Source organism: Sciurus vulgaris (genome assembly GCF_902686455.1).
Source record: "Sciurus vulgaris genome assembly, chromosome: 16".
NCBI lineage: Eukaryota > Metazoa > Chordata > Mammalia > Rodentia > Sciuridae > Sciurus > Sciurus vulgaris.
The window spans coordinates 70,949,113-71,021,201 of NC_136477.1; the positions used below are offsets into that span (position 1 = coordinate 70,949,113).

Here is a 72,089-nt window from a genome sequence, read left to right on the forward strand (position 1 = left end):
CCCCCCACCTTTTGGTGAACTTTATCTCTTCTCTTACATATTCATATAAATACAAATCTATCATATTTAAATCTATAAATTCATTCTAAACATTTAAAATTCATAAGCAATAAATTAATTAAAAATGTGTAAATATGCTTCATTTATATTTCAAGCACTGTTCAAAGATGTTTCTATTTTTATATCCTTATTCATTCATTTATTTTTATGTGGTGCTGAGGATCAAACCTATTGTCTTACATTTACAAGGCAAGCATTCTACCACTAAACTATAGCCCCAGCCCAAAAGGTTTCTATTTCTTTCTCAACACTTCAATGACAAAATTCCATAACTACTCAAGAAAAAGAACACATTTCTAATGTCCAGGTGAAATATATCTTTCTGACACTATTGAAATTAATTTCCCATTTTGGTTTGATGCACATGTAGAACATATTTCTGAATTTCTGTGACCCACTCTTACTCCTTAGAAAATGTGAACTGTTTCTTTCCACAGAAACAAGCATTTTCTTTATCTGTGTCACTAATGTTATCTAGCTCCTTACTCGTTCTATACATTCCATTCCTCTTCCAGGGGGTATAAGTAAAACAAAACTTTGCACAGATATGTAGCTGAAATGGTGAATTGTGTGCTAATACCCTTTTCAGATCATCCTGGATATTATTCTTTGCTGTTACAACAAAATTTCACAAATGGCACTTTTAAATAGTTAGATGGAGTCATATATATCAATGAACTTGCACTGTTTCTTTAAGATCATGGATCACTGTTGTACCCTTTTTTTTTTTTTTTTTTTGTTACAGCAGACCATGATTCCACTCAGTTCTACCACTGATCTACCTTCTTAGCCTCTATCTACTTTTTTTTTGGTACTGAGGCTTGAACCCAGGGGTGCTTAACCACTGAACCATATCCCAAATCCCTCCTGCCTGACATTTTTTACCTTTATTTTATTTATTTTTTAATATGATGCTGAGGATTAAACCCAGTGCCTTACATGTGTTAGGCTTGTACTCTTACCACTGAGCAAAAACCCCAGGCCCCACTGTTGTACTTTTAATGGATCTTTTGCCTGTGCTAAATTTGTATCATCAGATGTTGGTCATTTAAAAAAAGTGTAGTTTGTTGAGTCAAGAACATCTTCCAAATTTTGACACATCTGTACACAATTATCAAAATAATCACATTGATAACCATCCTACTCAACTCACCAGAAAGTTTTTTCAGTACAAAAAAGTTGTCAAGGTGACAGCAATAGATATGAGTTTTTAAAATTCAAACTTTCACTTATAAGATCAAGTTTTCTCTTTGGTCACAAAATATGTCAGCCACTTTTTCTGAAGTACAGGCTCACTCTTTCTGTTTTAAGAAAATATGTTCTAAACACTTAAGTTACAGTAACCAGTCCATATGACAGCATTCAAAACTGACTGTTTTTAGTTGCACTTTGGTACACACAACTGTCTTATGTGTATAATCCATTTGTTAACATATACTATTTAAAAAATGTACTCAAGAAGCAACATACAATAACATTATTCTTAGGACTATGTGGAAATTATCAATTAAAGATTGTGAGGTTAATTTTAGTTTGTAGTTTTAGGGATCCACCCAGGGGTGCTCTACCACTGAGCCATAGCTCTGCCCCTTCTTTATTATTATTTTGAAACAGGGTCTTCCTAATTTTTATATCTGGTCTCAAACTATGATTATCCTGCATCTGCCTCTCAAGAAGCTGGGATTAAAAGCATGCACTTTGTGTTGTTTTGTTCTATAAACAGTAAAGAATTTGCTGACTAGAGTTTAGTACCACTGCCTTAATTTATAACAGTTTTACACACCACTGATTTCCACCATCAGTGGAAGACATCAATAGAATCAAAAAGGCAAATAATAATTAAGATCCACTGAAAGGGTCTCAAAGATCCTCTGGAGGTTCATCATGAGAACCAATGCCACAGAGCTAACCCATGCCATAAAAGACAAAAGGATATTTGAATTTGGGGCTGGGCTTATGGCTCAGTAGTAGTGCACTCACCCAGCATGCATGAGGCCCTAGATTTGATCCTCAGCACCACATAAAAATAAAATAAAGGTATTCTGTTCATCAACAACTAAATACATATATATTTTTCTAAAAAAAGATATTTGAATTTAAATGGAGAAATATACCAAAAACTGCTGCTTCTAGCCCAGGTTGCATCAAGCGGCTCGCCGCCGCCACTTCTTGCTCTTTCGGCCCGACCAGCAGGACAAAAGACACATATTCTTCAGAAGTTCATGAAGCAGCTTCCTGTTTTTTTCAGATAACACCCTCAATATATAAGCAGTCTCATGCATAAGCAATTGTAACCAGATATGTCCATCCAATCCTGTTAAAGATCAAGCAATCACTCGCTCAAACATACATGAAAAGTATATCTGTCCACATGCTAGGCGGCTGAACTGCTTATTATACAGCCAATTGTAAATGCTTCCTGCCTTTCTCCAGGCATAATCAGGATGACGTTTGCTCTCTGCCAGTCACCATCTTTAGATGTACGTGGCATAAACCTGGGCCCCGGGTTTCGCCCACCACAGAAATACCTACAATTTGACTTAAATCTAAATCTAATCATTTTTATATGTAAAATCTGGATCTATTCCATCTTTATGCAATACAGTCTGGGATACACACTCATCAATTAATTTGAAGTACTGTTGTCTAAAAGCAAAGAAAAGAGTAAATATACACTTATAATGTTACACCAAAACAATTTTTGTTAAGTTTAAATTTAAGTTCAATAATTTATTAATATAGTTTCAACAGGTGACAAACAAAATGACATCACTTTCCATCTACTGATTTCAAAAATATTTTAAAATACTTTTTAGAGAATATACAATGCTTTAAAGATAATTTTGAATAAAAAACTTCAATATGACACACAAAAATAGCTACCATTCATTCTTTTTTTCTTGTGTGTGTGTGTGTGTGTGTTGCTGATAATTAAACCCAGTGCCTTGTGCATGTGAAACAAACATTCTACTAAATTAGCTATATCCCCAGCTCCCATTCATTCATTTTATTAATGCAAACCAAGAAACAATATTTTCTAAAAAAGTTTAATGGAAAGTTCTTAAAACCATATTGCACATTGTTTTCAGAATGTTTACACAATCAAATTAAAAATTGATACTCTAGAAGCTGAGAATGTGGCTTAGTGGTAGAGCATTTACTCATCTGGCATTCCTGAGGCACTTGGTTAGATCTCCAGCATCACAAACACAAATAAAAAAAACTAATACTGTAAATGATATGTAATACAAACTAGTATTTCTCACTCAAAAGAAAACTAGAGGTCAGGGATCTAGCTGAGTGGCAGAGTGCTTGCCTTGCATGTGCAAGGCCCTGAGTTCGGTCCTTGACCCTAAATAAAACAACAACAACAAAAAAAAAAACATTTAATAGAAAAACAATGTACAAAAGTTAAATTTTAACTAAAATCCCCAAGCAGGATCCATGTTTTCTCTATGGTTAAAAGTAGTTCATCTACATTTGTATTAGCCTACAAACAATCGATAAGAATCTAGTCAACAAAGAAATACACATAAAAGGGACCCCCAGACCAACTGACTGAGCCCTATCTCTGGGAACCCAGACTGACTGATTGCACCTGGCCTCCACGATCCCACAACTACACCAAACACCCCAGCACCCCTGCCTGACCAACTGCAACCCAACTCCAGGACCTCCAGCTGACCACGTCTACCCCTGAGCTGCAACTCCACATTTGCCAACACATTTCGAAGCCAGAGTGGCCATCTTGGATAATCCTGGAAGCCATAGCTCCAATCTTCGGGTGGGGCAAAGCCCATCCTGAGACACCTGCTGGAGGCTTGAAGCTCATTGTCAGGGGCTATTTGGTCTAGGATTGCATAGTGTCTGGTTTGGGCACTGCTAATATTCATCTCCCCTTAAGGAAAGGGTTTCGGAAACCTATAGGGCCACTATAAGTTTATAGGGGGAAATCTGCAATACCCCAGATCTGCAGCGCTAGAGGGGAAGATACATGAACAACATGAAAAAACAAGGGAAGAAAATGATCCAAACAAATCTAGATTCTATACTAATAGAATACAATGAGAGTATGTTAGAAGAAATGTCAGAAAAGGACTTCAGATTATACATGATTAAGATGATTCACGAAGAAAAGGATGAGATAAGAGAGCAAATGCGGCAATGAATGATAATACTAATAAGCTGAAAGAGCACCTGCAGGAAGCAAAAGATCATTTCAAAAAAGAGATAGACATTCTCAAAAAAAAAAAAAAACAAACAAACGGAAATCCTTGAAATGAAGGAAACAATAAACCAAATAAAAAACTCAATGGAAAGCATCACCAACAGACTAGACCACTTGGAAGACAGAACCTCAGACAATGAAGACAAAATATTTAATCTTGAATATAAAGTCGCCCAAAAAGAGAAGATGGTAAGAAATCATGAACAGACTCTCCAAGAACTATGGGACATCATGAAAAGACCAAATTTAAAAATTATTGGGATTGAGGAAGGCACAGAGATACAAAACAAAAGGAATGAACAACCTATTCAATGAAATAATATCAGAAAATTTCCCAAAGCCAAAGAATGAAATGGAAAATCAAATACAAGAGGCTTACAAAACACCAAATGCACAGAATCGCAACAGATCCACACCAAGGCACATTATAATGAGAATGCCTAACATTCAAAAGAAAGATAGGATTTTGAAGGCCGCAAGAGAAAAGCATCAGATTACATATAGGGGAAGACTAATACAGATAACAGCCGACTTCTCAACCCAGACTCTAAAAGCTGGAAGGGCCTGGACCAACATATTTCAAGCTCTGAAAGAACTTGGTTGCCAACCAAGAATTCTATACCCAGCAAAACTAACCTTCAGATTTGAAGATGAAATAAAACCCTTCCTGGATAAACAAAAGTTAAAAGAATTTACAAATAGAAAGCCTGCACTACAGAATGTTCTCAACAAAATATTCCATGAGGAGGAAATGAAAAACAACAATGGAGGTCAGCAAAGGGAGGAACTACCTTAGAGAAAAACCACTCAAAGGAGAAACCAAGCTGACTTAAAAACCAAAAATAAGCCAAATGACTGGGAATACAAATCATTTCTCAATAATAACCCTGAATGTTAATGGCCTAAACTCCTCAACCAAAAGACATAGACTGGCAGAATGGATTATAAAGAAAGACCCAACAATATGCTGCCTGCAAGAGACTCATCTCATAGAAAAAGACATCCACAGACTAAAGGTGAAAGGATGGGAAAAAACCTACCACACACATGGACTCAGTAAAAAAGTAAGGGTTTCCATCCTTATATCAGATAAAGTGTACTTCAAGTCAAAGTTAGTCAGAAGGGATAAAGAAGGACATTTCATACTGCTTACGGGAACCATAAATCAGGAAGACATAATGATAGTAAATATTTATGCCCCAAACAATGGTGCATCCCTGTACATCAAACAAATCCTTCTCAATTTCAAGAATCACATAGACCACAACACAATAATTCTGGGTGACTTTAATGCACCGCTGTCACCACGAGATAGATCTTCTAAACAAAATCCAACGAAATAAACCATAGAACTTAATAACACAATCAATAACCTAGATTTAATAGACATATATAGAACATTCCATCCATCAACGAGTGGATACACTTTCTTCTCAGCAGCACATGGAACCTTCTTGAAAATAGACCATATGTTATGCCACAAAGCAGCCCTTAGGAAATGCCAAAAATAGAGATATTGCCTTGTGTTCTATCAAATCATAATGGACTGAGAGTAGAAATCAATGACAAAATAAAAAAAGGAAATTAATTGAAGACTTGGAGACTAAATAATATGCTATTGAATGAAACATTGATAACAAAAAACATCAGGGAGGAGATTAAAAAATTTTTAGAGGTCAATGAGAATGATGATACAACATATCAAAATCTCTGAGACACTATAAAAGTGGTACTAAGAGGAAAATTCATTGTATGGAGTGCATTCCAGAAAAGAATGAAGAGTCAACAATTAAATGACCTAACATTACAGCTCAAAGCCCGAGAAAAAGAACAGAATAACAGCAAAAGTAGTAGAAGACAGGAAATAATTAAAATCAGAGCTGAAATCAATGAAATTGAAACAAAAGAAACTATTCAAAAAATTGACATAACAAAATGTTGGTTCTTTCCTCAAGGATTTTTATAGTGTGATTTTTTTTTTCTCCAAACTCTCCATCACATGTGATGGACACTCTAGCCATGTGGGCTTACTTTACCTCTGAACTCTGACTTACAGTCCTTGATCTATTTATATTACACACAATAAGCTATTATTATGAATAAAATTTACTCTATGTGAATATTAACAGACTAGAAATCATTAATTTTCACATGGTCAAGTATTCACAGAATGGTTCCTGGTTACAACTAAAGTCAGAATCCTTTGTCATCAATGTTTACCTCAATTTTTCAAATTCTTTCAAAGACATTAAATACTGTCAGGCCCTAATATTTTAGACTTTAGAGCCTCTTTTATACCTAGGTATACACATTTCTCACACCTTTATATATCTAGCATATTTTGAAATTTTATGCATTATATTCCTTTTCTATTCAATGACATACTAATAATTTAATAAAATGCTTTTGTTTTAATACTGCAAGATATTTTGTTATATTTTTAAATCATAATGTCAGAAAACTTTTTCTCAATACCACAATGCTCAGTCATGAGTTTATTAATGATGTGACTCAAATTCCACACAAAAACTCTTTCAATAGGCAAAAATATCTGAGAATAATGTGTCTCCAGATCCCAGAAATGTACATCTACAAAATAATCTCTATGAGCAATATTAGTTCACATGAATACCTGGAGGGGGAAAATTACATTATATAAATCAATATTATGACAAAAATAAAAATTATTTTAGCCCAATTAATATATCAAGTGAATTTTACAATCAATAGATTTTTATTGGTGAAATAACACATTAGAATATAACATCCTCTGACCTTATAACATAGTCATTTGAATCAGCAAAAGATGCTGAAGAATAGAAATAAAATATACCTATGCTCTGGTTTCCTTAACTGTGTTCCACACCATGTTGTAAACATCAGATGCTTCAGTAAGTTGATTAAGGAATATATGGCCTTATTTATGCTTAACACCAAACAACTCTAATAATATAAAACAGAATTTACTCTGTAAGACTTTGAGAAACAATTGTCTCTCTTACCCTAATACAGGTAATGAAGACTAAGGGCAGGGGAATAACTCTGGAAATGGCAACTTGCCCTGACACTTTTTTGCTTCCCCTTTATAACCAACTCAAACCAATTTGCCTTTTCTAAGTGAAAATGTTGCTGGGGTAAAGGTAACAGGCAGAACTCAATATGGACACCATATTGAGTTCTAAGGGTACACTTACTGACAGAACTGGTGGCAGGTATTATCTACCATGGAGAGGAACTAGTAGAGGATATGAATCTGGTGGATCTCAGGAAGAGTGCAGACCTACAGATTGAACAAGGAGCCTACATGAGTATGAACCCAATATGCAGGGAAGGAGCAGTCAGTGGGTGGAAGCTACCAAATTCCTAGTGCTAGAAAGCAAAGCACTGGATGGGAGGGATGTGCCTCACATAAAAACTACAGATGGACACTATATAAGCTGGTCTAACAGAATCTATTTGTTGATTGTGATATCAATTTACACATGCGTGCATCTACAAAATTGCAAAGTACTAATAATTTGCATTTTTCTGAACAAAAAGGTTTGAGTTCACATTCTTTAAGGAGTTAAATATTTTATGGGGAGCAGTCAGTTTTTTTTTTTAATTTAGCAGTAATTTTATATATGTTTTGACCAGACCTCTGAAAAAAAAAGGATATTCGAGCTCAACTCTAATATCTTCAATGTGATGGAAGAACTCAAACAAAATCATCTTCCTTATGGTTATCAAATGTTTTAAGTTGGATATCCAGGCTATCATTCTTAATATGCTTTAAATTCTAGAGATATTAAATAACAATTATGATGAATGATTTATCATTATGCAAAAATCAATGAATAAACCATAAATAATAAACCAACTGTTCAACACATTTAAAGCATTTAAACATATAAAGGGATAAATAATACTGAAATCTTATCAACTAATTTAAAAAATAGGTTGTTACACTCAAGTCTTTTCCCACAGATAACTTATTCTTGAGGGCCATTTATCTAAATTTCTGGCATTCAAGTACTCTTCTAATTTAAATATAATAAGGAGACTGCAGGACACTTACTGGCAATATTTCTTTCAATCCACAATGCATAAATTCATTTCTGATCCAAAGCTTGATGTCTGAATCATCAGGAGATTTAACAAGGGCATTTATGAGCTGCATACAAGATACCTACAATAGACATAGAGTGAGACTCAGACTTGGTTTCTAACATTTGAGAAAAACAACAAAATGGAAAGATCATTGTTTTGTTACAGGTATGTCAAATACTTTCTCTCATGGAACAGCCTATTCATATGATAATTTATACATAAAATATTTCAGTCAATTATATATATTTAAAGAAAACAGAGTGTTGAAGCTCAGTAGTATAGCACTTGCCTAGCATGTGTGAGGAACTGGGTTCAATTCTCAGCACCACATATAAATAAATTAATTAAATAAAGGTCCAAAACAAATAAAATTTTTAAAAACAAATAGTTTCAGTAGTTTTTCTTTCTCACTTATTTGAAATTGTTGAGGAAAATAATGAAGTGATATTAATCATTGGTATCTCTCCATAAAAAAATTACTTATAACCAAAAGGTAAGATCTTGTCCAACACCATTCCATATACATCCAACAGAACATGAACACATTCTAGCTGAAAACTACAGAAATGTTATTAGTGGATGGATAGTATCTAAACTAGAACAAAGAAAAATAATTTTCCTTTCATCAAAAGAAACACAAATTCCCAAAGACCACAAGGTTAACAGGTTATTATTTTTCTATATCTACATTTTACTCAAAGACTAACAAGAAATACTACTGAATCAATATATTTAACCTCATGCTCTTCCCTAAACTCTTTTCCTCATACTTTAAGGCATGGTTTATATAAATTTAAATGCTGTTTTTGGATTAAAATACCAACAAACTTCTCAGTTCCTGCTGGTTGAAATCTATAGTGATTGTTGTATTTGATATCCAAGCACCAAAATCTGACCAACTGGTCTCTACTGCCAAACCTAAAGACTGTAGGTTTGGGAAATGCACAAGACACAAAAGGAAAAAGAAAACATACATTAAAAAACTTAAAACCATATACTTTCTGGTACATGCTTACTCAGCAATCACCAGTTCATGTCAATAAGTCATGTTTAAAATGTTTTCTTTCTGCTCCCTTCTCAGTCATTACTCAGCATCCAAAATGTTTTTCATCAGTAAACACTCCAAATTTTAAAGATCTCAAGGGGGGAGAGTGTGTGTGTGTGTGTGTGTGTGTGCGTGTGTGTTGTATGCATTTAGAAACACATTTCTCTCCATTCAGAGAAGCAAAATCAGTCTCAGTCACCCAAGTTTTAGAAAAATGTAAATTAGGTAGCACAGAGAAAGAAGCAAAAACAAGCAACATTAACTTTAGTAGAAAATATCACCTAAACTGAAAGAAGAAATAAGTAAAATTGAGAAGGATAATTCAAATTATTTCAAGGGAATATTAAAAAATATAATTTCTCAGAGAAAGAAAAGTGAAAAACTAAGCTGAAATAATGTATTCAGATCTATAAAATGTTTTCCCAGTTCTAATGTCTATTTACCATTAACATGGTCTGCAACCATTCTTTGATTTATATCACAAAAACAAATGTTTATGAATATATACACAGATGATCCAAAACATACTGATTTTCCTTACAGATTAAAAATCTTATAATCAAGGTAAAGATCAAGGAGTTACTTCTGGATACACAGACTTCTGATCTCACATACATTGAGATATATGGACTTGAGTTATCACATGATTTCACACCAATTAAGTATAGCAGCAGATATCAATTTAGAATCTATGCCATATCAATTCCCAGAGACACCAAAAAATGGTTCAGAATCTGCAAAAGGAAGTAGGGCAAAATGTACAACTGCAGATGCACAGCAATCATGGTAAAACACACTGTGCATTTTATGTCTGGCATACAATGGGAATCAGAGGTACTAAAGAATGAAAACTACTTTAAAAAGTACTAAATCAATGATTAATAGGAATGTGCCTGATGAAGGAATGGACAAAGTATTTCAAGCAGAGGAATAAATATTTTAAAAGATGAAGAATTTTGTTGAATTAAATAAAAGTAATTTGAATTTCAGGAATCCTTTGAGCAGGGAGAGCTGATGAAGGAATCAAGAGAGATGAGGCTGGGGCCTGGGAAGATAGCTCAGTTGGTAGAATGCTTGCCTTGTAAGCATAAGGCCCTGGGTTTGATCCCCAGCACCCCCCCCCCAAAAAAAAGAGAGGATGAGGCTGGACAGGAAGACAGTGAAATGATTAGACACGACTTTTGTGTACCAAACCACAAAATTCAGATTCAAGTGGAAATAGTGAACATCACAAGGTTATCAGAAAAAGCAGAAACAATAATAGACAATAGATTCAGATTAAGAAGTTGTTATAGGAGTAACTGTTGAACAATGTGAGGGGGGCTTCACTAACATTTGAAATGAAATAAGAAAACTTAAGTAGAAGAACAGAGGTTACAAGAAGCCTCCCACCTTTGTTGTTCAAACACACAGAAAATATAGCATAACAGATATAAAAAGTGCAAGAAAGCCAACAGGTTTTACAAAAAAATAGGGTAAACCCTGCTTTTGAAATTGAAACTGGGGTAGGGGAGTTAGCTCATTCAGTAGAGTGCTTGTTTTGCAAGAACAAGACCCTGGGTTCAATCCCCAGCACTGCAAAAAATAAATAAATAAATAAATAAATAAATAAATAAATAAATAAATAAATAATAAAATTGAAACAGAGATGTACATTAGGAATCAGTCATTCACTAAAAAAGAAGTGTGTCAACTAAGTATATTAATAGAAATATTAATAGAAATTCAAGAAATAGTAAGGGCTGGGAATATAGTTCAGTTCACAGAGTGCTTGCCTTTCAAGCACAAGGCCTTGGGTTCAGTCTCTAGCACCACAAAAAAATGTGAATAAGTTATTCATCATAAAGACACAATCACCATCTTCTAGAATATGGCCTCTATTAACTTGTACTATGCTACAGAAATAGTTTCAATGATATGACAAAAGTCACCTTCTTCTGGAGTTAGACACAGTTTACTGTCTAGTGCTTTATTCAGTACTATGACTTTAATCTTTGGTTTCTGACATTTACTGGACAAACAAGCTAAGACACAAAGTTCAAGGAACATAAACACATTATAAATGCTTACACCAACCCATAAGCCAATCCAGGTTGCTCCAGGGACACCAGATCGGATGCTTTCTACATGGTTAGGCTGAGAAATTTAAAAAGTAGTCTCAAGAACAGAAGAAGCAAGTTGTCAGTGGTTGTGGTGGCACACACCTGTAATCTCAGTGGTTCAGGAGGTTGAGGCAAGAGGATATGGAATTCAAAGCCAGCCTCAGCAAAAGTGAGGCACTAAGCAACTCAGTGAGACCCTGTCTCTTAATAAAATGCAAAATAGAATTGGAGATGTGACTCAGTGGTCAAGTGCCCCTGAGTTCAATCGCCAGTACTCCACCCCCCCAAAAAAAGCAACTTGTTTTAGAAAGTTTATTCTTGGCTTAACATGTTCATCCTGAATGTAGGCAGATGATTTTAGAAATTAAATGATGGCTACTGGGCCTTGCATATTTCTGCATGTATTTCAGAAGAGGCATTGATGGGTTTTGTTCCAGTTTTATGTATAGCAATCAACTTCAGATGATAGATACAGCATTCTTCCTCCACAGCAAAGGGCAGACAAGCTCCTGGTCCAATGTAATAGAGATTGTGTCACTCTTTGGCAAAGGTTCAGCATGCTTACTGCTCATTCTAAAACGTTCTGTAAGCTCAAACTTTCTCTTGTGGAGCACAACTCACCATCTCCCAGAAGAAAGCTCTGACTGTTTAATCATCACTTTCTAAACTGTGCTAATAAGCATGCCATTCTCTAAACTGTACTAAGCATTGTGTCAGAATAGCAGAAGACAGTTACCATACCTACCATGCATAGTATTTTCTGCATTTCCACATGTCTGCTGCATTTCAACCCTCATAACTCCAGGTCAGTCGTTCTAAGAAATGGGTGAGTGGCACAGGCCAAAGACCAAAATGTCTTCACAGACACTACAAAAAATAAAGACTAAAATCAATTACTTCCTTAACTGAGAACCATAAAGATTATCAGCCAGCTCAAAGGCTTTGCTGATAGCCTTGTCTCCTATACCATTTTCACTAATGATGGTTCCAATTGAGGGATTCCAACAACTAATAAACAACATTTTCTTTCCAACAATGCTATGTATGCCTTCAAGAGAGAATAACATTTATAAAAGACAGGTATTAACTTACCTCTCTCTTCAAAAACAACCATAACTGACATATTCAAATATTTTTTAAAATATATTTTTAGTAATTTATGGACCTTTAATTTATTTATATGTGGTGTTAAGGGTTTGGGATATGGCTCAGTTTGTAGAGTGCTTGCCTGTCAAGCACAAGCACCACAGAAAAATCTGGGTTGTAGCTCAGTTGTAGAGCACTTGTCAAGCATTTGCAAGTCCCTGTGTCTGATACCCAGTACCACAAACATATGTGGTGTTGAGAATTGAATACAGTGTCTCACACATGTCAGGTAAATGTTCTACCAGTGAGCCACAACCCCAGTATGACACTTTCATATATTTAGAAAAACACTACCTGTATGCCATTAAGTCCTCAAACAACTTTGGAAATGATTTCAAAGTCAAGTTACCTTAGTTGACTATGAGAAAGTTTGAGAAGAGAATGTGCTGATCCACTTTGATCATCCTCATGTAGTTATTGCTGCAGTGGGAGTTAGACAATTTAAGAAGCTGCTATTAAATTTGTTCTGGGATAATCAATGATACCTCATCAGCCCTAACATCACTCAGGGCAGCTTCAAGTCACTGGCCAGGGTTGCTATGGAGAAAAAAATTGTCCTGAACTTCCTCCTCACTTAACCAGGGAAAGACTGCGAGATCACTAACATACCAGTCTGTATATAAATTAATACACCAGCCAAATGGAAGATTGATTGAAAAATTGAAGGAGAAATTCAACTTGTGGGCTAAATTTGATTCTGATGGTGTACTGGTATATGGGATTTGTTCTGCTGATGGAATTTGGTACTTGAAAAGCATGCTTGAGATTGCTACCTCAAGTTGGCCTCATTTTGCTGCTTGGAGTCCTGCTAATTAGGAATTTCATTATACACTCTGTGAGGCAACCTAAACAGATGTCATCATAGCCTGCATTAGTCAGATCATAGTTAATTATTTTCCCTGTCTCTATATCAGGATTTATCTCTTTCAACAACCTACTGCAACTGGTCTTCCTAACTTCACACTATAAAATTCAAGCTCTAGAAATGGGGGGTACTGTAAAGCTAATTCAAGAGTATTTATTTTTGACCTAGGAGTTTATGACTACTGACAACACCCACTAAACATGTCAGTTTTTAAGTGGTGGGAAACCTGGAACCCTCCAAGTTCTTGTTACTTCCAGCCACAATTCCAATAGGACTGGATCAGGTAGACACTTTAGGTAGGAGAAAAAAGATATAGCATGCTGTTACTTAAGACTTTTAAACACAAACACAAAAGAAAAACCAAATGTCCATCCAAAAACCAAAATTCACATACTTATTACACAATTCAATCAACTCTATGAATAAGAGCAAGGGATTCAATAAACACTTTGGGATCCATATAATGCTTTTGATACCCTGCCAAAGTATGACTCTCACAAAAGAAGATGCAAGGCACACATAAAAAAGAGAAGAAAGAGAAAGTAAGAAGAGAAAATTAAAATGTGGCAAAATCGAGAGATTGACTACTCTACACTTACTCTAATTCTCTTCTAAGTAAGACCAGATGAACAAGAGAGGACAATCACATACATGAAAACTGGACCCTGTGATTGTTTTATTCTCCTAGGATGTCTGAGGAAGAAGGTATCTCTGTTCCTGAAGTCTCAAGTGGTAGCTGTAGTACTGTTTGGAGTCATGTTTTCATTAGAACACTGTGATGTGGTATGGCAATCTTCTGTTCAGTACACTTATGATTACATATTAACCACACATGTTCCAAGGGCATTGCAAAAATTCTGTAGGGCACTCAATACCATATTCTACTTAAATGACCTACAATTGTTTAGGTTGCTAGCAGTTGAAAAAAGCTATCTGATATATTCAAGAAAATAAACTGAAGAATACTAATGCTATGTCCAATATTCCACTTATACATTCTTTTCTGAAAATAAGACTTTCAGAGTCTGGGTATATAGATCAATTGGTTGAGTGCTTGCCTCCCATGCATAAAGTCCTGGGTTCAATCTGCAGCAACACCAAAAAAAAAAAAAAAAAAAAGGAAAGAAAAGAAGAAAAGAAGACTCTCTAAAGTCTGAGAATAACTTTCAGATATTTCAGGTATGTAATTTTTAATGCTATTACTATATCAAATACATGAAAATATGCTCATTTCTTTTTTTTTAAGCAACACAAAATTTTAATCCCTAGGCATTTAACATACCATGACCTGTAATAGTTAAAAATTAAAATAATAACCTAATGACATTGGAGAGGGTTGAAGGTACATTGTTAAGGGAACAGAATAGGTTCTATCAAAATTATAGGCAAATTATCTTTATTATGGTCACAGTTTAAAGAAAATTGAACATTTTTTCTTTAAAAAGTACCTTGGTGGACTGGGGTTATAATTCAATGGTTGAGCATTTGCCTAACATGTGTGAGGCACCATGTTCAATTCTAGGCACCATATATAAATAAAATAAAGGTCTTTTGACAACTAAAATATATTTTTACAAAAAGTACCTTGCAAACATTTTTCAATAAAAAATCCTCATTTTTCTTTATTTTACTATGTCCATTTTCTTCAACTTAAAAGCAAACAACTGATTTCCATTTTATTCAGTAATGAGTTTTATTTTTTTATTTGATGATATGCTATATCACCCAGATTAATACATTTTAATAAATGCAAACTAGGTAGATAGTAATAAAATGGGCACCTAGAATAATAGATTTATAGCAAAATGGACAATCAGCTAGTTCAAATATATACCAAATTTGTGGAAAATTCAGAAATCAGAGAAAGTATATTTATATTAGTGAATTATTGCTTCATAACTTTGAAGGAGATATAGCATAGTCCATAATCCACAGAAGAGAACCTAGTTCAAGTTTTTTTTAATTGGGTTATAAGCTAAATTAGCTTAGTAGAGAATGATACCTTTTATGCTTAAGCATTCCATCTGTTAGTTTTTCATACATTAGGCTTAATAATGAGAAGCCTCCATTAAAAGTAAAACCCTCAAAAGTGAACTGGAAAAATGAGAATTTAGAATTCTCTTCCTACTATCTACTCTTTATGAGCAACGTGAATTGTATCCCCAAATTAAGGGAATTTTAAATGACACCAACATGATTTATCACTTCTTGATGCAAATTAAGCTCTAAGAACTGCATCAAGAAATTTAGTTTAGTATTTAAAAATATCAAAAAATTATAATACTACTCAGTGTAACAGAAAATATAATTATTTACACAACTGAGCCAAATACTTTTGTAAAAACCAATTAGTTTCAAATACAATCAGGAATGTATATCTTGGTAAAAGTTTCTCAAGAATTAAATCAAATACATAATTTTTATATCTATCAAAGGGCAGTGTTGCCAGGTGCAATAGCACATCTCTCTATTCCCAGCAGTTTGGGAAGCTGAGGCAGGTTCATTGCAAATTCAAAGTCAGTCTCAGCAGTTTAACAGGGCCCTAAACAACCTAGCAAGACTCTATTTCAAAATTGAAAATTCAAACAAGAGACTGGAGGGCTGGGGCTGTAGCTCAGTGGTACGGCATTTACCTAGCATGTGTGAGGCACTGAGTTCAATCCTTACCACTACATAAAAATGAAACAAATAAAGTAAGACACACTGTCCATCCACAATTACAAAAATACTGACAAATAAAACAAGCTGGGTATGTGGCTCAGTGGTTAAGCACAACTGGGTTCAATCCATGGTACCAAAAAAAGAGGGTGGAGAAGCATTTTTGCAGCTATTCCCACTCTGCCACACCACAATACAATTATCACAAAATAAAGCAAATAAGAGGTAGTTCAAAAAGAAGTTATTCTGACAAATGTCATTAGCAGCATTATTAATAACAATAAAAAAAGAAATGACCTAAATGTCTCCCAATCAATAATTGATAAATTAAGGGTATATTCAATAATATAATATGGAATAATAATAATAATGGAATAATATGTGGCATAATAAAATGGAATAATATGTGACAGTAAAAAATGAAGTAGTGATACATACTCCAGCAAGAATCAACATTAAAAATATGTCAAATGAAAGAAGGCAGTCACAATGAACTGTATTTATTATGTTCACTGTCACATAATCATATTTATGTTAAAAGTCTGGAATATCCATAACTATACAGACAGAAGGTACATTAGTTTTGCCAGGGCCTAGAGAGAACAAAGAAATTTGTGGGGTTATGGCTAAGGGGTGGGATTTACTTTGGGGAGCATTGAAGGTACTATAAAATTGAATACAGTTAAGGTTACATATCTGAATAAACAAAATACACTTTTTTTTGTGGGATTGAACTCAGGGCCCCATGCTTGCAAGGCAAGCACTCTACCGACTGAGCTATCTCCCCAGCCCACCACAAAATACACATTTTAAATGGGTAAATAATTTGACACAAGAATTTTGTCTGAATAATTGTTGATAAAATATCCACCTCAAAACTATACAAAATTTTGAAGTAAAAAATTATTTAAAAAAAATTTCCACATGTTAATGTCATAGTGTAGTGGATAGTAAGCCTAGGAACAGATTTTGATAAAGGAACTGTTAAAAACATCAGATGAGAAAAGATCACTACACAAGGGTAAATCACAAAGACATAAGGAAGAGAAGAGAAAGGAAAAGAAAATGAGAGAAAGGAAGGGAAAGCCAATAGAGGAGGGAGAAAAGACAGAAGTAGAATGATAAGGTCTATTAATAAAATGATCCCAGCACATGAAGCAACTGCAGGTGTGAGCAGTGGAGAACCAAGGTGAGTCCCCACCTCCCCTGCCCTCAGACAAGTCCAGATGACTCAAGAGGGGCTTTTTTTTTTTCAGGCGCATGGCATCTGGACACATGCAGTAGAAAGCATACATTCAGATCTTCAGTCCTACCTACTGCAGAAAGACACAAATCACAGCAACAATGTCCCTCACCTGCCACTCACAGCACTGTCAACTGATGTGTCACAGTCAACTTATTAGCTTCACAGTTTCCAACATCATCTAATTTTACTTCAAATACCATCTTTTAATTTTAATTTAATGTTTTTAAATTTTAAGATTTGGTTTTTTGGGCTGGTATACAGCTCAGTTGATAGAGTGCTTGACTTGAATGCACAAGGCTCTGGGTTCAATTCCCAGCACCACAAAAAAAAAAAATGTTTTTTTTTTTTTGTTTTTTTTTTTTATTCCTATAACACCCAGAAAGAATAAAAGGGTCAGACTCCAGAGAACTTTAAAAAATAATAATAAATTATAGGTAGGGCATGGTGGCACTCTCCATGGTGACTTGGAAGGCTAAAGAAGGAATATTGCAAGTTCAAAGCCAGCCTCAGCAACTTAATGAGGTCCTAAGCAACTTAGTGATACCCTGTCTCAAAATAAATAAATAAACAAACAAACAGGGCTGGGGATGTGGCTCAGTGATTAAGCTACCCTAGGTTCAATGCCTGGTACCCAAAAAAAGAAAAGAAAGAAAAAAATACAATTTTATCTTTTATATATATATATATATATATATTTTTTTTTTTTTACATATAATTTAAAACAGATGCCCTTCATGTTAATTAGCACACTGGTTTCCAAAAGTTATTGCTAATTGGAATCACCTGAAGATTTTTCTAAAACTCCCAAAGGGCAGGTCACAAACAGTTCAAATAAATTGTAAAATCTGGGAAATGAGAATCCAGTATCAATAGACTTTTTAAATATGCTTAGGTTTGATCATAACAACAATCACACCATAAAATCCTCTTGTCTGTTTTGATTTTTTTGAAGGAAAAATTAAACAAATATTAGTGAATATAATGTAAACTTTGTGGAAGAACATATTTTAAGAATACTTTATAACCCTGAGTTTCATTATTTTTCTTTTTCTTTTCTGTGCTGCTGGAGATCAAGCCCAGGGCTAATGTGCTCTACCACAGAGGAAATTCCCAGCCCTATGACCTTGAATTTTACTATGATTAACTCTCAGCCTATCAATCATGAAAATTAAACAATGAGAAGTAACAATTAATAACTGCTTTAAAGTCATACTAATAATTAGGTCTAGTATAATAAACAATTATAAAACTATGGTTGTATGTTTTATTGAAAAAAAAGCAATTTTTCTCCCAGAAAATAACCTAAGGATGTAATCTCAGATGATTGTAAAGACATCTATAAAACAAATTAGAAATAGTACAAAGTGAAATTCTAGACATTTAGTAATAAAACTATAAAAACATATTAAGCAGCATATAGTTTCATAATACAGTATTTACATATAAACCAGTCACAAAATACTTTTACAAAACATGTATGATGTGTCACTTAAAAATGAATTTCATGTACATGGAACCTACTTGCAGTTGAACTGAATTATGCCAAAGGCCCTCCACAATAGAAGAAAATCAGTCAATATAAAGATCATATATCTTTCATCTTCTAAAACGTCTTGAGCTATTTGAATTCTATTAAGTTGCAAGTAGCAAATAACACAAATACCAAAATATAACTGATTCATCCTGCTAAAGAGTCAATATGCTGAGGCAACCAGTAACATTTTAGAAGTAGCTTATTGAGTACATACCATGGACCAAGCACTTTTCTAACTCTGACAATACCCTAAGATGTGTATTCATCAAGTATTTATATAACACTTTCTACTTATCAGGCACTATTTGATCAGCTTTATAAATATTAAATCTTTTTTATTCCTTAATTGAAACATTAAAATTGAACATATTTGTAGGGTACCATGTGATGTTTCAATACAGGTATAGATTGTGGAAAGCTGAAATCAGGGTAAGCATATCACTTTCCTCAAACTTAGGTCCTTTTGTTGTACAAACAAACATTCAAAACTCTTCTCCTCTCTTGAAATGCATAGTAGATTATCATTATGTAGAATCATTTTACTGTGAATTTTAATGTACATAATAAGCATATTAAGTAGGTACTACTGTTAATCTCTATTCTAGATGAGGAAACAGAAACAGGAAAAGGGTTAAGCAACTTGTTCAATGGCTTATACCTGTTAAATGAGGGGACAAAGAACCTAGAACCAGACAGTCTGTACAGTGAACACAAAATGCTCTCACCAATAAATTCCAGTGACTCTCAAATGAATGAAGTTGTGATAGCCTAAAATATACAGTAAGGTACTGTAAGTATTCAAATGTATAATATTAACTATGCAAGAACTATATTTCCTCCTCTTGTAAAGAATGTGAATCTAAACTACTACAGATACTCATTTTGTGGATGGAGGCAAGTAGTCCTAAATATTATTTGCATTATTTTAATACTCATTGTGAAATCAAAAACAATAAAAATAATATGGAAGATAAGGGATAAGGAAGAAAAAGGAACGGAAAATGGGAAGAGAAAAATTGAATGAAAGGGAGGAAAAAGGACAAAGGGAAAGAAAAGGGAAGAAGAGTAGGAAATAAAAAGAAAAGGAATTTAAGGGGATCTGGAGAGAGGAAAAGCGGTGAAAAGGGAGAGGAAGCCAGCAATTAGGAGAAGAGAAGGATGGAGGAGAAAGGGGGAAATGAAGAAGTTCAAAAAGTATCATATATATCAACATGTATACACATAAGACATAAATTCTTAGACTTACATAATGAAAAAATATGATCTTCATAAAGTGCAAAGAATAAAGTACCAAAGCCAGATGCCACACTTTTCATAATTGGAGACAACAGATAAGTTTGGCTAAGTCTCTTCTATACATATATACTACCGGTATACACTGGGATCAAAGAGCTGTGGCCAGACTGGGCTGGCTCAATCCCACTGACTACAGTAAAATCTCACTTTGGACTGAAAGCTATGGAGTTAGTGCTGGAATGAACCTCTGAAACCATGAGCCAAAATAGTTGTTTCCTCTTCTATATTGTTCTTGTCACATCCTTTGAAAATGCAAACCTGCCTAAAACACATGTGGTCCTGAAAAATTGACTATTTATTTAATAGTATAATAAATTTGAAATGTGTTATCTGTCTTTCCATGAGAAGGAGTAAGTCAGATTAACATGAACATAAATCTGATTTTAAAGACATTATAGCATACAAATAGAGAAAATACTTAATAAAAACTAGTATAGGGAGAACAAAATAATCAAGTCCTAAAATAACTTCCAAAGTATATAGGAGAAAAATCATATGTAAAAATAATGGATGGTTTCTGAGTTAATTTTTTAAGTGTAGAGATTTACCAAAAAGAGTTGTACCTAAGCATGATACACAGTGGACTAGATTTGAGTAAAATGCAAAAGACAGAACATCTATGGTAGGAAAGATACAAAAAATCTAGGAAGCAGAAGAAAGTTATCAAGAAAGGACTTCAAATTCTCTCATGCTCAGAATGTAGTATCTGTGACAACAAATGTCATTCTCAGCATAATTCTTCTCTAGGTTGACACAGACCTCCTCACTTCAGGCATAGGTCTACTACTCACTGGTAATCTTAAAAATATTTAAATTCAATATTTGACATGCCATATTTTGCTTACAAAGTACATTTTTTCTTAAAAGTAACAACTTTTTACTTCAATACTGATTTTATTTTTTATTTTCTTCATGTAATCTTATGATTACTAGTGTCAGTTGACCAATTTCTACAAAATGACTTTCACATTTGCACCTAATTATGTTGAATTTGCTGACCTACTGGGGAACACTCTGACTTTTACCAAAATTAAACTTTTGAAAATTGAATATTAGCTGCTTTCCCATTTATTTCCATACTATTTGAATTTGATTTTTACCTTTAGTTTTTACTTTGCAGTGGACAGGTCTTAAATTTTTAGTCATTACCTTTATTTCCAATTATTTTTCCTACATTTGTGAATGGTTTGTGTCTCCATTTGACATTGCTCATTGCTAGGGTAATTTATACAATTTTATGTTGACCTTGTAACCTATTCTCTTACCAAACTAGTTTTGTTAGTGTGTAAAAACTTCTTGGAAATATTATATAAAGTATACTATCATCTGCATAGGCTATTTCTCTTTTGATGTATAATATCCATGTTTAATATTCTCAGAATAATATGTAGTAGAAGTCAAAAAATCATACTATTTTTTCCTGTTACCCAAACTAAATTGTGAATCACTTAGGTTTTCAAAACAGAATAGGATAACTGAAGATAGCTACCAGGGGCCCTTTTGTGGATTGAAAAAGAATTTTCCTCTAGTTGTAATCTGCTATAGGTTTTAACATACATTGGCATAAGATTTGCCAAAGTTTTTCTCTGTCAAAATTATTTTTGGAAACTTTCTCTATTATGACATCTAGAGAGATTTTCCTGTTGAACATGGGGTACATTCTTTCCTTTTCAGGTAATTACCTTCAACTTGCTAGTAGTTTTGAATATCTTAGTCAATATCCAAAATGGAATATGGCTTTTAATTTTCTTTCTTGTGATATCTTATCTGGTAAACTTGCCTTATAGAAAGAATTAGAAGGTTTTATTTTTTTTTAAATGATCATAAATTATTATTAAAAGTTTGGATGAAATCATCGGTGTCAGTGAAGGAACTTTTTTTAATATGTGGTTGTTTAATTTTTGTTGTTTTGTTTGCTTTTAGATCTAGGTTCTTGCTGTGTTGCCCAGATTAACCTCAAATTCCTAGGTGTAAAATCATTCCCCTTCTTTAACCTCACCAGTATCTGAGACTACTGGCATGCACTCCCATGAACAGTTTTTCAGGTTCTTATAAGAATATTTGTAATTAAGTTAAATTTTGTTTTGTAGGTCTTTTGGTATATTTTCTTGCATCTAGGTTGATTAGTACATTCTATTCATTCTTTGATTTTCAAAACTCATGACTGTCTAGATTAAGATGGAATAATGTGTGCTGGGGAGATAGCTCAGTTGGTATAGTGCTTGCCATACAAGCACAGAGCCCTGGATTCGATCCCCAGCACCAAAAAAAAAAAAAAAAAAGATGGAATAATGTGGAGAAATGAATACTTTGCATTTTGTGAACTGACAACTATCTCAGGATGCCCTGTGTAGAATGGATAATATACACTATTTAGCACTCATATTTCTGTGAGATAAATGAGACAGAGAATCTAAAGTAAATTATAAATTTGAATAGCATTTTTCTGATAATGAGTACTTTTATATAACTTTATATATTTGTTTGATTTTTAGGCATTTTACCATACAGTATTAGTTTTATTTTCTTTTTTCTTTTTTGATGAGTTGCATGATTTTCATATATTTTAATATTAAACTTTTCTCAGATATGTGGTTATCAAATATTTTCTTCAATCCATGGTCCACTAATATTTTTTTCCCATGGCCATAAAACTGACTAAGAATTTATTATCAAATCATGCATCTCAATATTTTGTAAAAAGTAAATTTTATAAAAAGAAGACTAGAGAAAGAAAAGCCTAAGCAAAAGAGCAAAATTAGAAGATATTAAAAATGACCATACCACAGAAAGAATCATCAATGTCAATGTTGGTGCTTTCCAAAAGCAAATGGAATTGAAAAAGCTCTGGCAAATTTGACAAGTAAAAATTATTTCAATTATGTACTATCTAATTGCCAACATATGCATATATATATAATGATGTCTCACTTGATGGGACTACATTGCAGAAATTTGTTGTAAATGATTCTGCCATTTTCTGAATATCTGAGTGTAATAACAAGAATCTAAATGATAGACTATTATGTAACTAGAGTTTTTTTCTGTTTCCATTGTTGTGCATGAATTATATACCTGACCAGAACACTATGATACCACTCATGACTGAGGTTATAAATTTATAGCAACCAGTGTATACCTCATAATGAAATGAACAAATGGTAGAACTCAAGACAAAATGCTTAATAAGTCACTTGCTATTTAGACAGTAAAAAAATTATAAAGATTACAGTACAGGGAAAAAGAAAAACAGCATTCTGTCCAAAAAAAGATGCTAGGATATTGAGTTATTTTTGTAATAATAAAAATGCTATTGTACCCTTCATCATAGCATATAAAAATTTATTTTCACATATTAAATACTGAATATAAATATTACAAATAAATAATAGTGAAATAGTAAAGAAAATATAAAGCATTCACAAGTTGTAATAAGAAAGAATGAGTAAGGATGTATTGGTGGTACACACTTAAAATATCCAGTACTCTGGATGCTAAGGTAGGAGGATTACAATTCTAAGGCCAACCCAAGCAGCTGAGTAAAATCCCATCAGAAAATAAAATTTTAAAAAGAGCTGAGGACATAGATCGGTAACAGGACACACTGGTTTCAATCCCCAATGTTACCAAAGGGGGAAAAAAATGGTTATTGTTTTTCAAAGCTACACAAAATATTATTTTTAAATTTATGAATTGTACAATATTAAAATAAAAATTCTATTTCTCAAATAAGTCCATTGATGGGTGCAAGAAGTGACAGATCAAAAAAAAAACTAATTACCTCACATATAGTCAAACACTTATAAGAAGGTAAGAAAGAAACTGCAAAAGAAAAGCCGGCAAGAGACTTGAATAATCACTTTAAATAGGAGATAGATATCTAAGTATTCAGTAATCAATAAAAATGACATCTTTTAATTATCCATTTATATACAGTGCTGAGACTCAAAGTCAGTGCCTCACACATGCTGGGCAAACAGTGTACCACTGAGCCACAACAACAGCCCCCAAATTTAACATCTTTAGAAATTAGGTAATGTAAAATAATATTATACATACAAAAAACAAAATAGGATACCCAAAATGGCAGACTAGAGGGAGGCTACATTTCTTGTCATTTTGTAACTCAGGTTTCAAGCAGAGAAAAATCTGTTTCTGTGTGAGGCAGTCTTTGCTGCTTATCAATCACCTGCTGTTTATCTCATTTGTCCACGTAAATCACCTACAGTCTGCCAGCATATCAACAAATTTTTGAGTGCAGATCTCCCACTCACTGCTGCCTCTGCCATTTGCCCATTAGCCTGCCACTTGCGTGCACATCACCTGCCTTTCATCTACCCATCACTCACCACATGAGGTCCACCTGCTGATGGTCTGCTGGTAGCCTGCAGACTGACTTCAGACCACCAGCGAAACACCAGCTGCTGGCTATTACCTAGAAGTCCACTGTCACAGGTTTGGTTACATGTGCATGACTGCTGCATTTTAGGACAACATTCAGGACCTGTAGGATCCCTGGCATAACCGACTGCACCCCCACCTCCAGGACCCCTAGCACAACCTACCACATCCAACATGGAATCGGTACTCACACCCCACATTGCAGGTCCCCATTTTGGCACATTTGGAAGCCAGTACATTCATCTTGGATCATCCTGAAAGTGGAAGCTGCTATCATTAGGTGGGGCCAATTCCATCCTGAGATGCCTACTGGTAACAGGAAGCTCATTGTCAGGTACCTCTCAGGCATCAGGCTACTAAATACAGAGAGGTTTGAATAGTATATGACTGTTATAGTGTAGATATTTTTCTCCTTTCTGAAATTTTGTTTTTATTTCTTTATTTTTCTCACTCTATTTTCCTTTTGTTTATCTGTTTCCTCAGAGTCTCTTTCTCTGCTTTCTCAGAGAGAAAGTTGGTTTTTTAACAACCAACTTCTTTTGATTCTGGTTTCATTTTTCCTATGATTTACTACTTCTAAATACTCTTTTATTATCCTTCTAACAGTTACATCCTACACTCCTACCCATCCTCTTTGTCTACCGTTATAAACTGTACACCTCATTGCAAATCTATTTGTTTTACTGTAGATAATATTTGAACTCATCCTATTTACTAATGCAATATTGTTAACATCTTCATAGGGGCTATTTGGTTTAGGGCTGCATATTATCTGTACTGGGTACTGCTAATATTGATATCCACCTTAAATAAGAGGTTTTGGAAAACTGCAGGGTTACTATGAGCCTGTAGGGGGAAAACTGAAATACCCCAGATCTGCACTGCAAGAGGGGAAGATATATGAACGACATGAAAAAACAAGGGAAGTGTTCCAAACAAACCAAGATTGCATATCAATAGAATCCAGTGACAGCACAGTAAAAGAAATATCAGAAAAGAAGTTTAGAATATACTTAATTAAAATGATTCATGAAGCAAAGGATGAGATAAGACAGCAAATGCAGGCAATGAATAATCACTCCAATGAACAATTGAAAGAGCAACTGCAAGAAGCAAAAGATCATCTCCACAAAGAGATAGAGATTCTGTGGAAAAAACAAACAGAAATCCTTGAAATGAAGGAAAAAATAAATCAAATAAAAAACTCAATGGAAAGCATTATCAACAGACTAGATCACTTGGAAGACAGAACCTCACACAATGGGGACAAAATATTTAATCTTTAAAATAAAGTTGAGCAAACAAAAATGGTAAGAAATCATGAACAGAACCTCCAATAACTATGAGAGATGAAAAGACCAAATTTAATAATTTTCAGGATTGAGGAAAGCACAAAGATACAGACCAAAGGATTGAACAACATATTCAATGAAATAATATGAGCAAATTTAACAAACCTGAAGAATGAAATGGAAAAGTCAACTACAAGAGACTTACAGAACACAAAATGCACAAAATTACAACAGAAACTTTATACAACTGGTTTCTGTAAGCTCAAACGGGCTCGGTGGCCTCAGCGGCGGGACCAAATGTAAGCTCGGTGGGTCTCTGCAGGCACAGTTAGCAGCCAAATAAAATGGGATAGAAAAGTAGCCGAAGCAAGTTTTATTGGAATTTGACTCTCAGGTAAAATTCCCAAACCCCCCGGGTATAGGGACTCAGAGAAAATCGCACGTGGCCCTGGCTACCCAGGGTTTTTATAGACTCAGGTGGGAGGGGGTCTTGTTGAGTGACAGGTGGGTGTGAAGGTTCAGTGGAACTTTCCATCAACCTTGCCGAACTTTCTGGTCACCTTTGGCGGGCTGGTCTTTCTTTCAGCTGCTCAGCTTTGCCCCCTACAGTCGCCTACTTTCTGACCTAACATCCCGACCTTTTTGGTGATATAGGGCGCCGGAGTCTGTCTAGCTACTCCCTGCATGTTAGGGGGCATAGTGGGGAGAAAAAGGTTCGAATTCTAGGTTGGTGGGGAGTCTACTATAAGATTGTAGAAGCATCTGGTTGTAGGTCACCCTGGCAACCTCACTTATGCGGTTCAGTGCAAACCTGAGGAGACAGGGAGCAATCATTAGCAAAAATCCTATCACAAATAGGGGACTAAGGATAGGGGTTAGCCAGATGACAACAGGGGACTTCAGCCATCGTGCCAGGGGTCATTTGATTGAAGTTGTTTCAGCCTTTCACTCAGATGTCTAAGAGTTTCAACATTCTTTTTGACCAGTTCAGTTTCATTGATGTAATAGCAGCATTCTTCCCTTAATAATAGACATGTTCACCCTTTGTCTGCTGTCAGAAGATCTAGCACTCCCCGGTTCTGTAAAGAGACTTAGGCAATAGATGTTATTTTTCTTTGTAAGGATGCCAGGGTGGCAGCAGATGCCTCTACTGCTTTTTGGAGTTTCTCTTCTAGCTTTTGGGTGGCACTGCCTGCATATCCTAGTCCTCCTGCTCCTAACCCAGAGGCCACAAGTGAGGAGGCTAGGGAGAGTCCAACTACCACAGGTAGAAAAATGGCCCATTTTACCCTAGGGATGGGATTCTGAGAAAGCCAGATTAACTCAGCTTCACTATATAGTATTAGTTGAGGAACTAAAATAGAGGGCACACAGAAGGCAAAGGGCATATTGGCATCCAATTCTTTTGTCAGAGTGCCATTATACCAGAAAAAGAATCCTGGAGGAGCAAATATTAGAGAAGAGACTTGTATGGTTCAGTTACAAGGCGCTAAGTTAGAGGAAGCATAACAGTAAGCAAAGTTTTGTGAGGAATTTTGATAGAGGGGAACTCCCTCCAAAGGTGAAGAGGGGGTTCCTTGAGGACTTGAGCAAATGTTTAGGAGGGTACTCATAGGAACAGCTGTCAGGGGAGTCCAGTCCAAACCTGCACAGAGAAAGCAATCTGAAATGTTATTTACTCTAGAGAGATTGAGAAGTTGGAGGCCTTGACATATCAAAGTAAGCCATGAGAAAGGGTTAGCATGAGGCTGTGTAGCTGCATTGAGTTGCATTGGATTTCCTTTTCCTGTTCCTGAATGGTTAGGTGAACCTGAGGAATTACCTGAGTATAAACTTTCCAGATCCTGAGTGAAGCTACTGGACGGCTGGCTGTTGGCACTGTGTAAATTTTACCGTGAACCCCTGAGGTCCATCTTGGGGTCCAGGGGTCTTTGATGTTGATCCTTATTGCATTCCCCCAGTGGGGTTCTGGGAAATGTCTCCTGCAGGCATTGTAGGGGCACCCTCCAGAAATGGTGAGCTCCATCTTGCAGTATGGCTGGTATTGGTCAAATAGGAAGCAAACCATACAGGCATAACAAGAGGAGACAGATATAGTTTTAAATCCTTGAGATGGAGGGTGTTTTCCCAGTCACATCCTGTGGGAGAACAGTCCTTTTCCGCTACGATCATGGAAAAGGAGGCTCCACATAACTGACACATATCCTGGGCATAGAAACACCACCTGTAGGCTGGGACAGAGGCTTGAGAGAAATTAATGAGTAGTATCAGTAACAGGAGGCTGGTGAGTGATTTTAAGTTTGGTGGGTCCCAGTACAGTGGAAGTCCAGGACTGAGTATCCTGGAGGGATGTTCTTTTAAGGTGGGAGACATGGTACCAAGGGGAGTGGCCCAGAAGTTTGGCTGCTGTTGGGGTGGTGAGTATAACTGTATGAGGTCCAGTCCAGTGAGGTTGTAGTGATTGAGGATGTAATTCTCGAATCAAAACTTTGTCACCCGGTTGGAGAGGAGCGATACCTGATTTGGTTTGCAGACCAGCTGAGGGTGAGGCTGTAGACAGCACTGGAAGGTAGTGGTCTGCGTTTTCCCTCAGGAGCTTGTGCAAAAGCATGAGGTAGGGTAGATAAGATGCTAAAGGTGGAGGGCTGATTGGGAAGTTCTGGTTAATTAAGAAAGGGTGGCCATAGAGTCGCTCAAAGGGGCTGAGGCCTGAGGGTGCTCTAGGGGTTGCCCAGATTCAGGTGAGGGTCAATGGAAGGAGATTGAGCCAAGAAAGTCTAAGTTCAACAGCAAGTTTAGTGAGATGGTCCTTGAGAATACCGTTAGCCCTCAACCTTACCCGAGGATTGGGGTCGGTGGGGAATGTGGAGTCTCCAGGTGATGCTGAGGATTTGGAGACTAGTTGGACAACCTGAGAGGTGAAGGCTGAGCCGTTGTCTGACTGGATGGATGCAGGAAGTCTGAATCTGGGAATAATCTGCTCAATGAGGATGGAGGTAATGGTGTCTGCAGTTTCCTTGGGGGTGGGGAAGGCTTCTATCCAGCCTGAAGAAGTATCAACCTCTTCAGGAAGAGTAAGTAAATAATGGAGCTTTTTGTGTCTGGGCATGTGGGTAAAGTCGATTTGCCAATCTTTGCCTGGCTGATGACCTCTCAACTGATGTGTTGGGAGTTTGGGTTTGATGCCCCCTTGTGAGGATATTGTGAAGCAGACTGGGCAAGTGGAGTGGATCTGCTCCAAAATGGTTCTCATTCCTGGAAGGTAAAAGAGGGGTTGGAGAAACTGCAGGAGAGGTTTGGGGCCAATATGAAGAGAGTTATGAATGTCCACTAATAAGCTGTAAGCTTGCTGCTTGGGAAGGGCAATCTGGTTTCCCAGGAAAATCCAGCCATCATCCCTGAGATGACTGCCCCAAGTCATTAGGTCCTCCTGTTCCTGTGGAGAATATTTAGATTTAATTGTAGTGGATAGGAATAAAATGGGGGCTGTTATGGATTTTGCTGCTAGTACCCGTACTACAGTGTCTGCCTTGTTATTACCCATGGTTACAGGGTCTGAAGATCTTTGGTGCCCTCTGAAGTGTATGATGACAACTCATCTGGGCAGATGAAGTGCTTCCAAGAGTTTAGAAATTAGGGAGGCGTTGACCACTGGTGACACCTCTGTGGTGAGAAATCTGCATTCCTTCCAAATAGCCGAATGTGAGTGTGCAATCAAGAAGGCGTATTTGTAGTCTGTGTAGATGTTGACCTGTTTACCTTTGGATAAAATTAGAGCTCTAATCAGAGCAAAGAGTTCTGCCTTTTGGGAAGTGGTCCCTTCTGGAAGGCAATTGGTTTCCAGGACTGAGGTGGTGGTGACAACTGCATAGGTGGCTTTAAGGAGTCCATCTGTACCCAGCACAGAACTGCCATCTACAAAAATGGTTAGGTCAGGTGAGGGAAGTGGGTGATTGAAGAGGTCTTCACGAGGTAAACGTAGGGCTTCTAGCACCTGTGGACAAGAACGACTGATGGTTGAGGGAGGAGGGGACAGTGGGAGAAGGATAGCAGGGTTGAGAGAAGAAGAACAGAGAGTAATGGTGGGATTTTCTATAAAAAGGAGATGAAATTCTTGAATCCATGAAGGGCTCAGGAGTGGAAGGGATTTATGGCTTAAGAGGTCCTGCAACCGATGAGTTAAAAACACGGTTATTGGGTAGAATAAAGTGAGTTTTAGAGCTTCCTTCGTTAACTCGGCTGCTGCTGCGAGTTCTTGGAGACATGGTAGCCACCCACGAACCGTGGAATCAAGCTGCTTGGAGAGGTGTGCCACCGGTCTGTAAGAAGGTCCAGTTGGTTGCACAAGGAGGTCAGTGGTAACACTCTGTTTTTCATCTGTGAAAAGGTGAAAAGGACGGTTAGGGTCAGGGAGAGAGAGAGCAGGGGAGGATATGAGAGCATCCCAGAGCTTGTAAAAGAGTTATCTATCATCTTGGGAGAGGTAAGGGTCCCATGTGGAGTATCCTTTGCTGCCTGATATAGGGGTATAGCAAGGAGTGCAAAATTAGGGACCCAGTGTCTGAAAAAAACCTGCCAAACCCAGGAAGGAGAGAATGTAATCTGCCATTTCTGGCAGCTGTATGTAACACAGGGCTTGGATTCTGTCTGTTGTGAGACTTTTAGAGGTAGGAGTGAGGAGTATGCCCAAATATATGACTGAAGGGGTGGTGAGCTGGGCTTTGACTGGAGAGACTTGATAGCCTTGAGACCCCAGAAACTTAAGGAGCTGAGCAGTGTGAGTCTGGGCGGGCTTGAGGGATGGGCTGCATAGGAGGAGGTCATCCACATACTGCAGAAGTGTGCTATTTCCCAAGTCACAAGTTACCAAATCCTGAGCTAAGGCTTACCCAAAAAGGTGAGGACTGTTCCGAAAGCCTTGGGGTAGAACTGCCCATGTCAGCTGTTGAGACCTAAAGGATGTAGACTCCTCCCATGTGAAGGTAAAGAGGTAATAGGAGTCCAGGTGGAGGGGAACTGTAAAGAATGTGTCTTTGAGATCCAGGACTGTGAAGTGGGTGGTAGAAGGGAGGATGTGGGAAAGAAGGGTGTAAGTGTTAGGAACCACAGGGTGAATGGGAATAACTGCCTCATTAATTAGATGGAGGTCCTGGACCAAGCGATAGGTTCCTGAGGGTTTAGTACTGACAGTATGGGGGTGTTACAAGGGGAGTCAGTAGGGATAAGGAGTCCCTGAGTCAGCAATTGATCTATAATGGGTTTAAGTCCTTCCCTGTGAGTATGGGAAATTGGAAACTGGGGATGTGAAGGAAACTTAGCTAAAGGTTTCAGTTGGACAAGGACTGGCTTGTGGTGGGAGGCTATGACTGGCTTGGAAGTGTCCCAGAATTGGGGGTCAACCATGTCTGGGGAAAATGGTAGGGTAGGTGGTGTGGTATTGCTAGAAAATGTATGAAACAGAGGTAAAAGAAGGTGAGCACTAGCAGTGTGCCTGGGAAGAAGCTGTAGGGTAGATCCTAGGAGTTGGAGAACATCTCTTCCTAGGAGGGGGACTGGACAGGAGGGAATAACTAGGAATGAGTGTGTAAAAGGATGTCCCTCTAGGGCACAGGCTAATTTAGCTGTTCTGCTTGGAAAGGAGGGTTTTCCATCAATTCCCATAACCAAAACCTGGGAAGGAATTAAAGGCCCAGAGTGGGCAAGCAAGACAGAATAGGTAGCCCCAGTGTTCACAAGGAAATTTATGGATTTACCTGCTACCTGGAATGTAACCCTGGGCTCGGCTAAGGTTATAGGGGTCGGGCTCCTTCAGTCTTCTGTGAATTCCAAAAGCTCATGGGAAGGGACTGCCTGGCTGGCCACACCTCTGTGTAGAGACACTGGGGAGGGACCAGCCATAGGGCAGTCACTCTTCCAGTGTCCTGCTCATTTGCAGGTGGGACATGGCTTACTGGAGGTCCATGGGTTTGAACATTGACAAACCCAGTGACCTTCATATCCACACTTGAGGAGGCCCCTGGCGGAGGGAGTTGCTGGCTCACTTTTGAAGCTCTCGCTGGAGTCACAGGCCACAGGGCAGCTACCAGGGCTTGGGACTGGATTGTCACCTTTTTCTGTAAATGAGCTTGCCTGGCCAAATTGGCAGTTTCCTCTTGGGCATTATAGACTTTAAAGGCCATCTTTATCAGATCTTGGATAGGGGTTTGAGGACCCTCCTCAGCTTGCTTGTGCTTTTTTCTTATATCAGGGGCTGATTGAGAAATGAAGTGGGTTGCTAGCCCTGTGGCCCCAGAGGGAGATTCAGGGTCCAGTTTAGTATATCTAGTAAGGGTCTCTGTGAGGTGATTAAGAAACAGAGCTGGATTCTCATCTGAATTCTGGGTAATTTTCCTCAGTTTGTCAAAATTTACCACCTTATTGGAGGCTGCTTGCATGCCTGCTATGAGATATTGGAACATTCAAGCACAAAAATGGCGGCCCTGCTGGACTTCCTGATAGTTCCAGTTTGGTTCAATTATTGGAACCGCTGCTGCTCCTGTGGGTAGAGTTATGTCCTTTAATGGGCTTGGTCAGCGTGGTCCTGTGCTGCCTGTTGGATACGGGTTCGCTCATCTGGTGTGAGAGTAGAAGAAAGGATAACATGAACATCAAGCCAAGTGAGGCTGTAAATTTGGGAAAGATATTTAAATTCCTTAATATAAGTAGAGGAATCTGCAGAGAAAGATCCTAAACATTTCTCAACTTGGGAGAAGTCTTGGAGCGAAAATGGGATGTGAATACGTACAATTCCTTCTGTACCAGCTACTTCCTGGAGGGGGCAAAGAAGCTTTGGGTCAGATGGGGTGAGGTTCTGATGGGGTGGAGTGTGTGCGCTGACAGGGGAGGAGGAGGGAATGGAGTGGGAGGAGGAACATTCTGAAGGAGGAAGAGGAGGGGAAATGGGAGGGCTTTGAGGAATAAGAGGAGGTGTGCCCGTGGGAGGAAGGGGCGGGCTTTCTACTGGAGGAGGAGTGGAGGAGGGGGAAGGGGTTTGGCCAGAGTATTGAAGAGGAGGGCGAGTGGGTGGAGCTGAAAGCATTTCAGGGGGATCTGAAAATGTAGAGGCAGAATCAGGAGAACAATGAGGGGAAGACTTAGGACCCTCCCTGGCGAGAAGGATTTGGGTGGTAGAACAGGAAGAAAGAAGGTTGGGGCGAGTGCACAAGTTCCCAAAAGCTTGCAAATAAGTAAGATCTTGCCATTTTTCTGCCTTGGGGCAATAGTCGCTCAAGTCAGTAAGAATTTGCAAGTTAAGAGTGCCCTCTGGTGGCCATTTTGAGCCATTATCTAGAATATATTGAGGCCAATCCATGGTTGAATAAAAAACTAGCCGCTTACGGCTTAAATCTTTGGAAAATACCAGTTTAGTAAAATTAAGATGGATACACCCCAAAGGAGTTTTGGGGTCTAGTGAGCTCCCGGTATTTCCCATTAGCCATCCAATTTTACCCAGAGAGAAGTACAGAAGCAGAAGAGGCATCCCAGTTCTGGCTTCTGTACACGGAGAAGATGGCGGGTGGGTGGGCCAAGCGTTGAGACGTCTCTCAACTCTTGGGGACCCAAGACGGACACGGAGCCTAGCTGGAAGCCCAGACGGACGGAGAGGGTCTGTGGCGCGCCAACAGAACAGAACCCCCGGCGGAACAGAAGGGAAATTGGAGCGGCAAATGGGAAAAAAAAAAAAAAAAAAAAAAAACCAGGGAAATTACCACGTTTTGAAGCGAGGTGGAGGGGAACAGAGTAGGGCTGAGTGGGAATCTCCTGGTTTTTCTCAACCCCAAGAGACGGGGGAGCCTGAAAAACCCCCTCCTGGGTTTCGGCACCAAATGGAAGCTAGGTCGGGCTCGGCGGGCTCAATGGCGGGACCAAATGTAAGCTCTAAGCTCGGCGGGTCTAGGCAGGCACAGTTAGCAGCCAAATAAAATGGGACAGAAAAGTGGCCAAAGCAAGCTTTATTGAAATTTGGCTCTCAGGTGAAATTCCCAGACCCCTGGGGTATAGGGACCCAGAGAAAATCGAACGTGGCCCTGGCTACCCAGGGTTTTTATAGACTAGGATGGGAGGGGGTCTTGAGTTACAGGTGGGTGTGAAGGGTCAGTGGAAATTCCCATCCACCTTGCTGCGAACTTTCTGGTTACCTTTGGCGGGTTGGTCTTTCTTCCAGCTGCTCAGCTTTGCCCCCTACAGTCACCTACTAACAGTTTCAATTCAGCTAAAAAATAATTTTACTACATGTAGCACTACATTATATGTACATTATATGTAATGTTAGTATTTCTGCTTTGAATTCTTGATATTGCAATGAAATTCCTACTTTATTAAATGTATTTGATATGCTAGCTATTGTGCATGATTTAAACTTTTTTTGCTTTCTCCCTTTTCTGGTTGTGCACTCTCTTTTAAAACAACCCTCTAGAAACAGTTTCTGAGAATCACTGAGCTGTTTGTAAGGGAAATGTACTTAGGGAGTATGCAAAAATAATCATTTTAATAGAAGAAATATATATTTAAGGCTGGGGTTGTGGCTCAGTGGTAGAGCACTTGCCTAGCAAGTGTGAGGCACTGGATTTGATTCTCAGTACCATATATAAATAAATGAATAAAAATAAAAGTCTGTCAACATCTAAAAAATATTTTCAAAAGAGAAATAGATATTTAAAATTTAATACTAACTATGGGAAAAGGGTCCATTGTGTAAAACATAGTTTATCTTTGGATTCAATGTTTATCTTTGGTTTTACAAAGTAGATTATATTTTCAGTATTTTCTACATAATATGTTAAAATGTAGAGCAATTGCAATACATCAATAGAATGAGTAATTTTTCTGAAAAAAAAATAGTATTGATGAACATTGAATAAATGCATTCATGAAGGAAAGATGAAGTTTAAGCTGTTATTATTCATTTGTGGAAACTGTTTTGCTATCCAACATACATGATACATACTACACCCCCATCAGAAACAGACTGAAATTACAGCACCTGTACATATGAGGATATAGCCATATTTCTCCAGAGTTGAAACCCAGAAGCATGGTTAAAGAGGATGTACATTTAGGAAGAAATAAATAATAAACTGTGGGAAATAATGTTTTATAGAAGAAAGACACGTTATTTTTGTTATAGAACATCCAGTTTGACAAATGCTATAAAACACCATGTATGTTTCATATCAATGTTACATGAATGTCACATTTCATGTGTAAGCATATTTAAAAAGGAGGTGTGCAAAATTTAAGAAAATAAAAATATAGAAGAGCATATAAAAGAATTAGTTACACTATGTATAGATAAAACTCATAAAGATGACCATTTTTCCCAAGTTAATATATAATACTCCATCAAAATTGAAACCATGTTTGCTTTTAATTAAAGAAGGAATGAAAGCAAAAAATTCTAAAATTCTCCTGAGGGCTAAATACACATGACATTAGCTAAGAGAAAAAGTAACAGCTATCATTCATTACCTAACACTAATATATATTATCAAATTACATTATCACAGTAATTTAAAGACCAAGAAATCACAATACAGAAAATTCCATATGTATGTAAATATTTTTATTGTTAAGTGCAATGAATGGACCTATATAAATCCAACTACATCAAAAAAAATATTTAATGTGATTGAATGTCACAACCCAATCTAAAGGCAGATGTTATAAGAAGAGGCAAAGATCACTGGTAGGACTGTGTGTAGCATGTGTGTAACACTGGAATTACACCCCAACAGTCCTCCAAAAGCAGATATTAAGAGAGATGATTTTCAAAATATAGCAGAATATGAGCCTTGTGACTTTCCATCCATTCATGTGTAAAGATAGAAAGAGCCCGCACCTGTGTAAACAAAAGCCTCTTCCCTAATTGCCCTCAAACCCCTCATAAAAGCTGTAAAGAATCTTCACCTCTTATCCATAAAGGCCAGGCAGCTGACCTTGCCGGTGCAAAGGCAAACTTAAAAGATAATGATAACACTCCTCTCGGAGACTCAGAACTTAAAATAACATCACATATAATTTTATGTCAGCCAATTAAAAAGAACACTAAAACTTTTCGCCTCTCATTATAAATAGGCCTGTTGAACAAAGGCTTGGGGCCTCTTAGCATCACCGGGTTACCGTGTGCGCAGAGGACCAGGCTCGAGCTTGCCAATAAATGACTCTTTGTTGCTTGCATTGATCAAGGTCTCTGGTGGTCTTTGTGGGGTCTCGAGCCGCTGGGCATAACATATGGGGGCTCGCCCGAGACACCCCAAGCTCACCTAGACACCTGATCATAGAGTCATAAGTGACATCATTGGCCGGTGAGTAAGGCATTGCCGTATTTCTGTCTGGATTGCCTGCAGGTTCTGGTTCTTGGCTGGCAAAGTCCTGGCGGACGTGCTATAGGACCCCAGCAGGGTCTCGGGAGACATCCCCTTGACCCATCTGGGCCGCCTATGTGCTGCATCTGGGCGACTTTGTCGCATCTGGGCGGCCTTTGTGCTGCATCTGGGAAACCTTTGTGTTGTGTCTGGACTTTTGTTTTTGTCAACAAAATACCAACTAGCCAATTGTGATCTAGCGCGCAATATATATATGTCTGTCTGTGCATTTGTGTATTGTCCTGTATGGTCTTCACTCTTGCCTCCTATTAAAATTCTTCGGTGTGTTAGTCCACTACTGTTCTGTTTCTTATTCTTAAACTTCTCATCTCCAATCTGGAGGAAGATGGGTCTATAAATCTCCTGATGGAGAGGAGAAATACTAACCAATGGTCAAATTCACTTCATCCTTTTGGAATTATACAGGAAACAGGATTTCAACTGGATAGACAACCAGCTGAGGCTCTCTGCTGTAACGACATCTCCAACCCACGCCGGTGTCATCTGATCCAATTTCTTTTTTATCTAACCTTTACATTTCTCCTCCTCTCCATAGTGGGATATCTAGTTGCTGTAGAAATGGGCCAAACTCAGAGTACCCCTTTGGCCATAGTAGTCAGCCACTTTGGGGAGGCTCAAGCCAGAGCACGCAATTTGTCAGCTGAGATCAATAAAAAAAAATTTGTAACCTTTGCAGGTCGGAATGGCCCACCTTCCAAGTGGGATGGCCCCCAGAGGGAACCTTCAACCTTCCAACCATCCGAAAAGTCAAAGAGAAAGTCTTCCAATCAGGGAAAATTGGCTACCCAGATCAAATTCCATATATTCTGACCTGGGAAAGCTTAGTAGACAGTGACCCTCCAACCTGGCTTTCTCCCTTCCTACCGCCACCGCCCTCCCCCACAACTGAAATGCTTGCCCTAAAGAAGTTAGGCTCCTCAGAAAAGCCCACAGCCCCTCACCCCATTCTCCCAGGGGAAGATTCAGACCACCTTTTCTCTAACCCCCCTCCATATGTGCAAGCCCCTATTCCTCCTCAGGACCCAGGACAGGAGGCTGCAGAAGAAAGAGAAGCTGCTGCAGCCGGAAATGAAGAAGAAAGAACTGGCTCCGGAGGGCCAGCAAGGAGAACAGGAGGCCTAGTTCAGCGGGCAGCCTACCCCTCCAAACCAGAAGCTCCAGATTCTATGATCGCTCTGCCGCTCCGAGAAACTGGGCCGCCAGACAACGCTGGCAATACCCGGCTTCAATATTGGCCCTTCTCTACGAGCGATTTATATAATTGGAAGAATCAAAATGCTAAGTTTTCTGACAATCCTAAAGACTTAATTTCCCTTTTAGATAGTGTCATGTTTACTCATCAGCCTACTTGGGATGACTCTCAGCAGCTACTCCGGATCCTGTTTACGACCGAGGAGCATGAAAGAATCCAGATGGAAGCCAGAAAGTTGGTCCCAGGGGACGACGGACAGCCCACTGTAAACTCTGACATAATTAATGCTTCTTTCCCCTTGTCCAGGCCGCCAAAAGATGAATGGGACTACAATACGGCTGAAGGTAGGGAGAGACTCCGGGTTTATCGCCAGACTCTAATGGGGGGTCTCCGGGCTGCAGCTCGTAAGCCCACCAATTTGGCCAAGGTATACTCAGTAATGCAAGAAAGGCAGGAATCACCCTCAGCTTATTTAGAAAGATTAATGGAAGCATTTAGACAGTACACTCCTATGGATCCAGAGTTACCCAAGAATCAGGCAGCAGTAGTGATGAGTTTTGTTAACCAGGCAGCACCGGATATAAGACGTAAGTTACAGAGAATAGAGGATTTAGAAGGGAGAAGTATTCAAGACTTAATGAGAATAGCCCAGCGGGTATTCAACAACAGAGACGCACCAGAAGAAAAACAGCTTAGGGCTACTAGGGAAATGACTAAAGCATTAGCAGTAGCAGTGCAGGGCGGGAGGACAGAGAAAGAAACAGACTCCCGAGCAATCGGCCACCACCTGGGGACTCCAGGGCACATGAGCTGGGTCAGAATCAGTGTGCCTACTGTAAGGAGGAAGGTCATTGGGCTAGAGAGTGCCCTAAAAAAAGAAACCACAGATCTAGAGATGGTAGAGGAACGACTAGGAGATCATCGGTCCTGGTCACCCGAGATGAAATGCACGATTAGGGGCGACGGGGTTCGGAACCCCTCCCCGAACCCAGGGTAACTCTGAAAGTGGAGGGGACTCCAGTACAGTTTTTGGTGGATACAGGAGCTCAATATTCAGCTTTGACTGACCCTCAAGGAAAGATTTCAACAAGCGCCTCGTGGGTACAAGGGGCTACGGGGATTAAAAAGTGCCCCTGGACGACCAAAAGAACAGTAGACTTGGGAACGGGAAAAGTGTCCCACTCATTCTTAGTCATACCCGACAACCCCTATCCCTTGCTGGGAAGAGATTTATTAACCAAAATCGGGGCCCAAATTCATTTTCATCCCGAAGGCGCCCAGGTAACAGATGGACAAGGAAAGTTGTTACCTATGCTAACTCTTACTTTGGAGGATGAGTATCGGCTACACCAGCAGCCGCAATCCCCTGATAAAAACATTAAAGACTGGGTACAGCGGTTCCCAGACGCTTGGGCAGAGACTGGAGGAATTGGGCTAGCTAAACATCGGCCTGCCCTCTATATAGAGACAAAACCAGGAGCTAACCCCATTAGGGTTAAACAATACCCCATGACCAGGGAGTCTCAAACAGGAATAAACCCCCACGTCAGGGCACTGCTGAACCAAGGGATACTACGACCTTGCCGGTCCGCAAGGAACACCCCCCTGCTTCCAATACGGAAGCCCAACTCAAACGAGTACCACCCAGTACAGGACCTAAGAGAGGTAAACAAAAGGGTGGCGGACATACACCCTACTGTGCCTAATCCGTATACACTTCTGAGTGCGCTTCCTCCTTACAAACAATGGTATAAGGTGCTGGATTTAAAAGATGCCTTTTTCAGCTTGTCTCTAGCTCCAAAAAGCCCAGAGCTATTTGCCTTTGAATGGATGGACATTGATATGGGTATCAATGGACAACTCACCTGGACAAGATTGCCGCAGGGATTCAAAAATTCTCCCACCTTGTTTGATGAAGCTCTACATGAGGACTTGGGTGAGTTTAGGAAAAATCATCCCAACCTAACTTTGTTACAATATGTAGATGATCTCCTTGTAGCCGCTGAAAACTGGGATGAATGCATCCGAGGAACAGAAAATTTACTCCAGACACTGGGCAACCTGGGATATCGGGTATCAGCAAAGAAGGCCCAAATCCGCAGACCTGAGGTAAAGTACTTGGGCTATCTCTTAAAGGGAGGAAAACGACGGTTAACTCAAGCCCAAAAAGAAACTGTTCTAAGAATCCCAAAGCCTCAGTCCCCACGTCAAGTAAGGGAATTCCTTGGGTCAGCTGGCTTCTGTCGACTATGGATTCCAGGGTTTGCAAAATTAGCCAAACCACTGTCCGAGGCCACAAAAGACAAGCAGCCCTTTAATTGGACAATACAGGCAGATAAAGCATTTCAACAAATCAAGGATGCCCTCTTGTCAGCCCCGGCCCTGGGACTCCCCGATGTTATTAAACCGTTCTTTCTCTATATAGATGAAAGTAAAGGGATAGCAAAAGGAGTCTTGACTCAATACCTAGGTCCCTGGAGGAGACCAGTAGCATACCTGTCAAAAAAACTGGACCCGGTGGCTGCAGGCTGGCCCCCATGCCTACATATGATTGCTGCCACAGCCCTAATGGTAAAAGATGCTGATAAATTGACTATGGGACAAGAATGACATGTGATTACTCCACATGCTATTGAGGGAATCCTGAGACAACCTCCAGATCGATGGGTCAGAGCTATTGCTTAACCCTCCCAGGATTATTTTTCAGGCACCCTCAGCTCTCAATCCTGCTACACTGCTGCCTGACCCTGACCTGGACACACCCGTACATGACTGCTCAGAAGTCCTAACCCAGGTTCATGGGCTTAGAGAAGACCTGCAAGATCATCCGCTGCTTGATGCAGATGCAGTGTGGTTAACGGATGGGAGCAGCTTTTCACATCAGGGTCAAAGGTATGCGGGTGCAGCAGTAGTAACTGAGACAGAGGTGATCTGGGCTGAGCCCCTACCAATAGGCACCTCTGCCCAGAAGGCAGAATTAATAGCTATGACTAAGGCTCTGATGATGGGAGAAGGCAAAAAATTGACCGTATACACGGACAGCCGTTATGCCTTTGCAACTGCCCATATTCATGGGGCTATTTACAGAGAAAGGGGAATGCTAACAGCGGAAGGGAAATCTATTAAAAACAAGGAAGAAATTGTGTCCCTGATAGACGCCCTTTGGTTACCCAAGAAATTGGCTATCGTACACTGCCCTGGGCATCAAAAACCAACTGATTCAGTATCTAGGGGCAATTGTTTAGCAGATAAGATGGCACGAGAGATAGCCCTTCAGAGAGACTTGATTATGGTTGCTCAACTCCCAGACTCTGGCCCACGAACCCTTCCAAAAGACCCAACCTGCACAGAAGAGGACTTATCATGGGTTCGCCAGCAGCCAAAAGCCCAATGCTTAGACGGATGGTGGAAAGACTCTGAAAGCCGGATAATACTTCCAGAACTGTTGGGACAGAAAGTGTTGTGCAGTCTCCACCAGACCACCCACCTGGGGACAAGAAAATTACAGGACTTGATGCAGCAAGCAGGAATTAGAATTAAAGGTGTGCAGAATAAGATAGAACAGATTGTCAAAAGTTGCAGGGTTTGTAAGTTAACAAATGCGGGATATAGTAAGTGGGAATCAGGAAATAGATTAAGGGGAGATAGGCCGGGGGCACATTGGGAAGTTGATTTCACTGAAGTAAAACCTGGAAAATATGGGTATAAATATCTATTAGTCTTTGTAGATACTTTTTCAGGATGGGTAGAAGCCTTTCCCACCAAGCGAGAAACAGCACAAATAGTGGCTAAAAAGATTTTAGAAGACCTCCTGCCAAGGTATGGATTTCCTGCAATGATAGGGTCGGACAATGGGCCAGCATTTACTTCCCAGGTAAGTCAGGGGCTGGCTACAGTACTTGGGGCAAATTGGAAACTACATTGTGCTTATCAACCCCAAAGCTCAGGACAGGTAGAGAGAATGAACAGAACTTTAAAAGAGACCTTAACTAAATTAACCATGGAGACTGCCTGTAACTGGGTAGTTCTCCTTCCCTATGCCCTATATCAGGTGCGTAATTCTCCCTACAAGATGGGACTCACCCCTTATGAAATCATGTTTGGGACCCCACCTCCAATACTCCCTGATCTGACTGAGCGGCTCCTAAAAGAAGAAAATGTAGATGACTTTGAACTTTTATTTTCCCTCAGCCCTGCAGAGGGCCCACAGAGAAGTTTGGCCAAAGCTCAGAGGCCTGTACGAGTCAGGCCCGCCTCCTGTTCCTCACAACTTCCACCTGGGGGACTGGGTCCTAGTGAAGCGACACCGACAGAGTAACCTGGAACCTTGGTGGAAGGGCCCCTACATGGTCATTCTGACTACACCCACCGCTCTCAAAGTCGACAGCGTCACCTCCTGGATTCATCACACCCACATCAAGCCGACTGAACCCCTTGCTGACATTGTGCTTCCTGCCCTAGACGACTCAACGTGGAGAGTGGACAGGTCCAAAAATAACCCACTAAAGATCAAGCTTTGCCGCCACTGACTGTGATTATGTTCTTACTTTTGCTTTGTTATTTTGCCCTGGCCACAACCGCGGCTGTGGCTCCAGTTTTTGGAGCCACCAACCTCAGCCCACATCAGCCTTATGAAATCACCTGGGAAGTAACCAACCCGGCGGCAAGAGTTCCAAGCCTGACTGTGACTGAATACCACCCTTTATGGACATGATGACCTGAACTGCAAGTAGACCTTTGCACTTTAGCAAATGGGGCTTTTTCTGTGGGAACAGGCACTATTAGCATTAATGAAGAATTACACCTAAATAAATGGGCCCTTTCAGATACAGTAAGTGGGAGAACAAGGAAAGTTAACTGTGTTTATACTCGTGGGAGGGAGGAACTCCAGCATCTCCCCTTCTATGTGTGTCCTGGTTATTCTCACCAGAAAGAATGTGGAGGGGAAGAATCTTATTTCTGTGCTAAATGGGATGTGAAACCACAGGGCAGGCTTATTGGATAAAAGCCTCTCGTGATTTAATTGAAGTCAAGCGAGGTGAAAAAGCCTCATGTAGCAGTAATTGTAACCCCCTCTTAATCACCTTCACTGATAAGGGGAGGTGGGACAAACAATGGACAAGAACCCGGTCATGGGGGTTATGCCTCTATGCTGAGGGACCTGATTTAGGAGTTGTGTTCACTGTTCAGATGATTATAAAGCCGTTCACCAAGTCATTAGGGCATAACCAAATTTTACGCCCCCCAGCCCAAAGAATTCCGGTCATCCCCACTACCCGAGGTCCAAAAATTATTAAATCAGTTACCTCACAACCAACCACCCACTCCTTAAGTGCCCCCTACTTAAGGATCACACAACCCCACAAACAGTTGATTGTAAATCCAATTCAAACAGAAGTTCATCCCCTTCTGAGTCTTTTGTCTTGGTCCTTCATGGTGCTCAATGCCACCCACCCTAATTTGACCCGGTCCTGCTGGCTCTGCTATGATACTGTTCCCCCATATTATGAGGGAGTAGCAGTACAAGCGCATGTTACTATCTCCACCAGGGTCCAGGACTGCCGTTTGCGATCCAAACAGTCCCTAACCCTAGAGCAAGTGTCCAGGCAAGGGCTCTGTTTAGGAAAAGTGCCCCATGCCAGCTGATCCCTCTGTCACTCGACTTGGGAAATCCAACGTCAGGCAGAAAACTCTTTTATAATACCCCACAATGATACCTGGTGGGCTTGCTCCTCTGGACTCACCCCCTGTGTCCACTGGAGTGTGTTAAAACGGTCAAAGGATTACTGTGTTCTAGTCAGATTGGTTCCGCGGCTAATTTACCATGGGTACAAGAGTTTTATGACTATGATTGAACAAGGATGGGGCACGAAACAGAGACCCATTCGACAAAAATGGGAGCCTATTACTTCTCTAACTCTCAGTCTGCTGCTCAGAGCTAGCCTGGGAGGATTAGGAACTGGAGTAGCATCCTTAGTCACTCAGAGCCAATACTATTCGAATCTAAGAGCAGCAATAGATGCGGACATAGAGCATTTAGAAGATTCAATCTCTCATTTAGAGCAATCTTTAACTTCCCTAGCCGAAGTGGTCTTACAGAATAGAAGAGGTTTAGACTTAATATTTTTACAACAAGGAGGCTTATGTGTTGCCCTAGGGGAAGAATGTTGTTTTTATATAGATCACTCTGGGACAATCAAGGATAATATGGCAAAAGTCAGAGAAGGACTCACAAACAGAAAGAAAGAACGAGAAGCTTGTCAGAACTGGTTTGAATCTTGGTTCAATTTTTCCCCTTGGTTAACTACTCTAGTGTCTGCTATAGTGGGACCCCTAATATTGTTGCTACTAGCTGTAACTATAGGACCTTGTATAATCAATAGGTTAATTGCTTTTGTTAAACATAGAATAAATACATACGGTACAACTAATGGTGCTGAGGGCCCAATATCAGCCCGGGAAGCAGTAAGGGTTAAAAGTAGAGAGACCCAAGATTGGCTCTCTAAATGTTCTTGGAAAGGGGGAAATGTAAAGATAGAAAGAGCCCGCACCTGTGTAAACAAAAGCCTCTTCCCTAATTGCCCTCAAACCCCTCATAAAAGCTGCAAAGAATCTTCACCTCTTATCCATAAAGGCCAGGCAGCTGACCTTGCCGGTGCAAAGGCAAACTTAAAAGATAATGATAACACTCTTCTCGGAGACTCAGAACTTAAAATAACATCACATATAATTTTATGTCAGCCAATTAAAAAGAACACTGTAAAACTTTTCGCCTTTCATTATAAATAGGCCTGTTGAACAAAGGCTTGGGGCCTTTTAGCATCACCGGGTTACCGTGTGCGCAGAGGACCAGGTTCTAGCTTGCCAATAAATGACTCTTTGTTGCTTGCATTGATCGTGGTCTCTGGTGGTCTTTGTGGGGTCTCGAGCCGCTGGGCATAACACATGAATGCATCAAATAAACATCTACTACTCTTTTGAGTTCCTCTTAAAAATGAATTCAGAGTCATATATATTGGACAGCAAAAAGAAAAAAAATCTACCATCAGATGAGAAGGAAAAGTTGGGGTACACTTGGACATTAGCCTTCCTCGAGCAATGTACCATATAATTGGGACAGAATACCTAAGGTGTCACCCTGAATAGAGGAAAACTGATTGTGATCATAAATATAACACATTTAACTCTAAATTGCCTGTAGTTTATTAATTTATCTGGCGCTTACAGAGGAAGGGTCTAGAAATACACAAGCATCAAGACCAGAAAAAGGGATGTTTTTCTAGAGTCATTCAAGATCCATGGGCTTTATTCATGTGATCAGGGCAAAAGAGGAGTTAAATATGAAGGGTCTGAGTTTATCCCAAAAAGGAATTTGTCAGTATACTCTGCACACTGTTGTTGCTAACAGTTGATCTTCTATCTAGTCAGCACCAGAGTTAGTAGGAGAAATAGTCCACAACTGGCAACCCAAGTGGGAGTTCAGCACTTCCTGAGCCCTTTACCCTAACTCCATTCAGTAATAACTCCAAGCCTAACCACTTCTTCCTATAAGAAATTTTTCCCAACTTCAACTTTTTCCATTCAAGGGACTACATCCTAAACCACCAAGCTTTGGGAGCAATGCCAAATGTGCATTGTGTATCTCCCAAGCTCACAAAGGAGTGGCTTTGCATCAGTGTGCAAGCATTTTCATGGGCTAAAATCCCCTCCAGGATTGAAGAAAAAGAGTTAAAAGCACAGATCTCTGTTTATTTCTAAAAAGGTTTACATGACCTTTTTCCAGTGAGTATAAGGCAGCCTGAAATCTAACAAACTTGCATCAGGAATTCAGTGCATCATTTAACAATAAGACCTTCTGCAACCTGAGCACAGATGTTAGAATGGCTATCAATTGAAGAAAAGTAGTACTCCAATTATATGGATATGAAAGAAAGAAACACATTATCACTGTGTTAGAATATAAATTTGGTACAGCCATTAAGAAAAAAAAAAAAGCATTAAAAGTTCTTAAGAACTAACAATACTAACTCTGGTTGCATTTCCAAAATAGGTAAAATCAGTATGTTAAATGGTTGCATTCTCATCTTAACTGTAGCAGCATTCATAATAGCCAAAATAAGAAAACAACTGAAGTGCCTTTTGGATGAAGGATACAACAGAAGACTTTTCCCAGCTTTAAGGCACTCAGATACTTCTTTGAGAAATTATACTTCCTAAATTTATACTACTCTCTAACAAGGTGAGTCCCAAGTACTGATATTCACTAGACTCTCAGAAACATATTAGATGTGCAAGCTGTGGAATTCTCATATCAGACAGTTGTAAAACACAGGACCAAAAAAAAAAAAAATACAAGTGAGGGGAATGAGAACCCTCTGTCATAAATTCCACAAGAGGGACTCTCAGCACAAAGACATTCTGGCAAGTTGTCCTGATTTGGAGAGACAAAGTGAGAACAGAAACACATATATTTTGGTAAAAGTTGAGTGATTTTTCTCTATTTTTTATCATGTGAAATGTTCATAAACAAACAAAAAATAATTTTCTTTTGATTTTTTCCTATGGTACTGGGGATTTGACAGAGGGTCATGTTAAATCTGAGTTCATACTCAGCCCTTGTTTTAAAATTTTGAGACAGGACTTTCTAACTTGCCTATAGTCTACCTAAATTCCAATGTTGATCTTGAAATTGCAATCTTCCTGCCTTAGCCACCTGAGTCTCTGGAATTATAGGCATGTGCCATTGCACCCAGGCAGAAAATAAATTCATAAGAAGTTCCATCCAGTTATTGGTTAAATAATTTTAAAGCCCTGTGCTTATTTCAAATGTAATATGGCAAAAGCATTTGACAATATTGGGGAGAGGGGAATTTGTCTTGGGAATATGGACAGGGAACTGGAATTTTAGGAGTTTGTTGGCATATATACATAAAGGATTATGCTAGGAGTTAGGGTTCTGGATTTGACATTTTGTTTCCCATTTATTAAGACTATTAAGGAGGATACAGGCAGTGTGGCACACACCTATAATCCCAGCAACTCAGAAAACTGAGGCACAAGTTTAAGGCCAGACTCAGTAACTGTCTCAAAATAAAAAATAAATAAAAAGTATGACGGATGTAGTCACAGTGGTAAAGGATTTCTGGGTTCAATCCATTGTGCCAACATCCCCCTAAAAAAGAAAGAAAAGCAAGCTCAGAAGAAAGAACTGAGACCCCTATAGACCATAGTCCCCTCATGCAAAAAAACAATACATAGAGTTGTGATTCTGATGATTATCCCACTCCTCAATCCACCACACAGTCTGGGAAGGTGCTGGAATGTTGCCACATATGCGTTTATGAAGAACTTCAGGTAGGGGCTGCAGATACACTGCAGGGATAGGACAGGACTCCCACTGTCTACTGCTGATATACACCCCATTTGACTGGCCAGTGGGGAATTCAGAGCCGACCTGCCTCAGAGGAACACCCAGGCCTGCAGATACTATAGATTACCATATAGATGCTAGTCCAAAATTGCAGATCCCAACATAGTCACTACAGTCAATTTCAAGCAGCCTCACCCCCAGTCTCAGGATGCCACTGCACACTAACCATTTATTGGATTTTTGCAGGTCTCAGTGTTCTCCCCATAGATCTTCCTACACCTGCACAGCAGAGCAAATCAGGTTCCCTGAACATGAAAGAGGGAGCCTAGACATGGATACCAACACTGGCAGGCTCCAGAGACAAAAGTCATACCAGATGGCTAAGCCTGCTTCTCTTCACTGACTGTGTGCTGTATTGGACAATGCTTACCTAAAATCTTCTGAATAGATAGGGTTTATATCTTCACATGCTCAGACTGAGTCTAGTGAGTCTTCTGAGTGATAGGAGGTGACATCAAATTTATAAATGAATGAAGTCACAATGGCAGGTTCTTGAATGCAGCTTTTTATTTTCCCTGTTGAGGTGCTAAGAATTGAAATTCAGATCCTCAGACTGCAGCTAATTTAAAGCTAAGTTTCCTTGGAAAAGTGGATTCCAGCCAAATTAGGAGGACTGTGCATTTTACCTTGCATAAGACCTTTTTAATTTGTGGATTATATATGTCTGTACATGATTTATGTATGGAAATATTTGACTACACTGTAAAATTTTATTTAACTTCCCTGCTTTCTTGTGATAAAACAGATTGAACATTGAACTGGGAAGGAACCCCCTATGGCAGAAATATCCAATGATAATAATATGTGAGGTGCAAGGGTAATTAAATTTTTCTAGTATTCACATAAAAAATAAATAGAAATTGATTTTAGTAACTTAACAATATATCCAATATGGGCAAATTAACATTATGTGACTAAAATATATTACTAATGAAATACATGTTTTGTTAGAAAAGCACTCTCAAAACTATATCAAACCTCCAGAATATCTCAGTTCACAGGACCAAATTCCAACTTTGAGAGCTATGCTTCCCCTTAACCTCAGGGAGATTAAGGTCCTGACCACTGTTTTTATGCTACAAGTGAGGGATAAAATTTCTTACCAATATTTCTGCCTAAGCCCAAAAAACAGGAGAAACACTGCCCTGAGTGAGAGCAGGGAGCTTTAATCAGAAAATTTCCAAAAGTAGACTTTTTTTCCACAAAATGTTGGCCACAGTCCATTCAATTTAGTTATCAGCAAGCAAAAGAAGATGAAGTTCCGGAAGTTGGGTGTCTATGTTATCAAATCCACAGCTTTAAATCTATAATTTAAATGCACTAAAGATAAACTTTTAATTTTGCAATTTGGTCTTAGGCCTAATGGCTAGTCTATAACATTTTTTCCCTCCTAAGATCAATACCCCTCAACCAATAAGCAAATGGGTTTGGAATCAAGATGAATTATGTTTCCAGGTATGGTGGGACACACCTGAACTCCAAGCACCTCAAAAGGATGAGGTAGGAGGGTTGTGAGTTCAAAGCCAGCCTCAGTAACTGAGCAAGACCCTGTCTCTAAATAAAATATAAAAAATCACTGGGGATGTGGCTCAGTGAATTAGAGTCCCTGGGTTCAATTTCCATTACCAAAAAAAAAAAAAAAAAAAGGGTTAAATTTGAAAGCCCAAATGAACTTCACTACACCACATGACATATTTTTCTTATTATTTTAGGACTTAGTGACACTTAGCCAAGAAAGCAGGATTTCTACTTGTGTGCCTGTTAAGTGTGTTTATACATACTACTATATAATATATATTTTTTTATTTTTTATGATTTATGTATTTGTGTAGAGTATCTTTTACTTACGATCTGATATCTGTTATGGAATAAACCATGGCCAGGATTTGATAGGATAAAGTCTACTTCTGGAAACTTTCTGGTTAAAGCTGTCTGCTGTCATTCAGTGCAGTGTCTTTCCTATTTTTTTTTTGGACCTGAGAAGAAATATTGGTAAGGAATTATAACCCTCTCCTGAAAGAAAAGCAGGCAAGAGACTTGCCGGCAGCTATGTCTGTATATATGTAACAAAAACCTTTTCACATAGATAACTGGTTATGAGATTTCTTATCTGGGACCTATGGAAATCCTGGTTCAGTTTATAACAAGGACATACATGATCGAAGTAATCTCAATGCTCCTTTATGAATCAGCAATTGATACAGGATTCTATGTCATTTTCTAAACATAGCTGAACATGGGTTATATAGGCATGGACCAGAGAACTATTTTATTGGGGACATAGAATAAAAGGAGGACAAGGAGAAATATGTTAGTTGCACCACCTTAAACCACTACAGAATTAGAATCTGGAATTCAGATAAGAAAGACTCAACCTTTAAATTCAGGCATGTGCATGACATGGGTGCCTACAGTGAAAATGTCATTACAAGATTTGAAAGAAAATTCATTGAGTGGCAGACAATGGATCAACAATTAGTATCTGCATGGTGTCTTCCAGGTGTTTTGTCCAGCTGTGGGCCACAGCACATACATATATTGGTAGCCTCCATAAAGCACATTATCCATCTTTATCCTTGAAAATTATTCCCATTGTACAGATGAGAAAACACAGGTTTCTGGACATTAAATGGTAACTCAGCAGCACACAGAGATCTACCCAGAGACAGAACTGTATGAAATCCCTTCAAAGCTTCTCAAAGGCTAGTTAGTTCTTCATATGAGGATGTTAATCTGGAGAAATATTATTTTCTTTTTATTTTGAAGAGAGTGCCTAGAGAAGACATCACAGAAGCAACACAGATTTTTTTTTCTTCTTTCATATTAGTGAGCTCTTCAGAAAGAGATCTACCAACCCAGATTCTTTATGAGGATAAATGTTTGAAAACTACCAGGTACAAAAAAAGCACACAACAGGCCCAGAGCCTGAGTATGACTCAGGAAAAAAATGAATCTAAAAGGCATATAATAAATTGAAAAAAAAATATGTAGCTATTTCTAAATATGAATGTTCTCTTGTTGCTATCTCCACAGCATGTCATTCAATAAATAATAAATCATGTGTGAATATTTCTGGAATTTGCCAAATCTTATCCCATGTGATTTTGTATTAAACTCCAAAATCCAGACAGTAGAATGCATGATCCACTGTCAAAAACATTAAAAAAAAAAGTTAAAGAAAGAGAAGTGGATGTTTTTGTGAATGTGTCATTCAATAATTTACTTACCAAATTATTTTGAGGAAATATATTCATTATCCTACAGCCATGAGGAAGAGAGATTTCCCTTTTTCATTTTTACTATTAGAATTTTCAAAGATAAGCCCTAGAATACCATTTAAAATTATCTCCAAATATAAGACCAACAAGAAACCTATAATCTATACTCAAGAAAAGGAAAGAGCAAATCAATGTTTTTTAAAAATTAAAAATAGCACCATTATTCCCTGAAATCAAACTCTGTCATTTATCTTTGAAACCAGAAACCACAAAAGAAAGGCAGGTCAGAGCCTTGAACAACCATTCATATAGGAGATATGTAAGTATTCAATAAGCATAAAAAAATCAACATCTTTAGAAATTAGAGAAATATAAAATAAAATCTCATCATAGACAAAACTAAATAGTATTGTTGAAGATATAATACTCAAAAACTCAAGACAAGTTTAAGTTATTATCTACTTGTGGAAACTTTTTTGCTATTGAAGTTACATGATACTACCCACCACAGAAACATTGAAATTACAGCACATGTGAACATGATAACCAGTAAGAACACAAGAGAACTCATCCAAACACTTGAAACACAGGCAGATGGTTCAAAAGTATGTACATCTGGGAAGAGAGAAATAATAATTTCCTAGTGGGGGAAATGGTCACTAGGGATCAGTCACATTTTTGGCCATGGTATATTCATTTTAAAAATGATATAAAATACCATATTTAAGTTTAATATAGGTGCAATATGCATATGATATATTCACATGTGTAAGTGTTTAGAAATTAGGTAGAACTTATGAGAAAATAAAATTCATCAGAAGCACAAAAAAGATAATTACAATCCCATGTGTAGATGATAAATCTCATCAATATAAAGATGACAATTTTCCCAAATTAATCTACAATATATTAATCAAAATCACCATATACATATATGACTATTTTACAGTGAATTCTACCTTTATGTGTATCTATATAGCAGTAATGTTTTAAAAACAATAAATAGAAGGAAGACAGGAAGGTAGATGGAGCAAGAAAAGGGAAAACAGGGCAGTGAAGAAAATTATATTCCATGCCTTCATGATAATGTCAAATGAACCCAAATATTAGGTATAACTATAATGCAATAATAAAAAAATCAAAATGAATTACTTTTAATGAAAGAAAAAAACCAAAGCATACAGTTCTAAAATTCACTGCAAAGTTAAATATATATAAATTTAGCCAAAAAAAGTTTTCAATTATAACAAGAGAAGTCTCATCATTACCTGACATTCACAAATATTATGAAATTATACTATTATGATAATCATCATAATCATCAAGGAATAACAATATAAACAAAATGCATACATAAACCCATATGTATGTAAAAATTACATACTTAATTGTAATAGAAAATCTAGGTAATTCAAACCACAAGGCCAATCTTAGCAACTTAGCTAAACCCTTTTTCAAAATAAAAATTAAAAGTACCAGGAATATAGATCAGAGGTGAAGTATTCCACCGTTCAACCTTCAGTAACCAAACAAAACAAAATAGGAAATTAAATAAAAAATTAAATGAAAACTAGCTTGTTCAGGAAGAAGCAAGGTTCCTATAGACCAGACCAAAGCTCCTGAAGCCAGAATTGGGGACAGGCAGTTAGTGTAGAAATAGGGGATCATCAGGTCAGATCGAGGAAATGGAGGCCATAAAAGCCAACTGCGTCTGGAAGTTGGAAATTGTTGTGGGACAATGGAATATCAAGGACCTGCAGAACCCATTGATAACCAAATTTACCTGCCCTTGTCAAAGACTACAGGCAGGAAGATGCTGATTAATGCCCCCTGAGCCCTTACCTGCCTGAATCACTTTGGCCCTCCGCCTGCCCCATCTGCTTTTCACTTTTTACATCTCACCTGCAAAACCAGGCCTAATCCCATAGGCAGGAAGGAAAGAGATAAGGGGAAGAGAATGGGAGAATAAAACCCATAAAAAGGACAAGATTCGCTCATCCAATGGATTCCGCCTTTGGGTCCCCTTCTTCCAGCTGGGAGAAGTCTGCTTTTACTTTACTTTAATAAAGCTACTTTTCCACTCTACATTTGCCTCAGCGTGCTTCTCCGGCGTTATACTTCAACACCTGAGGAAGCAGGACTCATCATCAGTGAAGAGCAGTATCACTCCTGTCTGGGAAGATGCTGGGCCACAGGCACAAACCTGCCAGACAGGATTTGAGTCAGGGGCTGAGGGTTCCCTGCAGGGATAAGGAAGGCTGTGAGGGGTCTCTGCCACTGATATGGTCCCCATCTGGATGGTCAATGGTACACCCAGAAGAGGGCTCAGAACTAGACTTGAGAGACTGCCTGGAGTCATGTCCACCAGCTCCTGTTCCTGCTATAGCCAGTACCTGGTTCCAAGAGTCTCTCTCCCACAGCCTCCCTCCCCAGACTCACGATGCCACTGCACACTCACCATTTTCTGGTGCTCAAAAACCAGGCCTGCTCCCAGGGGATCTTCAGCACCCCACAGCAGAGCAACTGGGGACTGCAGAAAGTGAGAGTGAATCCTAGTGCTGAATGGCAGGAATGGCAGTTGCAGGATAAAAAAATCCCACCAGATTGTGGAAGCCTGCCCCCTCGTTGCTGGCTGAACACAAGATTGGATAGTTCTCACTTAGTGCTCCTGATTGGACACGATTTCAGACCATGCCCCCAATCTTAGCACAGGAAACATTCTTTTTGAGTGATAGGGAGTAATGTCCAATCTAGACATGAATAAGGTCAGAATGATAGCTTCTTGGTTGCATTTTTTTTTTTTTCTTTTGAGATCTGGTAATTACACGCTAAAACCTCCAAACAGCAGGACATTTGCTTAACCTTGCATATAAGGTAATTTCAGTTTATGAATTATTTTTGTCTGTATATTATTCATGAATGAAAATAATGTGATGACAATTACTATAAAATTTAATTTAACTTTTCCGCTCTCTGGTCCTGTTAGAAGACAGATTGAATATTGAAGTGGGAACCAACCCATATAGCAACAATGTCCACTAAAAACAACACGTAAGGCACAAGGGTAATTTAAATATTTCTAGTATTCACATTAATAACATAAAAAGAAACAGTTGAAATTCAGCATATACAGAATAGTAACTTTACCTGACTAATACACAGCACAGCACCAACTTATATGAATATTCACCATGAAGCCCTTAGCCAATTGAGTCCTCTGAAAACATCCAATTGCAAATATGAGAAAACATAGGCTTCAAGATATCAAATGGCTTCTCAGCAACATGTGTGAAAACTGAGAAGTGCCCAGGACAGAATTGTATGAAATTCCTCCTAATCTCAAAGTCTGTTTTGCTCCTTATATAGGGACACTTAGAGAAATATACTTCCTTCTCCATTTTAAAAAGAGAGAGCCTAAGGAAGATATCCCAGGAGGTACTTTAACTTGAAAGACAATTTTTAATCCTTTACTGTTGAGGAAAGTCTTCAGTAACAGAGCTATGACAACCCAGGTTCCTCAGGACAAATGCTTGGAGACTGCAGGGTGCAAGAAAGCCCAACACAGTGCTCAAAATCTGAGTATGACTCGGGGAAGAAAAAAATTGAAATGACAGATAATCAACTAAAAGATAGCTACAATATCTCACTTGGGAAATTGTGGAAAAATAATGGAACAGTGCAATTTTATTTTCCACATGGAAAAGAGATTAAACAAGAAAAACAACTTTTTAAATACCAACACCCACAGAATACTGGACACAGAGAAACAGATACAACCAGAGATTTCTTGTGGCAATGTAACTTCAGCAACCTTTCTGTGATGTAAAGTAATCTGAATGTAGCTATTAAAATGTTACATGTGCATATCCCTCAACTCAATATTTTCTTTCCTTGGAGTCTATCTTCAGCAGGAGACAAGTTTATGTTACCAGTTGAATTGTGTCCTCTCCCCAAATCTCATATATTGATATTCCAAATACCTAGCACCTTAGACTGACTCTATTTAAATATATGGTTCTTAAATATATGATTAATGTTAATAAAGTTAATTGGTGTAGAGTCTAATCTAATTAACTCTTTTTCCTTATAAAAAGCAGCAATAAGGACACAGAGAAGCACAGAAAAATGACATGCAAATATAGAGACAGAAGATGGCAATCTGCATGTCAAAGAGTGGGCCTCAAAGGAAGTTATTCCAGCAAGTATCTTGATATACAGAATATGGAATTAGCACAAATAAATTTTTGTTTAACCCCATCTATGGCATTGTTATGACAGCCCAGTGATACTGATACAGTTCACTTGGACACATATATACTCTTCCTGAAGTATGACTGACTGAAGGTACAATTGACTCCCATAATATTCCAACAGCATTGAAAGACTGAACTGCTGCTATAAATGGCACTTCTTACTGAAAAATTATGAAGACATGTGAAGACACACTCCTCATGTGCTGGGGCTATAGAAATTTGTTTTCTGGTATGGCACTGTCATGAAATCATGTACACTACTTTTATCTTATCTGTTCGTGTAACCCTCACTCTTCTTTGTGTCAATAATTTCCTGGTGATAAAGTTGTGTAAGGCCCCCAAAAAGGAAACCCCAACTCTGTCCCATGGATCGATGGCAACCCCAATCAACCGCAGGAGGCATCACTTGATGCAAACTGCAAGAGGTGTTTACTCCAGTGCACTGTGACCCAACTCGTGACTCATGCAGGAGTCCAGGAGTCGAGTCCTGAGCAAAAAATCTTGTAGGTTTATAAAGGCAGAGACCTCACATCAGGAGGGGTCGCACATGAAAGGGAAAAGGGGATCAAAGCTGCTGGGAAATTTTAAAGGGGGTGTGGGTTTGCTGATAACATACAACAATGTTTCACAATGTTTTACAACAGGGTATAGATACTGGTGTCTTAACTGCCTGAATACTATCTTGCTCCAATTACTCTTTTACTCTCTGTTTGGGGCTGTTTCCTGGAACAGCTTTAAAGGTTTTGTTCCCATCACTGGGAGGGAGAACTTAGGGAGTTGAGATAAAACAGCTTAAAGAAATGTCCATTCTTTCATTTCCCCATTTTCTTTTCTGGTAAGTTCTAATCATGGAACTTCTGTCTCTATATACTCTTCTCCAAAGCTATTTCCTCGGTGGAGGGACTGGTATTGTTGCCTGAGCATTAGTACCTGTACAGCACTTACTCTCTCCCTGATGAAGGTGACTCCGTGAAGGAGATGTTCAGAGGGTTACACCACCCTTGGTTGTTACATTTGGCTGCCGTAAGATTTTGCTGTACGGTTATTAAATCCCAGGAGGAGGTGGGGCGCCAATAAGTGTTTCCAGTAGTTTCATACCCCCATGCGGAGCAATAATAATGGTCTATACCTCCACACGTCCTTGCCATATTCCGTCACCTCCCATCCTGGGGGCAGACATAGAAAGGGGTCTGTTTTAGATTGTCACAGGAGCATGGGTACATCCTGGGTTGTACCCTTCAATGAGGCAGTATTCTGTTCCCCTGAAAGGCCTGGGTGCTGTTGGCCAATGTCTACGGGCCTCCTCAGAAGTCAGGGTAGGGATATCCCAATTATCTAAACCAGCTAATAAGGCACAGATGTCTGGGGTTAGGGACGGCCACCAAGCCCAAAGGGGTTTCCCCTGGTGGTACTCCATATTATATCTCCAGTCTGGGAGAGGACCTGCCATGTTAGTCATTGGGGGGCATGAGGGTTGGGACTAATTATCAGCGGGAGGTGCGTCAACAGGAGCAGGAACATGGTGGATGCGGAGCTTGAGGGGGTTATCCAATTTTTCCACTTTCCACATTGGGTCTGGTGGTGGTGCAGGCTTGACATGCAAAGCGTGAATCCAGGTGGCGATGCCATCGATTTTTCAGGCAGGCAAGGGAACAGGAGGCACCAATTAGCAGCCCCTTGTTTGCAGTCCTTGATAAACAGTCCTTGATAAATGCAGGTAAATTTGGAAATCAATGGCCTCCGAAGATCCTTGACATTCCATTCTTCCAGGGGCAGTCTGCAACTTCCAGAGGCAGATGACTTTATGGCCTCCATTTCCTCGATTTGACCCGATCCCCTATTTCTACATTAACTACCTGTTCCCAATTCTGGCTTCATTCCCCCCTTTAGTTTAGGAACTCCTAACTGCTGTAAAGAAAAGGGGGCGTCGGTCATTCTGGCTGCTTCGAAGCTGAAAGGGGGCAGTGAGGGTCAAGCAGTTGGGAGTTTCTTTAAAAAAAAAATGGGGCAATTGAGGGGTCCAAGGAAAAAGCCTGGTTGGGGAAGAGCAGGTTGTAGTCATCTGGGGGTGGGTGCTTATATGATAGAAGAACAAAAAGACATGAGTACTGAAATGAGATTAGTACAAAGTAAATGTTGCAGCATCTGAAACATGCCACTGAGTATCATGAAAATGGCAGAAGTTAATCTCTCACCAGGATGTGGAAGAACTGAGAAATTTTACCATAACTAGGCCTAGCAAAGGCTGGAGAGGACAAGGCCTTTATTTGGGGACTTTGACATTGTTCAGGTTAACTCTTAATGTCATAGATGTCCCCAGAAAATATAGTTAAGCTACTTAATGTCATCTGATTTTGTAAAATATCCCTTTATTGGTATAACCGGTGTTTAGTAGAGATCTCTATACTTCTGTTACTTAGGAATAGATAATCATACTAGCAAACATAGATTTAGTATACCTGTGTAGCTTAGGAAGGTCTGCAGGCCTTAAACTGACTAAAAACTTCTGACTCTGGCAGTTTCTCTTGATAGTTAAGAGGCTACATCTTAAGTTACATTTAACTATTATTTCCTTTAAAGGCCCAAGAATGGCTATACTTTGGTTTTAACTGTTTTGCTGGGTGTCTAAGATCAAGCTGGTCAAATTGACCTGAATCCTGTCTTGTTAAAGAGTCAGCTGAGTTCCCACAGGGGTCACTCATAGAGAATTTAAGAGTGGCTTCCTAGTTCCACCAGTGACTTTGGTTAGGCAGGGTCTCTTGAAGAGGTGACTTCCTTTGGAAGCATCAAGTGATGTTTTCCTTTTTCCATGACCCTCCTCTGCAGCGGATGCACTGAGTGATTTTTCATCCTCTAATCTCAACAATCTTCTTGATCAGGAGGTTGTGTGACCCAGAGTTGCAATGCTCCTTAGAAAAGTGCTCTTATTCCCTGGGTTCAGACTGACTTTGAGGGCAAGACCCAAATATGGATTTTTCTTGACCTTTGTATTTAACTCCAAACTCTAAGTTTGATCTTGATCATCCAGCAAGCTAGTCTCACCAGTAATAAAGTAAGAGTACCGGGCTTTAACTTTAATGTCCATAACTTTACATTTATTTACCCTTTTTTCTAACTGGAGTCTGCATTAGTACTGGAAGATACCACTATCTATTCTATAAGTGATGGCTTATTATCACAAGTTACCTAGGTTGTATGTTCTTGAAGCAGCTAAGTCTGCAAAACATTAACAGGTAACAGTTTTACAAAATGAAATTAGCAAGAGTAAAAATATATTCATCTTGTATAATAGCTACCTTGAATTTTGATTGAGAACCACATTCTATCCCCTATTTGAGATCACTCTATTTTTACAACAAGAACCAATTTTTTGACTGTAACTTTAAATAAGCTGAAGTCTGACTTATTTTGGAGTCACTCTAACATGCAGTAAGGTGGGAGGCAGAGCCTGATCTCAGGTAAGTTGTGGCTCTTTACAGATCTTAAGTGTTCTAATTCTGATATTGATCTTTGCTTCTTCCTTAAATATCATTAAGTCGTTTACATATACTGTTTTCTGAGTCTATATACACTTTATAATTAACACAATTTAACATGGTATCTAAGACATGTATCAAAGAAAGGCTGAGAGAGCTTTTAACTTTCCTTTTGTGTGATTAAGTGGCAAAATGTTTTCATGTTTCTCTCATGTTTCACAATATTAACCTTTAAACAAGTCAGGCTCTAACTTTATAAATACATTTATATTTGAAATTCTTTATTCCAGTGTAAAAAGTAACAAATTTTACACATACCCTATTGATAGCAGGTCCTATAATAGAACATTAAATGATAGAAATAAATCCCTATAATAGTATACACCCCAATTTTTAAGACTAATTGTTCTAAAGAATAAAATTTAATAGACACAAAGTTAAGAGTAAAATAGTGTTTCAAATCCTTGTCATTTTACCTTGTCATTCTACCATATAAATTAAACTTTGGTTTATATCAGAGCATTAGTATTTCACCTTAGGAAAAACCTTAAATATTTTTAGCTGTCTCACATACATATAACCAACTTAGTTACACACAAACTTGTTGAAACTTACCCTTTACTTACACAGACTTCCTTAGCACTTACTTAGACCCTCATGTATTTCATCACACAAGCACTTTCTTACCCAGAAACATTTCCTTTTTCCTTTTACTAAATATATTTCCATACCCAGAACCTTTTATTTTCTCTTTCCTATTTGTTGACCCTTTTTGTTCACATTCTGAAACAACTCTTATGAAATTTCTGAATTTAGATAAATTACACTATTTTAATAAGATTAAATATTCTATTGCTTATAGTATTCTAATTGAAACACAGTTGAAACTTTTGGAACCCTTTGTATATAAAATTGCACTTGTTAGGACATAACTCTTAGCAACCTTGTTTTTAGTTTAGTGATGACACAAAGCAAATTTAAGCCCTTTTATTTACCAACCTATGAAAACACCAATAATGTTTAAATATGATACCCCATGGAATTTAAGGAGTTAAAAGTATTTGATGTTATTTAACAATTAGCATTTTAACTTTGTAAATTAATCCGATGTCTCTACAAACACATTTGAGTAATCCCATACATGTTAACTCTAATTCACTTATTCTGTAAAAACCAAGGTATCAGACAAGTCTCCTGAACAATATTTGCTATCTCTTTACTGTTGAAGAAAAGTCCTAGAAACAATTGATATTAGACACTTTATTAACATCAATATTTTATTAGCTTGACCACCTAGAGACTTGTGAGTTATTTTCAAAGACATTTTGCTTTTATTAGTTTACCCAATTTGAACCTTTTTAAATCACATGAATTAAAAGTATCTGTATCCATGTTTAAATTTTAATTTTAGGAGCACTCAGTTTTCATACAGACAAAACATGACATCAGACAGCATGACATACAAATAACACAAAATCAAAGGCCTTGTAACTTTATAGGTGAATCTCCATTGCAATGTAACAGATGTTCAAAAACTCTAGTTGAATAAAAAATAGAACTGATCAGAAAATCATGAGCTCAAAAAAACATAATTAAAAAAAAAAACAAGAGTCCTGGAAAAATGATACAGCCGTTAATTACTTTAGTAAAGTACCATAAAATTTACTTTGCTGGAGTTTTAAAGACTCTTTTTACCTTTTCTTTCCCTGGGTTTGAGACCAGTCTCCTACTGAGCCTTTAGGCTTCTTTTATTTATATTTCAGTATTAGCCTTGACTGAGATCTGGAAGGATCTAACAGGTTTTAACAGAAACTTTGTGTCTAAGGCATTTTAGTCATCTCATCAGGACAGAATGGATGTTAAAGAAAATTATGAGACCTTATTTTCCATTACTTTTGAGAATGAAGCTACTTTGCTAAGTTACCCTTCAGGGCTGTCAGGAGGGGGAGTCCGGAGAAGGAAACTTTGGGGTCCACCCGAGAGTAACCCGGGCCGAGAACCCCGCAGTTGTTCCAACCCTTCCTCCACCTGGTCACCACAAACACACATCAGAATCAGATGGGCGCAATCTCAACTCAATCAGCACCCTTACCGATAGAGACTACAAGGCGTCCCTGGCTCTCCTCTACCCTTGGGGCATCCCTCAGGGCTGCAACCTCTGGCCTTCCAGGCACGTTACCGACCACTGTTCAGTCACTCTCAGGAGTCACCGAACGGCTGGCAAACTGAAACCGAAAGCACGCTCACAGAACCAGACCAACTAACAAAACACAAGACAAAGACAGACAACTTCGGGGTACCCCTTCTTACCTCCAAGGTCGACTCCACGGATGAGAGGGGGCCATATTATCCCAGATGAGCCCCCAAATGTAATGCCCCCAAAAAGGAAACCCCAACTTTGTCCCATGGATCAAGGGCAACCCCAATCAACTGCAGGAGGCGTCACTTGATGCAAACCGCAAGAGGTGTTTATTCCAGCGTGCCGGGACCCAACTCGTGAGTCACGCAGGAGTCCAGGAGTCTAGTCCTGTGCAGAAAATTTTGTAGGTTTATAAAGGCAGAGACCACACATCGGGAGGGGTCGCACATGAAAGGGAAAAGGGAATCAAAGCTGCCGGGAAATTTCAAAGGGGGTCTGGATTTGCTGATAACATACAACATGTTTCACAATGTTTTACAACAGGGTGTAGATTCTGGTGTCTTAACTGCCTGAATACTATCTTGCTCCAATTACTCTTTTACTCTCTGTTTGGGGCTGTTTCCTGGAACAGCTTTAAGGGCTTTGTTCCAGTCACTGGGAGGGAGAACTTAGGGAGTTGAGATAAAACAGACAGCTTAAAAAATGTCCATTCTTTCAGTTGTTATTTTTTAAGTCTTGTAAAAGAATTGAAGTTCAGTATGGATCACTGGTACATGGGTACCTGGGACAAGTAGCAAAAACAAAAACAGTAGCTTGAGAAAAGAAATATTCATGCCCAGTAAATATTAAAGAAGATGTGAGAATATTTGCTCTCTTATTTCTACAATCTGGAGATCTATACCTACTAATTAGCTAGGAGAAGTAATACAGTCCAGATTTCTTTGAGAAATGGAATCTAGGTCATTCAAGTGGTAAATTTCTGGAAAAGGGTTTAGGGGATTTCCCATATATGGGTATTTGTCCTAGACCTCTCTTGGCCATCTCCAATTTCTGCCTGTGGAAATCCTTTTCCAGAAAGCTCCTTTAACCTTAGATCAGAGGTATTATTGTTGGTTGTGTAGTACACTTGCTCATTTTCCAAGGAGACAGAATTAGCAAGCATCTCAAGGATGATCTTCATGGAACTCTGAAAAGAGATTGTCTTACATGTAGGACAATAATCAATGTTTACCATTCTGACTCTACAGGGGACAATCCCATTGAAAATTTTTGTACCCAGATTGGGTATTATAAATATATGCATACGCCTCCATGAAGTGGTGACATTGGGTTACAGAATAAGGTCTATGGATAAATATTTGAGCAGAAAAACTAGCATCCAATACTAAAATATCCACCCTACCAGCCATGTCCAGTGCCACAATTTTAACATGGAATAACCTACTCCTAAAATTGCAGGTCCCCTCAAATCCTGCCCACCCTGCAATCACAGAAGGGGAAGGTCAAATGACTCCTCACATGTGATCATAGAAGAGGACTTGCCTGGACTGGATTTCTCTGGGCTGCCCTATTTTACCTGTGGGTGGCTCTGGATAAGTGGCCATAATGGTCTGGTGTAAAGACTGAGTCAAAATCTGATTTTGTGTTCCTAGAACATTGGAAGTTATGGAGAAATCAAGAAAACATCCAACTCTTTTGCCCAATTGCCTTCACCATATGAACTGAATAAGAGACTGTCTCTAGAATATGTGTGCCTGATTAGAGTTCTAAGTTCTTTTGGGATCTAATGCTAAGAAATTGAGGTCTCTTTTTTTAATTTTAATTACCTGGGACTCTTGATATAATACGATCTTTCCAAAGTGACTTTTGGGGCACTAACGTGGCATCTGCTCATCTATGCAAACTTATACAAACAGATGACCTTTCAACCCATTGGGAAGTTGTCAATGCATCACTGACCACTTTGGTGGAGGCTCTCAGCAGACTGGGCAGATGCCCTCTAGAAGACTCAGTTGCGGATTACAAATATTAGAACTTGATTTTTCTCCAACAGAGTTTAATCTATATCTTGAACCTGCATTCTGGTTGAAGGCAGAAAACAGTGATCAGCAAAGAAGAGATAGAGAGCACAAACTCTTCTAAAACCGAGCTCACTAGTGGGCCATTTTTTCAAAGAAATACCTGTGGTGGCCACATGATGGCAGGCTTACACAAGCCAAGGCTAACCTCATGTCTTTCAGGTTTCCTACCAGTCACCTGGATCCCAGGCAGTGGGTGCTCCCCTGCATTCCTACAAAAACCAGAAGCCATGACCAGATGTACATCCATCTTTCAGCTGTAAACTTCATTTTACAAGGGGAAAAGAAAAAAAAAAAAAACAGCATCACGAACTCTTCATCCTTACTTTCTTGTCTTGATGCATACAGAGATAATCTGTTTCAAACGGAAGGTTCATTTGCTCCCCAAATTTCAGTGGTGCAAAAAAGTCACATAATAAAGAGAAACATTATTTTTAAGAGGGGCTCAGGGATCTCTCTCTTTTAGAAAAAAATATTTGGCTTTCATTGTGAGTCTGGGAAAGCTGATTCTAGATTTTCCTCATTTTGTAAATAACTCCATAGTCTTGCCAATAAATAAATACAGCCTCTCACTAATTCACTAAAAGGTACATTACTTCTCTTTGCCCTAGTTCGATGTGAGAGGTTTTGAGACTCCCTGTTCCCTGGGATGTCTTCACCTGTGGATGAATGTACCTGGGGGTGGGGTCCTTCCTGCTCCTCTGTACAGCTCCCTGAACCTCTACCTTTCAGTTTCTAATACTGTTGGCAGCTTCCACCAGCAGAGAGATTCAGAAAATAATGGAATGTGCTTAAAGACATTTAATCAACAAGCTATGATGCCTCACTTTTGTCCCATGTTTCTTTTTTACTTTTACTTCTCAGTAACAGCATCAAATGTATTTGGAGGACCACTTTTGCTCCATTTATAAAATGGGAACAATGTTTCTCTTGAAGGATCGACTGGGAAGCTTAAGGAACACCCAGCATTCCAGGGATATCCAGTCTTGCCCATAATGATGAGAAAAATAAAAGTGAGATGAGAAGAGGGATGGGAGCAGGGGACAGGACAGAAAATGCAATGAGTTGAGGCCAGGAGTCTTACCTTCCTCTATCATGTGCAGACTAACTGGATCCAGGTCCGGTCAACAGGTCTTGATGAGAGGAGTGGGTATTTTCCTTTCTAAGGCCATTTTGCCATTTCCATAGAGGCCATTTTCATAGCTAAATCAAGCTTAGACTGGTAACAAATGTGCCCAAGATCCTCCTAGTCATGGCATGCCATGTACCTGTGGTACTCACAACCTCAGTTTAGTACACTCTTGGCTTATCAAATTTTAATTAAGTCAGCCATTCCTTCTTGACACATTGGGCCAGGTACTGTGCTGAAGAGTGACAGACAATCTCTGGCATGGCAGATATGTTGCAAACTCTCATAGGATTTTCTGCCAGTGCAAGTAGCAGCTTGAAGAAGACACAAAAACATTCAGGGTTCCAGGGATTTCTTCTCCTTCTAGTATTAATAAGAAGGATGCCAACATTTGGGCTTTAACCGTGCTGATGAAGGAACTCCCTTGTGGGTTCCTGCTAGGGGGCAGGCAGCAGGAATAGAGACAAAGAGAATTGTCACAGTGGTTGATGGCATGGACTGGCAACCTCAAGTTCCCTTACAATGCTTCAGGAACACTGAGATAGAAAGTGTTCATATGTGAATAGTCACCCTGCATTGTAAATTTTCTGAGGTGAGGGTCAAGGCTCGATGCCCATGCAACATTGACACACTCAGTCCTATATGAATGTCAACTTCAAGACTGAATATTTAGGCTAAAAAATAACCTAATGATGACTTGGATTCTGAAAAATTCTGTGTGATATTTCTTGACATGGAACCTCCCATGAGGCAGGATAGGCTAGGATGAGTTCCTGGTCAGAAGTCCAAGTGACAACTGTGTATGGTATGCAGAGCCTTGTAGGGTGTCCCAGGTGGCTCTGAGACTCTGAGTTGGGACAAGGACTGTAATGGTATCATATCCTTCTATATTTCTACAAACTGCTTCAGAAGTTCACTAGCACCACTAGAGTTTTATATACTTCAAGACCTAGAAGTACAGCATCAGATAGCACTGTAGTAATCTCATTATAAATGCAATTTATCTTTTATACTTGAGCATTATCTTAATGACAATTAATGGTTTTTAAATATTTTACGTGTATCTATTTTATTTGTTTATTTTTATGCAGTGCTGAGGATCAAACACAGTGTTTCAAATGTGCCAGGCAAGGGTTCCACCACTTTACTACAGTCCCAGCCCCATTCATGTTTTTAAAACATCATTCTTAAGACTGAATAAGAGCTTGTAGAGCAACTACACCCTGGTTGACCCAGACAGATTGCCCCTTTTAAATATTTAGTTTCCTCCTATTTTTTAGTTATTATAAAAATAATCTGTAAAATACAAAGTTCCTACCCAAAACAGTAAAACCAAAGAATGAGGGTAGAGGAAGTATTTTTGGTTGAGGGAGGGTTTCTTTTCTCTCCCATCATTTCCCAAGAAGAGCAGCCTTCTTTGGAATTCTGTTCCCTTTGCACAAGCTCTGCCCTTGAATTGTTTAGACCTATGTCACCTTTGCCTCTTTGTGTTTTGCACACCTTCTCATCTCTCCTTTTGGTATAGTTGTGCTGAATCTGAGTAGTTGGGAAGCAGTGTCTTCTCCTGATCATACCCCACCAGCACTGTGAGAGGAGATAAAGGTGGCCAGACTGAAGCTCAGTTGTAGAAAAGTGCAGAGTGCAAGGAAGATTTCAGGAATGCCTGGAAAACAAGTATGCATGTAGCAGAGGTTTTGGTGTGTTTTGGTGTGACCAAGTAGCTGTAATTCTCCTGTAGTCTGAAGACTATGCCTCGGATGTAGATGATTTTGAATCACACACATATTGCCAGTATTTGACTTAGTAATTCTATTTTTTTTTTTTTCTGCAGTGCTGGGGATCGAACCCAGGGGCTTGTGCTTGCAAGACAAGCACTCTACCAATGGAGCTATCTCCCCAGCCCTGACTTAGTAATTTTGTGAGATTTTGAAGTTAATTTTTATTTGAGGCAAGTGGTACTCATTTTGATTGACAATTGTTATAAACATTTGGAGTTTTAAATACAGTTTTGTAAGTATAACAGACAAATTGACTTAGGAAAATAAGTAAACAAAAAATACTAGAAGTGGCAAAATTGCAAAGGTGACATGAAAATAAATATATGGGGAAAACTTGAAAAGACATGAGCAGAAAGGAAAACTCACAAACCCAGCAACAAACTGACCAATGCAGGGCCTCTGTGAGGTGCTGTCAGGGACTCCTCATTCTTCCTGCTTTCCCTTTCTTGCTCTGGTCTATGATAATTTCTTCCTGTGGAAGACTAGCAGTGAGCTGGAAGGCCAAGATTGATTCAAAACATCCCTTTGGAGACTAGATTTAACTTCATATTCTGACTCTATCACTTTCAAGGCCAGTGGATTTGCAGAGGGCCCTCATCTCCATCTATAAATTGGGGATGTCCTGGTACCTGAACTCTTGGACAGTGACATGAACTGACATGAACAGTTATTTCCCAGCTCTGTGGTGTAGACTGCTGTTCCTCTGCAGATCAGAAGGAAGTCTGCTCAAAGGGTGTATCTCTTTTCTCTTCTCCAGAATCAGCTCCTGATTTTCCTGAAATCCTCGTCTGCATGGGGCAGGTGATCAGGCCTAAGAAGTCAGCATGGAAGTCCCCTGAACAAAGAGGCACTGAGTCTGCCAAGTTGGTTTGAGGCAGATTGTTTCAGAGGCCCAAAAATGACTGGTTGGAACTGAACATGAAAAACTTACTGCCATCTTATGGCTACAGGGGAGAAAAAAAAATAATGGGAACTAAGAAATGAAATGACAGTGGACCATGGAAACCAGCTGTGCTGCAATCAGAACTTCACCAGGGATTTTACTTGTAACAGAAAAGCACTCCCTTTGCTGATGTTAGTTTGAGTTGGTTTTCTGTCACTGGAAACCTGGATTATTGATTGATATATTGACTTTCCTTTTTTTTTTTTTTTTTTTTTTTTTTGTGATGCTGGGGATGGAACCCCAGGCCTTGTACTTGTGGGGCAACCACTCTACCAACTAAGCTATATCCCCAGCCCTCAATTCCCTTTCTTTCATAGTAATGGAGGGACTAGAGAATGGTAACAAGGAACAACAGAAGATTAAATCTCAAAAAAAATCAAATGACTCAATTAATAAATGGGCAAATAAACTAAACAAATACTTCAAAAACAAAAGAAATACGAGTAGACAGCAAATATACCCCTGAAAATGTTCAACATCATTACTAATTAGGAAAAGGTCTATCAAAACTACACTGAAATTTCACTTCCCACAATCAGAATGACAATCATCAAGAATACAAATAATTATAAATTCTGGATATGATGTGGAGAAAAATGAACAATTTTTGTTAGTGGAACTGTGAATTAGTACAACCACTATGGAAATAAGTATGGAGGCTCCTCAAAAGACTAGGCATGGAATCACCATATGACCAAGCCATACCACTTCTCTTCATTTATCTTCAAGAATTAAAAGCATTATACTACAGTGGTACATATATACCCATGTATATAGCTGCACAATTCACAATAGCCAAACTACAGAAACATTCTAGGCATCCATCAATGGATGAAAAGCTAAAGAAAATGTGGTATATATACAAAACAGAATTTAATTCAGACATAAAGAAAAAGTAAAATTATGTCATTTGCAGGAAAAATGGATAAAACTAAAGTCCATTGTATTAAGTGAAAGCAGTCAAAATCAAGGGATTAAAGGTCATATGTCATTCATATGTTATATGAGAGGATAAATCTAGAGAGGATAAAGTAAAACAAAGCTGGAGACGAATCTCCTAAAAATCCATGGAAAGATCAGTAGAAGAAAGGGACCAATGGGTGGCTGTTGGGGAAAGAGGAAGCAAGTGCTGAGGAGTGATATTGGCCAAATTATATGTTTATTTTGTGTGCATGTGCAAATATGTAACAACAAATCTCAGCATTTTAAACAACTATAATGCACTAATAAAAATGTGGAGAATAAAAGATTAAGTCCAGCTGAACATGGTGGCACGTGCTGTAATCCCTGTGTATTAGGAGGCTGAGGCAGGAGAATTGTGAGTTCAAAGCAATGTTCTCAGCAACTCAGTGAGATCCTGCCTCTAATTAAAATACAAAAAAATAAATAGGCTGGAGATGTGGCTTAGTGGTTGAGTGCACCTAAGTTCAATTCCTGCTACCCTCCCCCCCAAAAAAATAAGTCCATAAAGTCCTTGAAAATGACCTAATTCTCCCCATCTCTTAGACCTTGACTTTGAAAGTCCTAGAGAGTTATTTCTGCGTTCATTGGCCTCTTCCTATGAAAAGAAAGTTAAAAGTTACATTTTGCTACTAGACTGGAGTGAATTAAATATAATCCAGGACAGATTGTACTATTCATTTTTCTTTGTATTTAAAAATAAAATTTAAAAATTCTACTTTAGGTTGGCACTGTGTTTTTTTTTCTAATGGATAAGTCAACTCTGAAAGTTCTTGTTTTTTTTCTGTATCATATATACATATTTGTCAGTAGTCATACATTAACCAAAATGCTAGCACAGACAAGTCATTTTTTACTAGATCTACAATACATTTTAAGAACCATATCAACTGAGGCACATTTCTTTAATTAATAGAACTGGTATAGCCATGTTGTGGATTCCAGTTACTAGGGTGTCAGAGCAAGGTTCACTTCTGATTGAATAAAAGTAATTGCAGTTTGACTAGGCTAAACAGGATGGGACAGAAGCTTAGAGCACTGCTCACTTTTGATTGGATAAATGCACAGTGGTCTTATTGGATTAACCATTTACCAGAGCCTCATGCACTGGAGACTGCTGACTGAAAATTATCCTCTCATTTCATTCCTGCTTGTACTACATGGAGGCTTCTCATTTGTGTTGGTAAATCTCTAGGATAAAATTCCTCACATGCAAATATTTATGTAAAAGTGGTGGAAATGGAAATCTGTCTATCTTGTGGAGACATCTAAAACTTGGACTGTGGATGATGACAATTCTGGCCTCATTGGCCATTTGAATGCTGCAGCAAGGACCAAGTGTCTTTGCTGCTCAGGAACCAGGTCCAACTTTTTCTCCCAGTGGACCCACCCTCTAGAGCATGAGGAAGAGAAAGACAGTCCTGATGTTCAGTTCCCTCTTACACTTTCTCCCTTTTACTTTTCCTGAAAGAGTTAGAGACTGAGGCTCCAGAAATCTTGAGAGTGTAACTGGAGCAAAACCAGTGCAGAACATGAGAACTTTTCAAATGTCTAGTGATAAACTGAGGCAGAGCAAAGACCCTTTCCCTTCAAATCCATATTATTGTATTCAAATAAGAAATATCTCAAACATGTTACTCAGACTAACAAGCATGAGTTTATTGAAGAAATAGGACAAGAAAAAGGGGACACTCTCAAGGGAGAGAGTGAGTCCTCCCAGAGAGGAGAGTGCCTCCTCTGCACCCTACTTTTATTAGTGTCCCAGAGACATTTCCAGATAGTCCCACCCAGGTCCCCCTCTTAACTTTTGACTGACAGCTGGATGATTTCAGACTGTCAAGTCCCCAATGCCATAACAACTCTAAGTCACTTTGACCTATGCTGACCAGTTCTCATTGAATTCTTTACTATAAATTCTTAGATTTTATAATTAGGAGGACTTGTCTTTATCTCCCTGAGTTTCAAGATCTGGTCTGTGAAAAGGGTCACAAAATTTTTCCTCTTTAGGGTAACTTGGGTTCTTCTTATTGATATTATTCCAGGCCTTTTTTTTTTTTTTTCTCCTGCTGATAGCATGTATTTTGCCGACAAATGGGACATAGACTCTCCACTGAGACCAGGCAGGGATGTGGCTAATTTGCTTCTTGGAACAGAAAGCATGTGGAGGTCCACACAGTGAACCCACTTTATAGAATTATACCCTTAACCTCATGTTCACATCACACACATCCCTCTGTCCCCTATCATTTATAAAGATGCAATCCAGTTGGAGTCATATTATGGTTGAGCATGGGCTGTCTTTATATGAACCCCACGTTTACAGGCCAACATCAGTTTAACCAGAGAACTTGATAGTAATGCAGATTCTCAAGTCAAACCCTAAATCTACAGTTTCAGACTGTAAACATTTTAATATTCAATTCTTTTCTGGGAGTGGAAGCAATAAACAATATGTTGTTTAAGATGCTCTGAAAGCCGAGTCTCTGCATTTTGATCATGATTGGTAACACGTCTGGGACCACGTTTTTTTCTTCTATGGAAGATTTGGGTCATGGAGAGCAGATCCCCACCATTGTTCCCTGCAACCACTAGATGGCGGTGATACACTTTTCTACCAGCTTAGAGGGGTTCTTCGCAGCTAGTCTCCTGGTTTCTCTGGGTCACATCAGAAATGCTAAAGTGTCAGTTTGCTAAGGCCGATTTTACTGTGGTGTGAAGGAGGTGATATGTAGCCACGACATTAACCAGAGGGAGCAATTGCCACGGCACTGTAGAAGAAAAATTTTTTAGAATTGTACAAGTCCTCATTCTCTTGCAGAGCAAGATGACCTTTTTTTCACAGCCTGGAGTCCTGGGGGCTGTCAGAGGTCTGGTCACTGGCCTTAATACCCTTAAGACAAGGGCTCATAACATAGCAACAGGGTATTTTCTTCTCATTGAAAGTCTAATCTGATTGTAAAGATACCATAAAAGAAAAAGGCCTTTCTTTTTTGAACTTTGAATTGTTCAGTGGGAAGGTAAATGAGGAAGCAGGAGGAGAACTAGTATTTAAAACTTGGATTTAAGTCAGACTCTATTCCTGACTATAGAGGGCTTTTGTCTGCTTCTGAGCCTCTTCTGTGTCCCAAGTTTGCAGCCATGACAGAAAAGTGTGCAACAGGAATAATGTTTGCACAGTTTCTGTTTCTCAAGTGTAGAAGCTATCCTCCCGTTGCACTTCTGGCAGCCCAATCTGTTCTCCAACATTAAGATAATGAGTGCCTAAAATAGAAAATGGAAAGAACAGAACTGGGTGCACCCCTCATTACCTAGGTGCAGGACATGGATGTAATGGCCCTGGCCCTTTCAAGAAACTTTGCAGGTTTAACTTGGGTTTGTTTTAATCTGGTATGGTAATACTCAGAAGCAGATTCAATAGGCACAGACCTCTTCAGTTGCCTAAAATAGTTGTGCAGGGCCATGTGGAAGGCAGCAGGATTGGTCAGGAGACAGAGGGTATGGAAGGTAGGGGAGAACATGCGAATGAGACATTATTGTATTTGTGCAGAAAGAAAAGTTGAAGCAGCATAAGAAGTTTTAGGATTAGATTGTTTCACTAATTTCAGTAGGCTCTAGGGGCAATGGTCCTTTCTGATTCTCTGGTACCTGGACCTGGTGTGATTAGGGCACACAGATTTTATAATTAGGAGGAATTGTCTTTATCTCCCTGAGTTTCCAGATCTGGTCACAAAAGTTTTCCTCTTTAGGGTAACTTGGATTCTTCTTATTGATATTATTCCAGGCCTTTTTTTCCCCCTGTTGATAGCATGTATTTTGCTGACAAATGGAACATAGACTGTCCACTGAGACCAGGCAGAGATGTGGCTAATTTGCTTCTTGGAACAGAAAGCATGTGGAGGTCCACACAGTGAACCCACTTTATAGAATTATACCCTTAACCTCATGTTCACATCACATACATCCTTCTGTCCCCCTAGGAGGGTAGGAGTCCAAAAGGGAGGGTATTGGTGGTATGGGAACTTGATTTGTTAGTTTGGGTAAAGTGAACATACTGGGGAGATAGCTGACTATTCTAGGAATTGCTATTCCCCAGACAGCATGCTGTGGGTACTGTGGTACATGCCAGTAATCGAAGTGACTCAAGGGATTAAAGCAGGAGGATTGCAAATTTAAAGACAGCCTGGGAAATTTAATGAGATTCTGTCTTGAAATATAATTTGAAATGAGCTAGAGATCTGCTTCAGTTGTAGATAAGTTAGAGAATGCTCCTGGGTTCAATTCCAATACTCACCCCCACACACACACACACACACACACACACACACACACACACACACACACACAGCATAGAAGAGCATGTCCTTAAGGTTCAACGAAGCCCCAATGTCAAAGAAACAGACTACCAACAGTAAATTCATGGTTAATGTAACCAAAATCCATTTCAAGAAATGACGAAAAGTATAATCCTGCAGATGTTCCTAGTAAGTCTGCCCTCTGGTCCATCCAGGTCAGGACCTGTGTTTATCATCTTCTACGTTACACACTTCATGGACACTAAGCAGACTTCTGAGTGACTGCACAGCAGAACTCCTTGTTTTAATAGAGAATCTTCAGGTAAGACAAAAATTTTGGCCAGCAGAGCAGACAGTGCAGTTGCCCCTCAACAGAATGTCATTTGGTCCTCAAACACTAATGAGCAGACATCTGCCTGGAGCAGGCTCAGCAAGCTTGGAAAAAGAGAAGACTTCTCAGATAGAGAAGAGGGCAGTGGGCTGTCCTTGCATGAAATTGTGACTCACTGGAGCTTATATTCTGATAGCAACATGGAAAGGGAAGTGAAGCACTGCACAGACCACTCTGAAATGCATGGTATCAGAAGTCAACAGGCTTTCCTTGCAGTTGACTTAAGACCTTCCCAGACCACCAGTTCCAGCATGGGGCAGTGGATTTTAATGTCCTGGATGTTAGTTTTTGTGTGTGTGTTTGTGTGTGCATGCATGCCCTGTGCATGCAGCTCAAGTTCTTAATGACTCATTGTGCATGCTTGGGATATGGAAGGAGGAAATGCTACTTTCTCAATTGGGAATTTCTACCTAGGAGGATTCT

At 38.9% G+C, this 72,089-nt stretch overlaps 1 long non-coding RNA gene across 3 annotated transcripts; it reads right to left on the reverse strand.

The window, feature by feature from the left end:
* Nucleotides 1-7,946: 7,946 nt before the first annotated feature.
* LOC306646641 lies at nucleotides 7,947-52,735 on the reverse strand. 3 transcript variants are annotated; one of them, XR_013759914.1, is made up of 3 exons: nucleotides 52,685-52,735; nucleotides 8,346-8,456; nucleotides 7,947-8,066 (listed from the first exon to the last, which is right to left on the reverse strand). It is a non-coding gene; the product is annotated as an uncharacterized lncRNA (long non-coding RNA). The 3 variants fall into 3 exon arrangements; XR_013759915.1 differs by lacking the exon at nucleotides 52,685-52,735 and adding an exon at nucleotides 47,076-47,939; XR_013759916.1 differs by lacking the exon at nucleotides 52,685-52,735 and adding an exon at nucleotides 12,270-12,594.
* Nucleotides 52,736-72,089: the final 19,354 nt, after the last annotated feature.